Genomic DNA, 60,948 nt, shown 5'->3' with positions numbered 1-60,948 from the left:
CTCATCTTATCCTCGACGATTAGAAATAACTTCACCTTCTCCGATGATATTATGGCTGTTGCTGTTTACAGTCTGTTAGAATGGGCTCAACCGAAGATAGAGCTGTGTTTTTTTTGCTGTTGTTTTCGTTTATTTTTTCTGTCTTTTTATAATTATTTTGTAAGCTCGACTGAGCTTTATATACTAGTTCTTAGTCCTTATCTAAACTTATTTCGTACGGAGTAATTAGTACCTGTGATACCTCTACGTTAATCGAGGCACTTTACCTCAATTTTTTTTTTGCTCAGTATTTTGATTTTCTTGTGCGACTCGACGTACTATAAAAAGAGTTTTTAGAATAGAAATTACTACTATTATTTATAAGTTACTTTGTGATATTTTTTTTCTATCATTTCGTTCTATTCGGGTGCTTCTTTTTAATTAGTCGAGTCGGGGCAGGGGGTGTTTGTGGAACTGTCCCTCTTCTCGTGCCTCGCGCCGAGACAGTTGGGGCAGTGAAACGGCACCTCCTCCGCCAAAAATATGTCAATATAGCTCGAGTAAAGTTCAAAGTTAGATTACAGAATGTTTAGATTATTGGCAACGTCGCTAGTAAAACTATTGTATTTTGAAGTTAACGTATTTTTTCTTATTATTACCTTTTTATTCGTTATGTAAAGATGTCATGTTATATGAAAGTATTATTAAACGCCCTGAGATAAAGAAGTCTTACATTTATTTATTTCTAATTTATGGAAGTAAAAAGCTCATTAAGTACCCGGTTCAGACAATTTGAGTATTTCGTTATCAGCAGAAGAGAATGAACTCGTTGAAAAATTGGTAGTGTCAAAAAGTTTTTGAACAAGTTACAAGAAGTTTGGAACTCAGCAAACAAGCAACGATGTCCAAGGTTATTCCTGGTATTACAATGATTGTCACTGAACTACTCAGACTCAAAGAAGAAATGAAAACAGATGTCATCATGAAAGCTTTCTCGGAAGCTTTAATAAAGGTTCCGTTTTTATAAAACTATTCAGATCCGGGGCTGCATTACTAATTACAATAGATTATGATGAAAATTGAAAAGAAATATTTTTTTTTTCAGCTGATAGACAGCACATATAATTTAGGCTATTTATCTCTAAAAACAATTTAAAAAATAAATGAAAGCAATAAAGTAATAATTTCTTAAAATTTGTTGCATTTTGGCTAAAAAACTAAAAATTGAAAAAAAAGAATTCTATTTCTAATTACCTACCTAAAGATAAAATTTACGATCTAATGTGAATAAGCAGTAAATGTCCGAATTTTGATTTTCGACTCCCGTAAAAATTATGATCAATCATTTTTGAAATGAGAAATCAAATTCAGTCTCCAAAATAAACTGCCTGTTCAAAAAATTTGAAAATCGAGTTATTTTCGATTTTCAATTTTATAATATTGCTATGATATCAACAAGTCCAACTCTTGCTGCCGATAGTTAGTCATGTAGTTGACCCAAAAAAGAATCGAAGAAAATTGCCTGAAGTGATCAATGTTTACAATCACCTGAAAATAGGAGTAGATTCCGTCGATCGAATGAAACAGCAATACTCGGTAGCAAGATACACACGACTCGCGTGTCAAAATGTTTGACGACCTGGCCTTTCGTAGTGAAAGAAACTCTAAACATACCGTACTTGAGAAATATCCATAAATTTTTTTTAGCTCAAAATTTTCATGAAATGTTCAAAAAAAATTTTTTGAGATTTTCGTTTTTCTTGTAAAATTTCAACTCACTTTGTGAAAAATGTGCCGTTTATGCAAAGCAGTATCTGACACGGCGCAAAAAAACACGTTCACCTGAAAACGATGCACCCGAAAGAGAATCTCTCGGAGCGTATTTTTTGTCCGGAAGGCCGCATTGCTTCCACAGAGTCGTTTTCGTGTGAAAAAAGTGACAAAATTGGCAAAAAAATGACTTTATATAGCTCTAGAACCCGGAGCTCACTCAAAAAATATGTAAATAATTATCTATACTCAGGAGAGTGTCCTCTACCAAATTAATAAAACTGCCCCCCCCCCCCTCAAAAAATGGTAGTTTTGAGGCTACATATCTCTATCATGCCGAGCAAAAAATCCGAAATGTCCATTTCTTGGATATCAATGAGATACCTACTACTAACGAAAAGCCTCTTTTTTTGTCCTCAAAAACGACCCATTCAATTGACACTTTTTCGCACCAGGACTGCGTAGACTACCTACTAATCAAGGAACAGTATCCTAACACACCAGTAACAAAACCCAGCACCAATCATTCAATTCAATTACTACATCATTCCAATTCACCATCGCTATCTCATTCATACTTCAGCTCCAAGTGCCAACACTCGCGATCTGTTTTAATTAAACGAACAAAACGGAAGTCTTTCTAGCAAGTACATGTAAAAACCTCGCACACTACACCTCGCATGTAATCGTAAATTACCACAATTGAGCTTTCATTACCTACGTACTGTATACATACAAGGCAAGGCTCGCGAATATCCATCCATATTCTATGTTACAATAGGCAAAATGTGGTTAAACTGATAAGGGTGCATTAAGTGCAATTGAGAATATTATTATGTCATAGTATAAAAAACTGCTGTCCATCCACCCGCATCGTAATTCTCTTTCGAACATCGCGCCATCTAATGATCGCATATTTCTTACACTCCACCACCTCCTCTTCATCCAGCTCGGTTTTTTTTTCAGCAATAAACGTGACGTGTGCGGTAACTCCATTACATATGCGTACGACAACACGACACGTTCAATTTGAAAAAAAAAAAGAGGAAGGAAATAAAACCGCAATCGTACAACACCAGCGAGCAACGTGCATCCTCTTATAATGATGTAATTACATCATACCAACAACATAGGCTTTTTTTTCAAATAGGTATAGGTACGATACGATGTACTTAGCCTACTGCGTACACGCGTTATTAAATTTGCGTGTCTTGTTAGAATTTTTCACAAAGTACTTACAATTACACCGCAATCATCCATTGACATTGACAACAACCAACATAATATACAATACGCACCCCCACGTAGTAGGTACTACATGTACATACATTTATACAGGATGAAGAATGGAAGACAATACAGGAAATGCAAAAAAGTAAGCCTAATGAAGCACACCTTTCGATCGAGTCAACTTCTCGTAATTACCACATAGTAGCTATCTATCATATTTATTATACTTTTACTTAAGTACTAGGTATAAAATTAAAATGACTTCTTAAATACAATCGAGTCCATTATAATTTTACTTCGTTTTTTATTTTACGTACAAGCTGTATTATAGGAGAAGAAAGGGAGAGGACAATAATAACGAATCCATCATCGTGTGTACGCTTCGAGTAAGCGTATGACTTTTTTTTTCTCTCGCATATGATACATAGCTTAGGAATGCATGAGTAAATGTACACATCGAGTAAATGAGCATTTATAGGTATACCAGATATGTACCTACTACCTATATGCCTATATCGTACATGAGTCATAATCTCGTAGCACCGGTATCGTCCTACGGTTCCCCAGGTGATACAGACAAAACAAAATTCAAACGCACAGTCTGGTTTACTTTGTCAAGTGATGACAAATCGTCCAGATACGCGAATACGACGTACCCTTGACCTAGAACACTATTTTTTTGGTGAAAAAAAAAACAATCATTGCACAACATCAAAATGTGGAGGCGAATAATCGATGGGATTTGTATGGAAAGTGAAACTACTTTAAAAAATTACTCCTGTGGAAAAAAATTAATGCAGTTCGTGACACTCTTGAGTGCACTTTTCCATACACAAATTATCGGATATACAATGTACATGGGTGTCCGGTGAGTGGATGGCAATACTTGAGATTTGGATACAACCAGGTTTAAGAAAAAAAGGTTATGTAAACGTGTTGCTTATCTTCAAAATTGAAGGGGCAAAATACGTTTTCAAAACATGAGGGTCAAAATCCAATTTTGACCATGGGGGCTTGGGTACTTCGGAAAACGATCAAACATATTCTATCATGGCCTTTTGCCCAATTTGCAAATTGAATGATTAGTAATTTCAAAAAATCGCAAAGGAAAAAAATAAATGCAAAAATGAATACTTACTTTTACTACGTCAAAAATGAACAAATATTGTTACGATCATTTTTTTTTAAAGTTTTTAGAACTCAAAAATTGCCAATTTAATAAAACTCTCGACGAATCAAAAAATTTTGAATTCCAAAAACTTTTTAAATTTTAGAGTAAGAAAAAAAAAATGATCATAACAAAATTTGTTCATTTTTTGATGTTAGTATTCATTTCCGCATTAATTTTTTTTCATCGTGATTCTTCGATTTTAAAAATCATTGGTACCCTCTTCAATTTGCAAGTTAGGCAAAAAGTCAAAATTGGTAATATTGTTCATTTTTCAAAGTACTATCGACCCCCATGGTCAAAATTGGATTTTGGTTGTTATAGCTTTTGAAAACGTATTTTGCCCGTTTAATTTTCAAAATAGGTACCATTGTTCAGTATCTTCTTAATCGCAAATATTTGAAATCGAAATCACTCACCCCAATTCAAAATTCTCATCTTTTGACCTGCGTACCTATCGTTTTTTACTTGATAAAATAGTGATGGATGCTCCGGCTGCTTCGTATATTCTGAGTGTCAAAGGTCATTCTGGCTACTCTGCATGTCGTAAATACCATACAGTAGGGGAAAGTGTAATTCTACCAGGACGATGTAGTAAATCCGGTGGTGAATGCAAAGGAATTTATTTCCCAAACTTAGATGCTCCAGAACGGACTACTGCCGAATTCTCGAGGCATTAACAGCACCCCTACTTCAGCTTTAAATATGCCAGTATTAAACTAATCCAAAACGAGTTCTGATTCCGAAAACGAATCAACTATAATTAAGTTCCATTCATTTTCATTTCAGATGTTTGTTTCAAATTTTTAAATATTTCCCCTCAAGTGAAAACTATAAACTGGAAAACGAGCAGTCAAAGAGAAAAAGTTCACGCCTGCTGCCAGAGATGGCTAAGGACCAAGTACGAAAAGTCAAGAAAAGTAGAAAAAAACAGAAAGAAGTAAATTCCGACCACACAGCATTGGAAAATTTGAATAGGGAAATAAGAGTAGAGACGTCAATGTTGTTACTGTGGATTCGATAAATGATGCCGCCGCTGCTGCAGACAGCCCATCCATAATTTTGATTGATTTTGTTCCTCAATTAACAACAACAAATGGTTCTGAGCAATTTTTTTAATGTAAGGTTTTTTCTCAGTTCATAACATTTGATTGAGTTAGAATTATTAATGATTGATAGTCGGCCTTCCAACTGGGGGGCGAAGTTTCAGAACGCTTTTGCTTATCCCTATGGTAAAAAATGTGCAGGTAACAAATATCTAAATGTGTGAAAATATGCCTGCACAAACTACAATCCTAATAATGACTAGAATGAAGCCAAACATCACGAAATTGAAAATTCAACTTCGGAATGTGAAGGCAGAAATGGAAAGTCCACCGGAAGTAACAATGTTTCGAGAGGAACTTTCATTCTTAAAACAAAATCCCAACCTTCAGCGGAAGGGTTCACACAAGGGAATGAAGGAATGTAGGTTGAACACAAGTATACAAAGCATATTTATGAATTATTAATAATCTGGAAGCAGAAACAACACCTGGAACCTAACCTTTCCAACTAGAAAGAAAGCGCAACATTTCCCTTGTGTTTTTTTCTATGATTGTGTGTTATGTATTGTAGGTAATCTAGTGTTGGTAGGAGAAAATCGCAAGAGATTGAGTAGTGAATTGATACTTAGATGCAACATATATCATTCAGCAGAAAGTGTTTTATTTCTCAATGTTTGACAATGGAAAAGGGCTGTTTTTTAAAAGTAAGGTACTATTTCTGCTCTACTAGTCTCTACAAGTTTTTTTTGGGGCGAGTGGGAGAGGGATGAGTTGAAATGAAGTATTTATTCACACTAATTTTGTTCAAAAAAGAAAAAAAATACTTCGATGAAAAAACTTGAAAATTCCCACGCATAAACAGCTCAACATTTTCAATTGCCCGTCTAAATCAGAGACGCGGAACACAACCAGGCTACAGTGTGTATACGTACAGCACCTATTTCTGGGATGATCTCGTAAAAAAATGAAATACGTACAGCACCTATTTCTGGGATGATCTCGTAAAAAAATGAACTACAAAGAGTTACTGGAATGGACCGAAACATACGTAAGTTGCCAGCCGAATACTGTTTCAATATTTTAAGACACGATGTTAATGTAACAGAGTCAATTAAGAGTAAAATAACTAAATCAGAGCGTTTCGGCTTAAAAATAAGACATTGAAAATTTCAGCCCACCCATGCCCCAAACTTCTGTTCTTATGCAGATTAACAAATTTTTTCAGCAGGATGCCGGGTCTCAAAATAACAGGATTTTGATCAAAATTCACTAAAAACCTTCATTTTAAATTGAAAGCTATTCAAAAATATATTTAGCCCGGGAAATGTACCCCTGAAGGTCAGATAAAGTCCTCAAATATGAAGAATTTTCTAAAAAAAATAGTTTTTTTTCACTCTATCCCCCACCCAACCTGCTTTGGGAAAAATATCCTAGTTCCAATACATGACATTCGAGACTCTGCGTTGATCTAGGATATAATGGCCGTCAAAATACAACATCACTTTTATTCAGGGCTCCATTAAGCAGTTGAAAACTTGCAAAAGCTTAACTTATTTGTGAGTAAATTCGTGTTTTAAAAATATTTTCTTCTCGAATATTTCGCATAAATTATGCCGAAATATCTAAAGACATCATTTCTGAAACTGGAGAAAAATTTCGGAATACAGTGGTGCCAATTGTTTTGTTCACTAATGGTAAATTTCAAAATATTGAAGAAATTATATCATAAAGATTTTTGAAATTGGCACCACTGTATTCCAAAATATTTCCTCAGTTTCAAAAATGATATCTTTCGATATTTTGGGACAGTTAGGTCAGGTACTTACCTAACAATCAATGTGATATATTTAAGAAGAAAGTGTTTTCAAAACACGAATTTACCCTAAAATACTTAGACAATTGGCAAATTTTTCAACCGCTCAGTAGAACCCTGAAAGTAGGGTTGAATTTTGAAGACAATAGCCTAGGTCGACACAGAATCTCAAATGCTATCTACTGGAACTTGACCATTTCCCCAAAAACGAGGTGGGTATGGAGCTCGACCTAAAAAACTACGGTGTTTATAATTTCAACCAAGTACACCATTTCAAGGAGAACATTGTTTTACAACTCAAATTCGACCACAAACTGAAAGGAAACGTTTGTCAAGAATCGAGTTTTTCTTCTATGAAGCAATTATTTAATTCTTGGAAAGATGAAGAGCGTAAGTTGACGAATACTAGCTTTTACGCTATCATCGGATCCAAAAACATCTTCAACAATTATAATCACATAGGTAAATTTTAATAACATGTTTAGCCCAGTGCAAGGCTAAGAGAACTGGAAGAACTATTAACAAGGGTTGATACAGGAGATGCAAACTTTCTAACTCTCCCATTATTGATACAGGAGGCGGATAGAACAGAGCAGCGATGGATCAGAGAAGTACGTATTTATTACATATCACTCAAATTACAGATTAACATCTGAATTTCAATTTTTAATAATTTTTTCCCCCTATTTTCTAGACAAACCCTATGTTACGTCGCGTTCTAGACAACATATTTCAATAGCTAGAACGAACCATCCATAATTTTTTTCAAGTGAGTAATAAAGCATAATGTATGTACCAATTATAATTATAATATTACCTAATTAACTGATTATTTTGGTTTTTGTGTTGTTGTAAATTCTTAGAGAGAAATTCAGAACGAAGTTGTGAATCAACTACCGTCTGTGCCAGCCATGGCAAGACTCAATCAATTAAGAAATCAAAACGCCGATCAAGTGCGTCAAGTGTCTAGAAGTCCATTGTATAATTTATTCAACGAAGAGGCCGAAATAATGATTCTTAATTTTTAAATAAACTATGTAGTAAATAAAACAGTTGAAAAGTTTTTGTGATTTGTATTTTTTTATGTGACGATGACGGATTCTCGTTCGAGATCTTCCGTCTTAATCAACCTTTGAACCAATGAAATGGATGCACTGTTTTTTTAGTATTCATTCAGGCTAAACATTTTTGCTTCCCCGTGAATTTACAACTTGAGTGAGTATACTGATCGTTTCGATTATAAATTCGTCGATTTTTCCACAATTTATTCGTTTCCATTCGTTTCGCTATAGGTTCCAAAAAGGGAAGATCTGCCATAAACAATTTTGAAACTGTAGCGGTAATAAAATCACAAAAATTGAAAATGGTAATTAATAATCATTGAAAATTAACTTATTACCTCATAAATTAACAAAATACTAAGAAGTTGATCGATTAAAATTTTAATTATATTTTTTCTTTTCTTTTTCAGTAGATGCAGCTTTATCTCATTGGAAGGATCAATTTCACTTGTAGACTCACACAAACAGCCTGCATCATCGTTTGTTTTTCATCTGTCAGAATTCGCAACAATATCGATATTGTTGAAGTTATTAATGGTTACAAGAGTCAAATGGCTTATTGTAAGTATTTACTTTTTAAAAAAATATTTGGCTGTTTGAGTATTGTATTATATTGTTTTTTATCCCAGGTATACACGAGTGTACGTGGATACTAATATAGGTATAGGTGAGTTGTTTTTATCATAAAATTTGTAATGTTAACCATTTTCGTAAGTTGCTATAAATGAAATGGAAATTCTTGTTGTTTTATAAAATCTATTGTTCTAAATTGACAATGTCTGTGAAAACCTCAATAATTGAATACTCATTGAATCGAATGCAGTTGAAGCTTCACGAATTAGCACTCATGGCCTATGAAGAAATGTACTTATACGTAAATTAAACGGTAGTTTAGTAAACATTAGCTGTGAGTCTGTGATTTTCGTTGCAGTTGGCAGTCATAGCAGTTTTCAGGTCATCTAAGCTGACGTTGCTGGTGATTAAATGGGCCAGTTTTGGAATTTCATTCAGCGCAAATGGATTCTGTAATTGGAAAAGTAACGAATGGTTTATAAATTACTTGTTTCCATCAGATTTGTCAGAAAAAGAAGGTGTAGGTAGCAGCTACAGGGCGCCCAGAAATATCGTGAACCCCTAACAAAGTTTTCTGCTAAATATTTCGGTTGGTCACAGTGAATGATAATAATGCCTGATAGCACATGATTGGTTGTTGGACTGAGATAATAACATTCAACCAATCATATGTATCTATTTCTTGTTACCAACCTATATTTTTAATAAAAAACTTTCTTTGGGGTTCACGATATTTCTGAGCACTCTGTACCTCAACCTATCTATGTATAAGCGTCAGTATTATAGTATAATTTGTTGGAGGATAGGGGGGGGGGACACCAAGGCCAACACTATAACACAAAATTCAAGATGATGTGCTTTACCACTTTACCTCGTTAATATTTATACATCGTTCGTGAAACTCTCGAATTGCATCTTCGTACAAATCGGAATGATTTTCGGATACAAGTTTTCTCGGTTTCTCGGCTTTTTCGTATTGTACATTTTTGTATCCGTTATTTTGCAAGTGATCGAATATATTTTTCATCGTTTCCTTGATGAAATCACGATTCTACGAAACAATAATACATAGATATACCTACATAGGTAAATACATACAGGTACCTATAGGTATTATGGAGCCTACATATGGGTAGGTTGCGGTAGCACAAGTAAGTAGGCTACTAACCTTAACGGTGCGCGATTTTTCTTCATTACTCATTTGTTGATCGTAATTAGTACCGACACTGAATTCTGGTTGATTTTTACTCATCGCTTGGGCGTCAGCTTGTGACTGCATATCGTCTGATAATACTCGGGTTGAGTCGAGCGCGAGTCCCACTTTATTGGCATCGCGCTTACCTTCGAATTTATAACCGATAAATTCTTGTAATTGACTTTGTCCGACTCGCAAATCGCCATATATGTTGACATGAGTGTAAGGTGTTTCAGCTCTTACATAGTTGAATTGATCGTATAGTGTTCGTTTAGCTCCGGATTTGAGTTGACGTAGCTGTTGAAACATACGAGTACCAAAAACGACTTTTATGAGTAAATAATACAGCGAGTTGGGGGGAAAAAAACTCATACAGTTTGCGTGAGAAACCCAACTTTTCGGTAACCTGATTTTTTCCAACGACACGACCAACGACTCAAAAATTTAGGTTTACGTACGTAGGATTCACTCGCAGGGAAATACTGGTTCCTCGTTCACGAACGAATGAATCAGTAATTGAACAAATTTTCGAGGGACTATAAAGTCAAAACTAGACATACTCGTATGTACTTTGATGTATCAATCAATAAGAATTGTAACTAATTCGTTCTCGTTCCCAAAAGATTGGTTCAGACGAGAAAAAATCGTTTGCGAACGAATGAATCGCTTAAAAATCAAATTAGGTGTTAACAAAAACTGAACTCGATTGTCGATTTGTTTACGATCGGTCTGCTCAGAATCAACAAATCATTCGAGAACGACAAAAAAGAGAAATATACCTAGCCTAGGTATGTATGTACATATTTGTATGCAAACGAACTTGTCAAGTATGGGTTCATAATGGCCGGAAGATTCGGTGTTTTATGTTTATTTCTCCGGCCAAAAAGTAGAAAATTTTTCTATTTTCTAGAAAAAGTCCGGGAAGGATGCAAAATTTACTCGCGTCGTTGCGGCAATTTTTAGCTTAAAATTTCACGTCCGACCAATGTGTCTTTTATTAGTTGCATACCTACGTATCATTATTATAAATGTATTTTATTGTTTTGTCTCCCAAATGAGCATCAGACTTACTCGATCGGAATATTGAGTCCACGCAACACCGTACAAACTACCATGACAGAGATTTTTTTCTGGGAAGCAATACACCAAATGGGCATGTTCTTCAAGGGCAGTCGAAGTGCTCACAAAAACTACGAGTATAATAAAAAAAAATTAAAGAAATTGATAACTAAGCAATAAATTGCCTAATAAAATAAAAAATAGAATTACGTGGGTACCTCCTATACGAATCTAGTGTAATATTGCATGTAGTTTAGTTTGGGTAATACAATACAACAATGGGTACCCAAACTTTCCTCATATGGAAAAGATTTGAAAACAGTCCGCCTCGCCTCACCACGCCCGTGTCACGTCATTATGTTACTAGAATTGCATACTCAGTTTGCCGTAAATAGTGCAGCTAAATCTTTATGGCTTATTGGCTATATCTTTTAAATGCGACAAATCGTTTTTAAAACAAATCAAATTGAGCGACGATCAGAAGGGAAATTCGCAATTTTTTTTCTTCGAAAATGCATCATCTTCGAGGCTCGTGTAGACTAAAGGCTACACCATCCTCACCTCCCCTCCACCGGGGTGACAAACACTCTGTGGCTTAATCCGATTGTAGCAATTTTCAACTCAAAATGAACCATATACTTATCTTCTGACATTTATGTAAAGACGTTACACAGGGCAGATTGAAGCAAAAAATGTATTCCCGCAAAGGTGTTGTTTCGTTTTACTCGTATTGGTATTGTTTACTAGGCCTATTTATGTAGGTTTTCATCGCAACGCACGTGGACATGAAAACTGTAAATCAACCATTTTTGAACTGTCTTTCTTGGACCACCTGTAGCTGGAGTTGGGCATATTATTTTCAAGGTTACTCGCATGTACGTCTATTAACTCGTATGACGTATGCCAAGCCATATCATACGTAGGTACATGTGTATCGAGTGACAGAAAAGTTTTAAGGTACCATGTCGATCATCGAATTTGTAAGTACGCCAAACGATGAGTATGATGAAAATGATAAAAATATGCGTGGGTACGCAATAATGTCTACTTTAGTCTAGTCTAAGCGATTAATTTGTACCTCTGCTTTTGGGTGCTATTTCATCGAATAGTGAATCAGCAAACGATACATCTGCACTCACAAATACCTGCAAACGAAACATAAGAATGCGTTTAAATTAGGCGGGTAGCACCTGCAGCAACGTGTTCAAAAATATCCAGCACCCTCGTCGCCCAAAACAAGGTTTCAGAATATAGTCGAATAGATATTAGGCACTTGAGTGTAAGTAAGTGTTTACTTTTTTGAATTTTTTCTCCTTCGTCAATTTTTCCAACGTTTGTTTTAGTTTCGCGGAAGAAATACCAGGTCCAGAAGGAAACGTTAGGTATTGATAAGTGCTCAATCCGGCAATGTACACGAAAAGAGTATCCTTCGGACCGCTGCTGAAAGTACACACACGAAACAAAAACCAAAACGAGATCAATTTACGTAATACACGTGCAAGCGCAACTTCTAAACTTGTAGCCGTACAGTAGCACGTTTTTGTGTAGGTAATATCATAATTATCCTTCATTTTTGACAATTCAACCATTTCCTTTCTGAACACTTTACTACACAAAAACGGGCCATTGTGATACACCTCATAAGGCCAGGAATGTAGCACAAGTTGAGCTTTGACCATGAGGATTTGTCAAAGATCGCCTTCGGCGCTGACCAAACTCCATGGTGACGTACACATACTCACACATGTACATTGTAGACTAAAAGTTTCGAAAAAAATTACCTTTTGATCACTGGACCGCTGGCCAACGAACCATTTCCAGTTATGACTCCGATGAAGTTGTCTGCCGTCACTTTCTGCACAGAATAAGTACAGTCATGAGACATTCGCTTCGCGTATGGCGACATGAGTACACCAGTTACCCACGTGTAGTTGTTGTACTACGTACCTAGGCTATCTACATATGTAAAGTTACACCAAATTACCTACTCTTATTTCATAGAACAAAAGTAAAATAAGGCTTATACAGCCTATCATGATTCATGATTCCGGAAACAGGGATAGGACCAATCACAAAATCCGTTTTGGGATTGCATAGTTAAACTACGAGTTTGAATAGATAGACAAAACTAGTTTGAAATTTGTTCTCTTGTTGTGAGTGAGAAAAAACAGTGCGAAATTTCTAATTTGAAATTTATGCGAGAAAATTAATCCTTGAATTTGGAAATTTCAAGTTGGAAGAAAAAAATTCTCAAAAGTCGAGCTGGTTTCCTTACTTGTATTATTTCGTACGTTGGCTTTATGTATAGTCTGGAAATCTAAAATGTCTCATGTATTTTCATTTTTATTTTTTTTGCGCGAACATGAAATGATTTCAGTCGTAGGGATTTCAACAAAATTCGCTAAAATTCGGTATTTATGTAGGCTTGGTTTGGTGTACGAATTAAGGGGTTTGAGTGGGGATTACCACTTGGATCAATATTCGGGAATGTCAAAATTTTTAGAATGGGGTAGAGAGGGGTGGTAAAGACCGAGAAAGTAAAACTGAAATCCAATCGATAGGAAATCAAAAATTACACGTAAGAACATAACCAAATATAGCCTCCTAGATTAATTTGGAGAGAGAAAACGTTTTTTTTTGTGTTTAATTGACCTTAAAAAATTTTGTGTCACGCTCTCCACCCCTCCACATTGACCTAAGACGCTGAAATTTGGCGTGTCCATTGGGGGAAGGGAGGGAGTAATCTCTTACAGCACTGATGTACCGCACCTACATGAGTTGAAAGTAGATATATTTCTACGAATGGTTTACTTACCTCGCCTGTGTAATCTTTTTTAACATTTTCGTAAACATTTTTTCCTTCCGGATGGTTTCGAATTACTCCTTTTTCTGTGTTACTGAAAAAATGTACACATAAAGTAGGTACACCTTTATACCTAACACGCGAGTAAATTATACATATGTATCTATGCTTATCGTAGGTCTAATCGTATAGCGAGTAGATCCATCAATGAAGTACACAAGTACCTACTACCCAGGGACTACCTACAGGGTGCCCAGAAATATCGAGTACGCCAAAGAAAGTTTTTTGCTTAAAGTATAGGTTGGCAACGTAAATGGTGAAATAGAAGCATATGATTGGTGGAATGTTATCACCTCACTCCAACCACCAATCATGTGCTGCCATTATCATCATTCACCGTGACTAACCGAAACGTTCGATAGAAAATTTCTTTCAGGGTACTTGGTATTTCTGCGCACCCTGTATGGTAAGTACAGGAAATAGGTAGGTAGTTTGAAAGTATAGGTAGGACTTCACTCGCAGTCACAGCGCTACCACGCCGTACCCTTCCTAGACAGAGAAAAATGCAGCGCACTTTTTACTATAAATAATGAGATTTTGGATGGACTCTGAAAGTTTAACGATTTTTACTAGGCATAAATTTACGTAACAATTCTTTCTATAAATTATACGAGTAATTTTTACAATTCACTTTGAGAGATATTTTGTAGAAAAAAACAAAAATTACCATAATTTATAGTAAAAACTGACAAATTTTCAGGGCCCATCCAAAATCCCAATATTCATAATACAAATTCCAATAAAAATTTCTCTCTATGTATCTTTCATTCTCCAGCATCCGGCCTAGTGTATACTGTGTAAGTGTACATAAGTCAATCTCTAACATTAACCTACCTTGGATGATTGGCGAGATCATCGTAAAACATGGTAATTATATTGGAGCGTGGAAATCCGTTTGCAATCAATGTTTGATAAGCGTGTAGCACAGTGGACTGAAAATAGAAATGCGCTATATTAATGAATATGCAAGTACGAGTAGTAATGAATTTTCGCTAAATAGCTACACGAGCGCGGTCGCGGTACAATGGACTTGCAATTGAAGACGAAATCGACTCATTAATATTACAGAATTGCGAATTGCAGTTCTGTTAGAAAAAGATCCGAAACTACCCAATTCCATCGTCGCTCCCTTCACAGCTCGACGAATCCAGCAGTATAGCTGATTCACTTTGAAGACGACAATTTAAATGAAGCAGGTCCATCAAAAACGCGCCGAGGTACAAGAATAAAAGGAGGCGTCGAATCCGAAGAAGAATCCAACGAGCAAAAGCCTCCCTCGGAAGATGACGATCTTCGAGATCCAAGATCGAAAAAGTCTTGCTGATTGTGAGTCGCAACATTTGTACGCTCAAAATCTATACCTATCTTTTCCGAGCCCAGATTTAATTAACTTCTCGAGAACTTTCACAAATGAAACGATTCAACGTTTTTATCATAAAATGCTACATGAAGTTTCGGTATTCAAGTCTAAATGCAGCAGGTGCCCCATAAAAGGACTTGAATTTTTTCAGGTGTTTGCATGATTACAGCAAAACGGATTCGGTAGTTTCAAAAGCAGCCATTGATGCTTTTATCAACCACCTATGGTATCTTAATGAAGAAATCGACGACGCGGAGGTATAGACGCGATGCATCCCCCCCCCCAGAATTCCTCATCAACAACTGGAGGATTCCGATGAGGAGGCGGTAGACGATGTACTACCGATCGGAGAATTTGACGAGATTGCCGAAATGGAGGTGGAGAAAATAGTAAGTAATGATTCTACTAGTAGTATTCCAATTCTAATTACCGTAACATACTGTACTAAGTATCTTATATCATTAAATATTAATGAATGCAATTTAGCATTCTGAGAAATATAATATGGAAGTACTATATATTTTTGATTACTTGTTTTATTTCTAATTTTTGCATCAAAATATCCAAAATTCAGTGGCTTTGAGTGACCTCTAAATAGCAATATTTTGACAAACTGTTTAAATTGTATTGTTTAAAAATAGAATTTTGACCAAAATTAAGGGTAGTCCTATTCATTATCTGAATTTTTGATTTGGGCCGAACCATAACCTACGTAATATCAAGAGTACACAATTGTAGTATACATAGGTAGGTACGAGTAGGTACAGGTTGCGCAGAAATATCAAATACCCTGGAAAAAGTTTTCTGCTATAAATGTTTCGGTTCGTCATGGCCACGGTCAAAGATGATAATAATGATAACAAATTGTGATGACATTCCACTAATCATATGCGCCTATTTCACGTTGCAAACCCATATTTTTAATAAAAAACTTTCTTCGAGGTATTCGATATTTTTGCGCACCCTGTATGCGTCTCTACTTACAGTAGACCTTCGGTAGGTATGTATGTAATGTACAAAACACAGAGCATGCACAGAAATATCGAGTACCTCTAAAGAAAGTTTTTTGTTCACTAACTGTAGGTTGGCAACGTGGAATAAATCAAAAATTCCTGTGATTGGTGGAGTATTCACGAGCAATCAATCACGTGTTATCATTTCTGCTGTTCACTGTGACCAACGCGAAAAACTTTTTCCAGGGAAGGAGGGGCGCTTGACTTTTCGGCGCACCCTGTGGAGTGTATTCGCTGATGAAGCGAGTTCCTGAAACTCTTGTTTCTTCAGTGTCATCATTCGTTTGGTTATTTTAAAATGCATTAAACACCGAAAATTTGCAATTTTAAATTTACTACCGATGTTTCCATATTTATTAATAGATTTTGAATATTTTCAGAAAAACGATAAGCCACGTGAATTTATAAACATCGTAATCGTAATGGGCCGAAACATGAAAAGCCATTAAAAGTTTCACTTGTTTCGGCCAAACTGACAACTCACCTTGACCCCAAGGTGTCAATAGTTCAATCGGAATCTCAATATTTAAATCATTCACATTTCTTCACACTCATTCCGATTGATTTATCTGTGAATTTCGTTTTAGCGAATTACATAAGTATTATGTATCTATACTTACTCGAGGCAATAGCACGTATTTGGCAGTTGAATATAAATATGTACATCTAGTACAACTAGTACGAGTAAAATGGCTGAATTAGTAAGCATACCTGATGTCCATAATGCAGCCATGATTTCGTGGTGGCAACCAACACAGCGAATTGCTTGCTGTGCGCGTAAATAATACTGTTCAAACAAACCAACAAAAACAATAGTGCCACGTGCGATTTCATTTTTTGTTTTTCGGTTTGTTTCTGCTTTCTGTTTTATTCTGTTTCAATATTTTGGAATCTACTCCACTAATACGAATAATGTTGGGTATAAGTCTAACTACTGTACACGAACGCGTAGATAATGAGCACGCGGAAAACAATTTTACTTTATGCTTTCGAGATAATTGACTAGGTAGGTAGTATTTATACTTATACGAAAAAATTAGTCGACGACTACGCGAACCAACTCGTTTCGTTCGATTTGTGACTGGATCAAGTACATACTCACGAGTACCTATTATTTGATGGCGATGGTTTTTTGCAACAAAAAGTACTCGTAGATATGGACGAAGACGAGTACTCGAATCGAACTGATTATATCCTCGAGTGTTTCATGTTGAGCGATTTGACTTGAACTGTGTAGATATCGTTTTTTTTTCTTTTTTTTTTTAATCGATTGATTGTTTGTTTTTTCTGCGAAATCCCCATCAATGTGGCCATTGCCTATTGTAGAGAATAGAAAAGAAAATCTGGGGAAATGGTTCGAATATCTCATTTATAGCTTATGCAGCCGGCTGCGCTGGCAGTGGCAGCTATTCAAGCCATCATGGAAGGGGCGGGGTATGTTCAGAAACAATTACCCCTTTGGAGGTCCTCTAGGTTTCCATGTTGGGAAAACAAATTGCCTTGAAGAGTGTAAAAGGGTACCTCTACCTACCCTGCCTAATTGTTCAAGTCACGAAAAAGTTGAGCATTCAAAGAAACATCATTTTGAAAAAACTCAAATCCTTCATTTCCAACAAAACAAATGAATACAAATTAGAAATTTTTTTCAAAAAATTTCAACACCTCGAGTGAAAAACATTTGTCAAAAGCACTTTTTAAAAATATTCTTTAAAAATTAACAAGAAAAAAAAAGGGAAATGAATAATTGAACGATAAATAGGGTGGTTAGCACGATATTTTTCACTGATTAACACGATATTTTGGCTTAGGTACCAGTGAGCAATTCGAAATCAAGAAATCAATGCAACAAAACGGTACCTTTAACACCACAATAACGCTTAAAATCATTAAAACATCCAACTTCCAAGTTCCAAGCAAAGGAAATGAAAAAGTTGATTTCTGCAAATGGACAGGATGAGTGTGGCGAATAAGTACTGAAAAACCAGAGCTGCGTCCAAAAACATGTACTTGTCCATTACTAAGTACATACTACCTTTATGAAAAAATTGACTTGCAAACATGTACTGGACCTGCAAATCTGATTAAATCTTGTGCAGGCACCCTTGGCAGTCAAATCCATCCTGTTGGATCAAAACATCAAAACACAAACGTGGGCGTCCAGCGTCAACACTTCCATTTTTTTATTTACTTATTCATCGTGGACATCACTTTACTTATCGTTCATCCTGTCAAAAACTTCTCGTGGAAATTGTTTACTTTTTATTGTTCTTTCTATGTGTGTATATCGTGGATACAAACCTTATCGTTCTTTTTTTTTTTTTTATTAAATCGAGAAATACTTTTTTCTATCATGAATACTTCTTAATTACCCTGATTTGGTGAAAGATAGCCTTTGACCAAAAAAATGAGAAAAAAATTTAGGCCGCAAATAGAAGATTTTTCTTCAAAAAGACTTCAAGTAAGTATACGACTTGATATCAAATCCTCTTCTAGCGGCTTAGATTTTTTTTTTTTTCATTTTTTGGTCAAAGGCATTTCATTCACCAAATTTTTATTTTAGCTCAACTTGGGAACTACCAGATGACCCTTTTCTTATTAATTTTCTAATAATATTTTCAAAAAATGTTTTTGACAAACGTTTGTTATTCATGTTGTTGAATTTTTTTGGAAGAAAATTTCCAATTTATATTCATATGTTTTGTTGTTTTTTAAATGAAGGATTTGAGTTTTTTTTCAACTTTCATTTTCCAAAATGATGTTTCCTTGAAAGCTTAAGTTCTTTGTGATTTGGCCAATTGGGCATGCTACGTACGCCATTACACTCATCAAAGTAATTTGTTTCCCCAACATGGAAACCCATAGACTCTCCTAAGGGTAGAATACGAGCCTACGAACACGAAGCTAGGCCCTAGATCTTCTACGACTACGAGTGTAAATTCTTCCTTTACCCCGTTCTCATCACAACCGCAACTAGCGTAAGAAGAGTGCGGTGTGTTGGGATAGTTCAAGTTCAAAATACGAGTATTTCTTCGAATTCAATTGTTTGTTGTAATCATACGTCTACGTACGTAGTACGTACTTGTACCTACATAATGTAGGTACCAAAAAGTATTTGCGTACTTGCATTGGGTGCCTACATATTCCCTACAGGGTGCGCAAAAATATCGAGCACCCTGAAGAAGGTTTTTGTTCAAAATTCAAGTTGGCAACGATACACTTGTTGTATGATTATGGTGGAATATTATCACCTCAGTCCAACAACCGATCACGTGCTATCATTATTATCATTCACTGTGACCTACCGAAAGATTTACCAGGAAATTTTTTTCGGGGTACTCGATGTTTTTGCGCACCCTGTACTTACCTAAGTTGGTAAAAATAAGAAATGCGCTTATCAATATTATCCGTATGCGACATGGATCCGAGTACTCGACTCGTCGTTTGTCTTTTCTTTTCAAGTGTATACCTACTTACCTATACTCGTCAAATAATTATCATTTGTGTTTTTTTTTTATTCAATTTTATTTTTTTATTTTCTTCAATAATCGTTTATTTGTCTCCCCCCCTAACAATTATAGAGGTACCTATCCACTTGATGGTGAAACGAAGAACAAGTCGAGTGCATTTCAAGTGGATAGATACCATACAGGTAAGCTAAGTAGGTATACAGTGTACCCCTCGGTCGGAATTGGATCCCCGATGGCGTTATCATATCTTCTCACTGTCATTTTCCCTTCTCTTATTGAAATGGCAAATCTTTTTTTTATAATTTTTTTTCCACGTAGGTATTCCCCCCTCCCCTAACGTTAAGGCGAGGCCGCGACATTGCGAGGTAGATTTGTCGCGTCGCGTTATAAAAACTTATTACGCGTCGTTTTTGTGGCTTATTAAGCTAAAGTGTGCGCGTATTTGAAAGTATTTGTCAATTGTGTTTGTAACGATGAGTAAGTGTAGGTAATCGGCAGAAAAAGTCGCGTTTGGACATACGTATCTTCTATTAGCACCCATTGTCACTGGTCAGCAACTCGACTTGTTTCATAATCCCTTAAGGTAAGTGTTAGCGTACATATGTACCTCTACCTACCCACCTACCTACCTATTTACCTGATCAAATTACGCAATGACTATAGCTTTAAAATGGATCGTGGAGCCGCCGTGGTAGTTTTGTCATGGATGCTGATGTTTTGTTGCGGTTTGGCACGAGCCGCTGGTGATGGTGCCGGTGCCAGCGCCGGCAGTAACACAGGCAAAACATGGATTGTTTGCGTGTCCGGATACGACCTGTATAAATATACTTACGGCTTCGAAGTAAGTAGGTACAACGAGTAGGTACTCGTACGAATACGTCGATACCTACCACCCCACCCCTATCTGTCGCCATCGGTCTTTAATCGCCGTTTCATTCGCAGGCTGGAATTCACAATCTTTGCAGTAAACTGGCGGGCAAAAATCAAGAAAATCTCATCATCATATCTCCGGACTCGGCCGCTTATCATGTCAGGTAAATTGACTTTTCAATACCAACAGAAATGCGTTAAGCAGCTAAAAAAGATGTAGGCACTTCTACCTGTACCTACCTAAAGGTCCTTTTTGGGTTGATTCCAACTTATAACCAAACCAACGTCCTTTACTTACCTAGGTATTTGTATTTGAGCAAAATCACAGGCATTATGCAAAATTTCGTTGTAAAAATGGATTAAAGTGTCCTTACAAAAGAGGACTTTTTGGAAATTAAGTTCGGGCGATTATATTGATTCTGTATGGAAGTTAAAATCAAAAAACTCGCGATGAAGTGTGGAATAAATTTTCCAAAATAAAAATCAAAAACGGTAATCATGTACCATTTATTTCGTGTGATAATTGTGCAGCAATGTTTTGGTTTCCGAACGGTGCTAGTAGAGGTATAAAAAATCATTCGTGTATGAAAAGGCCTGCTGACACGTTAAGTGATGTTCCACCGTAAAAATGTCGCCCATTTTCGAATGCGGTAAAGAAAAACGTAGTACATAGCTATTTCTACATTATACATATTTTCTTTCAGAAATTCTGTACCTGGAAAGCTGGTACATGGAAAACGAACAGTGGATGACGAATTTCCCAACGTTTATGGTACTGTGAATGTTACATACAAATCAGAGGTAAGTGCTGAAGTGCATAGACACAAAATATCGATGGTTATATTAAATACCTAAGTAGGCATCTTGTTTATGGTATGGAGACACACAATATAATTATAAAGTGGAAATTGTCTTCCCGTTTTTTCCGCTCCCATCCCCTAAAGTTGTTACCTCAGGTGAGAAAATCGCGCCATGAAATTTTCAGTCCCCTCAGTGAAAAAAAATTGGACCTGGTGAGCTTTCTAATCTTATAAAATATAAAAGAATCGAAATATCAGAGAAAAATTTCAAAGTTGTGAACTTTCTACTTCCAACATCTTAGTCAAGTCCATATACTCGGGTAAAATCGACTTATAATAAGTATGTACCAATTGTAGCCCCCTATCTCTACCTAAGACTATAACCAGTGGATTGGAGAAAAATATTTGATGACATGACGCCCTGATGCTGTCGAGTTTCATGAGAAAAATGTCTCCTATCATGTTAGTCAAAGATAAGTCGTGCCAGGAAGTTCCACCCCCCCCCCTCCCAACACACATCTCAAAATATATAAGAAACTTTATTTTTACATTCTAATGCTTAGATTTGGTCTATTTTCATTAGAAATGCAATTAAATACTTACTTTTGACCCTTCTACATGCTGAAAAAGTGGAACTGTCCCCTTCCCCAAAAAATAAAAAAATGAATACCTATTTTTACATTTTCTTCTTCTAAATTTTAATGCTCGGATTTGTTCGATCTTTATCAGAAAAGCGCTAGATGTCAGACTTTCAAAAACTTGGAAAAAATTCATCACTAACAAATATTTTTGCAACTATACAATATTTTGTCGGACTTTCAAGAACTTAGAACCGACGAATCCATGACATCGTGTCAGCATTATAAAAACTTGTAGAAAAATGACAAATTTCTGACATTTTGACTTTGAGTAACATTGAAGTGAACGTTTAGATCTTAAATCTGACTTTCAAGAGCTTGTAATAAAATTAGGGCAAATTTTCAAAAACGACTTTTGACGTTTTGACGTCTCGAAACTTGTCGTTTAGAATCCCTATCAAGGTTTGAAGCAAGCTTGCTGTGTAATGCTACCTATCTTCAATAAATAAATTTCAATTTCAATTTCCTCGCAGAAGGCTCTACCTGCATTTTTTTCATTTTTTCAACTTTGAAGGTTTCTATGTAGGTGGCCAACGTTTATTTTTTGTGGGGGGGGGGGAGATTGAGGAAACGTTTTTCTTGAAAAAAAAATACATGCCCTACCTACTCGTAGACGTTTTCTGTTCATTGATGAAAAATTTTAAAATAATTTGTATCTATAGACGCCAATTTTCAATCTCTTTCGATATTTTTCAATTTTGATGGTTTCATACAATGGGGCCAACATCATTTTGGAGGACCAGAGGGTGTTTTTCATGAAAAATTGGTTATCCAAATGTACTTTGCTCAGAAATGAAACATTTTCAAAAAATTTGTACAGATATGAATTACTCATTTTTTTGTTGATTTTTTTCGACTTTGAGGGCCTTTATAGAGAACTAACACGATTTAGGAGACTGCATGAGAAGGCTTTTCTTGAAAAAGTGCTTATTCAGAAAGATTCTGCCCATGAATTAAAAATTTACAAGAAATTTCTACAGACATCAATTTTTCAAATTTTCAATTTTCCCAAATTTGGGGGTGGGCGGCTCCATAAAAGAGAGCCGACATCATTTGAAGGTGGAAATGAGGTAATTTCAAAAAAATTTCTCGATTTTGATTTATCTCATTTAAACATTTTTTCAACTTTGAGGGGTTCTTTACTAGGGGCCAATATTGTTTGAAAGGTCGGGGAAAGTTTTTTCTAGAAAAGAAGATTATTTAGAAAAATTCTGACGCAGAAAATTTTTTTTTTTGTAAATTGAACTTTTTTTTCATTTAAAATTTTTTTTACATTGAGAGTCTACCCACCACTGTTTTACAGATAGAGAAAAAATAAAAAATAAAAAATTATGTTCTCACTCGAGGTAACAATTTTGAGGTGGGGGGAGGGGGATGAGACGGAAAATTCTGACTTTTGCAATATAATGTACACTCTAGTAGGTAGGTATGAAAAAATCATTTTTCATGTTATATATCTGTGTCTTCAACCTGTACAAGATATTTCTGGCTATGCTTACTGCAGCCAAATACAAGTACTAGGTAGTTTTATACGAATGACGTGTTGGTATAGCCTATTTTTTTTATTAAATTACTTTATTTTACTTATTTATTCATTTTGTATTTTTGCTCAGGATATGACTAAAGAAATATTTTATGCAATATTAAGCGGCGATAAAAAAAAAGTCAAAGGTATCGGTGGTGAAAAAGTCGTGCAGAGGTGAGTAAAAATAGCTTCGTTTTTTTCTCTGTTCGAAGCGACATTTTTAAAAACAAAATTTGAAAACAAGTAGGTATACTGCGTATAGGCCTACTTATATAGGGTACTAGGTAGCAATAAATTGCCAGATTGCCATCGCTATTCTTTCATACTCATACTCAACACTTTTCGTAAGAATTTCGGTCTACAGACACCACTACCTACTACACTAGTGTACTTATCTATTTGTTATACTATTGACCGACTTTTTCCCCCCCATCATTAGCGGACCTCAAGATACCATTATTTTGGTTTTCATCAACATTGGCGATTACGGTGTGATGACCTTGACGAATAACCAATATTTATGGGCTGAAAATTTTGTACCATTCCTCGAAGATTTGCAAGAGGCAAACAAATTCAAGCAGGTTAGTTAACTTGAACTGATTTTTTACCAATTTGTGAATTTCATTTCCGTTTTGTTTGTTTCTCTCTCGCAGATGCTAATCGTTGTAGATGGTCAAAATGCCGGCTCAAATTTCGACGGTTATCTTTGTGAAAATTGCAATAGTAAGTATATACTCACTTCGAATTCGGCCGCCAATACACTGAGCATCATCGGAAACCCCCATAACCAAAAAGTCAACTACTCGAGTTGATAAGGGGGCGACTATGGTGCTGTTTTGAAGTTTCAAACTATTCATTTTTCAAAAAAAAAAAAATTGATCTCAATGGAAAATTGTCAAATACTCGCCACCGTGTCAACTTCAGCAGCCAATTTTTTTCACGATGGATTGCTTTTCGTTTAATTCCTCGAGAAATAGGGGGGATGGGTGGTTGAAATTCGCGATCAGTCAGCTTTAGTAGCCCATATTTCTATGATAAGGGGTACTCACTCGAGAAATGGGGTTTGGGGAGGGGAAGTAATTCATCTCTATGATGTTACACTCGGATTACAACCTTATTTCTCGAGTCCTCGGATATAAGCAATTTTCGAAGGTTCGAGATGATTCCCCCTCGTCTATAGTGATGCACTCGAATTTCAATCTCAACCCCATTTCTCGATGAGGTAAATATCTACCAAAGCTAATTTTTGTTGCTTTACTCGTATGCGCAGTAATAGCGATGACGAATACCGCCAAACAAGATGATTTGGAGTTGTGTTATTATAACGGTGACGTTTCCGCATATTCGGCAACTTGCTACACACATTTCTTGACTCAACACTTGGAAAAGGTACGTCTATACAAATTCTTCATAGGTAATTAGTAATTACTAAATAATAGGCCTTAGTAACGAGTCTTTCATCATTTGTGTTTTCAGCTTATGACTGGTAAAGAAGCCAAAACAGCTACGCTATTCGATCTGTACCAAGGAACTAGAGAGATAATGTGGTTTTCAGATGCCATTTCCAACTTATACGGGCAGCTAGATATGGGAAATAGGAAACTTAGCTCTTTTTTCCAATAAAGTAGATAGGTACTTAATCGTTTAATAAACCTTATTGTTTGAACTTCATTATAGGCTACTGTGTTGTTTTGTTTTGTTTTTTAATTCTTGTAAGTAGCAAAAGGCTATACACACAATTGCAATTTATGTACTTAAGCCTACGTTGATCAATGATCAGTATTGGTACCTACGTTCAATGTGAATATTTTTGCTTTGAAACAGGCGATATAGCATTGAACTTTCTTTTATTTTGAACAAAAAGAATGAAGCATGTGTTTCCAAAACGCACTAAGTCCATTTTTGAAGATTCAGAGGTTGCAAGGCCATCTAGCATAAAGTTGAGGCCCAAAATGGCTGATTTTTTGATATGTTGTGTCCAAGGGTCTTGACTATAACATATCAAAAAATCAGCCAATTTGGGCCATTTCTTCGTTTCCAAATTGTACTAAGTATCATGAATTTCTTATCAATATTTTTTTGGACTTAGTGCGTTTTGGAAACACATGCTTCAAGTATTTTACTAGGTACTTAATCACATTTTGGAATATGAAGATGAGCATGAAGAGAAATGGTAAGAATAGTAAACAAAAATACAAATTCATCTGCGAGTTCAGTCTGTGATTTTGGTTACGCTATTAATTTGTGTTTTTGTTCATGGTACTATTTCTCTCCATGCTCATCTTCATATTCCAACATCAAATTAAGCGGTAAAATACTTACTTATTTTTTTCCAAGATTAAAGAAAGTTCCAAGATTGAGTGGGAATTGTAGATAAATAGGTGAAATACAATACAGAAGGATTGAAATGTTAAATTTGCGTTATTTGTGTTCAAGTACCAAGTATATTTTATTTTTAAAGGGACGTATAATTGTTTGCAATGGAAAGTGGTCCTTTAAATCAGTTTTACTCCGCACATAGAAGAGGAACGCACTCAACTCAACCTCGTGTTGAGACGGCGTTTCCAAATAAGTATAAGATGTAGTGCTTATATACCTACGTAGTTACAAAATAAATCTTTCATAGTTAACACAAAACGTTATCCTGCAAAGCTCCACTCTGTTAACTGTCCACATCATTTCACTCGACTAGGTATTCAATTTGATGTATGGCATATATTCTAGCTCTGTGGATGGTTTTTATGTAAAGTAATGGCGGGCGAGCTATTTAAAAAAAAAAACAAAATATTTGAATTTTCCCCATATTCACCATACTTCAAAATACGTATTCATCACCTTATTCAGAAGAATGATTTACTTCACCAAGAATTCCATTTATGAAAATAATGGAAATAGGTTGTGATGGTCAATTCTGATCACGTGAAAGGTAGAGCTGTAAATGTACCAATTAGTGTCGATAAATGTATCTAAATATAAATATAAATATTTCGCCTCGTTTAGCTAGTAAAACTGAAACAGCACCAGTGCAATTGAGACAGCAACATTAAAATAAAAATTATTATCTATACAAATCAATTCTACCAGGATTTAAAGCAGGTAAATATTTAAAAAAACAGTGAATTGTATAAATTTTTGGAAATTTAAGTTGATGAAAAACAGTCGACTTATTATTGAAAATAGAAGTTGAGAAAAGTAATGAAGAAATGGAAGTTGGTAAAGATGAAGTAAAAATGATTAGATATAAATGATCATCATGATGATGAGTTTGAAAATGATTCTTCAAGTTTTTGCAGAACCGATGAGTTTTATAATTCCTCCACAAACCCACGGAAGCATAAAGCAAGGTGCCTTGAGGTGTCTGCTGCCAATTTATAAAATTAAATAACAGTCAACACTGATATGTTGTCCTGAAGGCATGACCTATCAAAATTGGTGCAAATTTTGGTTATGTCATGATGACCGTAGGTTTGCTGAAAACATCTCTGCATTATTTTATATGAGTTCAAAGTGTAGTATTCTCTAATTACTAGAAAGCATTTCAATTTGTTTGAGAAAAAAGCAAGTATGGGGAGTTCAACAGCTGAAAATGTAACAAATGAAGAATTTGTAAATTCATTTTAGTTGATGCAGATAATACAGAGTGGCCTAAAATCAGTACCCTGATTTTCACGTTTTAGTTTTTTTTACAAAAATCAAAAACTAAGCATCCTAGAAAAAAAATACTAACGACATTATGACGATTGGAAATTTAATTCTCTACAATTTTCCTCCATGCCATGTCATTTTTTCATAGGACGCTTCTTTTAGTCTCCAGATCGATTTTTATGAAACTCAGTTTGAAAATTTTTCAAAAGTTCATCTCAACTGAGTTTCATTAAAATTAATCTGGAGTCAAAAAGAAGCGTCCCATGAAAAAATTACACGGGGGAAAATTGTAGAGAATTAAATTTCCAATCGACATAATGTCGTTAGTTTTTTTCTAGGATGCTTAGTTTCCGATTTTTTAAAAGAAAAACTAAAACGCGAAAATAGGGGTAGTGACTTTTGGGCCACTCTGTAGTTTTAAAATTTTTGGCAAGGATAGAGGATCGCGTTTTAGCATGCGTGGAGTAGATCTAGGATCTAGACTGTCCGTACACTGGGCGAATGTATAAATTATACCGTACTCTGGACAAATATTGATTTCCTTGAAGAGACACTAAGTATATTGTCCGCGGTAGTGTATCAGCCTTCATGGGCAGCCGATAACATACTCAACGAAATGGATAGAATCGACCAGGAGTTCCTGTGGACACTCGAAAACGAATTTTTTCGGATCACACGGTTATTACTAAGCGAATCAGAACCGACCATCTTTAGAATTTGTCCAATCAGCAATTCCAACGAGTAAAAATTGCATGAAACAGCCAAAGCTCTTCAAGTGAGATGAGCTGAAGAAGTTCAGAAAATCCTACAAATCATCTTGAGCAGAGATCACAAAAGCGTGAGGCTCGCACTAGTCGCAGATCTGAGCTGGGAATATGAACTTTCGCACAGAGTTTGACCGCACCTTGATAATAAACTAAGAAAATTCAACTTGAAAACGACCAAATACATATAACCGGCGCGAACCAATATTTTTCTATTTTTATTTTAAATTAGCTTATATGTATGATTTCGCGATATTTGCGACAGTAAGTAGATGCAGAAATTACTTTAACCTTTGAAGGTTCTCTAGGCTCCCATTTTGGGGAAACAAGTTGCTTTGAAGAGTGTATTAACGGAACCCTGCCCAATTGTCCAAAGCACAAAACAGTTGAGAATTCAAAGGAAAATCGTTTGGAAAAATAAAAGTTTTGAAAAAGCTCAAATCTTGTCATTTCCAACGAAACAAATGAATATAAATTGGAGTTATTTTTCGGAAATGATTCATGAGTAAAAAACATTACCTAGTCGAAGGCACTTTTTAAAAATATTTTAAAAAAAATATTAAGAAAAAATCGTCCCCAATAACGATAGTAAAAAAAAGTCATGCGACAGTTCACAAGTAGAGCAAAAATGAAAAATTTATTTAAAAAATGCTTTTGAGCAAAAAATGAAAAAAACAAAAATCTAAGCCACTAAGACAGGATTTTCTATATCAAGTCATAAAATCTTGTCGGAAATTGGATCGAAAAAAATGACAAGTTCTCAATTTCTCCAAATTTTGTGTCATACGTATTTTGATTCAATTTCCGACAAGATTTTATGACTTGTTAAAAATTCCTCTCATAGCGATTTAGATGTTTGTTTTTTCACATTTTTTGGTCAAGGTATTTCTCTCACCAAGCTTTCATTTTCGCTCAACTTAGGAACTGCCAGATGACCTTTTTCACTATCGTTATTACAATTTTTTGTATCATTAATTTTTTTTTAATGTTTTCAAAGAGTTCTTTTGACAAATGTTTTTTATCCATGTTGTTGAATAATTTTAGAAAAAAATTTCCCAATTTATATTGATTTGTTTTGTTGGAAATTAAGGATTTCAGCTTTTTCAAAACCTTCAATTTTACAAAATAATCATTTATTGAAAGCTCAACTTTTTTATGATTTTGCCAATGGGACAGAGTATACCCTATTAAATTCTTCATAGTAATTTGTTTCCCCAATAACCTACAGAACCTCCAAAGGGTTAATTAGATTACTTATTGTTATCAATAATTTACCTTTTTCCATCGTCGAACGAAAGAGAAGAATTTAGAGTCTATTCCCGAACATTGAATTCGAGTTCCCAGCAGAACCTACTATCAGATACATTTATCCTCAGAGCAAAGTAAAGTGGTTTTTGTTCAAAATGACATTAAAAATGAAATGAATTTACATTCAGTGAGTCAGAAGAAATATATTTTTTGATACAAATACACAAATTTTGGATTTTACCCTTATTTCTCTGAGACTGTATCTCTGTTTTTACTCAAAATGACATGAAAAATGAATTCTTCACAATTGTAGTAGAAATTTTGGAAGAAAGAAGAAAAGCGAAACTATTTTTAGGTGTTTTGGTGGTGACGTTCACAATCCACGCCCACGTTCAGTATGCTAATACAGTCGAAAAAATCGAATAAAACATCACCGAAATCACACGTGCAAATCTCCGTCGAACCCATCGACCAAATCGCCGAAAAAACCCAATCGATCGCCAGAAGAAAAACAGCAGCTCATAAAAAAAATAGTCTCTGATGTCGCCGACGCTGTTGTACTCTGTTGGGTGATGGTAAGTAGGTAAGTCCATTTATATGTAATTATCAAGACAAGATTAAAATAACATTCACGTATAATAAAATTTGATGATCTTTGCCTAATTCCATCATCGGATTCTATAGACAACATTTTGGAAAAACCTTTCGACGAAGTCAAAGAGCTAATTCCAAAAACCAAACAAAAGTAAGCGCGAGTTCAATTTTTCTATTTCAGTTTTTTCTCATAATAATGTAGCTAAAAAATGAATTTAGCATGAAATTGACCTTTTTGAATTTGTGCTACCTGCACAGATGATTTTGTAAATCTCACTGCGTGTAAGCGATCCCAGCAAGCAAAAATCTGAACTAAATTATCACGATGATACTCGTATCGAATTATCGTGATACTGGTGTCAGTGGTGTCAAAGAGTAAGGTATTCTGATTTATTTTTATGAAAAAGGAGAGAAAATTTCCTGCTTGGAAATTGAAAAATTAAATAATAGGTAGTTAATAGAAGATAAGAATTCATCAGATTCGTCATCAGAAGTGGATTCTGCTCCGGACACTGAAAAAATACGTTGGTAGGAAAAAAATTTGGCGCCTGTTAATACGGGTAAGGCATACTGGAACGAAACTGCGAAAATACGATTACAAAAATTGGAAAATTGAAAATTCAAAAGTATGTTGAACGATTTCCGATACTGAAAACCTCTTTGGCACCGAACTTGGTAGTTTTCACTAGGTAGTACATATATTGCGCATTTCTTGAGTTTCAATTTTGGCCCATATTTCAATGAAACACGAGAGAATCTTTCATTTTGCATTAGAAGAATAACTCAAAAGCACATTTTCTTGATAAGTTATTCAATTTTTGGAGGTTAATTTTTTTCCCAATTTGGTCTCATCAAGTCAAATCAAACCCTCTTATTCTTGAACACCCGGTATGGGCTTATTTTATCAACATCTATTCGATAATTAATCGCATCATTGCATCCTCATGCCGGTAACTATAGCATAAGAGAACAAAATAAATCATACATAACTGCTTTCTGACCACCCTGTAGTACGAGGTAACTCAAAACCCGCAAACTTATCGCGAACGATTTTACTCCGATAATTAGATTTCGCTCGCAAGGGCAACCCATTGTATAACATGCGGAAAATTCATCAAAAGCTCATTATTCTTATTCATTCGAGTAATAAATAAAATACCGAGCCGAAAAAACTTTCTCCATTACTCGTATCCGTTCGTATTTCGGCGGGAAAAAAAGAGCAGAAGAAAGAAATACCCCAAAACAAAACAATTTCCGTTTTATAAAGAATCAAAAACTTTTTCATTTGAATATCTTATAACGTTGTTTAATCACTTTGTGGCGGGTATAAATAAAAAAAAGAAAAGAAAAGAGAGAATTAAATCGAGGACTTTGCCTCTCTTTATACGAAGGTATATTCGGGACATTTTTCTCCTTTCAGAAACATAAGATCGCTTGACGAATTCTTTTCAAGAAGAATATTCTGCAATGGGGGTAGCCGGTAGGCAAGGTAAATACTTTGATTGATCGCGGGACCGAACATTTTAAACTTCATTTCATTCGTAGATGAGCATTTTCTACAAATAGGTAGGTGGATTTATGTGGTTAGAGATGAGAAAAGAAGTATCCCAGTTCCAGTACCATAATCCACGAATAAACACGTGAACTGAACTTGTGAAAACTCAGTAAACACGTAGCATTTATCCTTGACTGGAACTGAAACGTGTTAATTCACACCATCTACACATCTTTCTTAATCTTACAACACGCGTGATGATTTTCCAAGCGGTTAATTTCATTCTAATACATTTACTTTAATCCTCGTTACGTCTTCGTCGTCTATTGTTCAATTAATTAATTTCGGAAGACGCGAAATGAATCTTAATCCGAGTGTTAATTTTTCTAAATATTCACGATGAAAATTAATGGTACAGAAATTAAGCGAATTTCCTTCGGTAAATCGTTCGAGAAAAACAATCGGAAATACGCCATCGCCATAACCCGGAGGATCCAAGACGAATGAAATGTGAATGAATAGGTACCTATTAAGAGGGAAGTTTTCTTTGATTGTAAAATTTTCTGGTTGACGTATGTAAGATTTCTCCAATTTTTTTCTTTGGACTTGAGCTGATTAAAAGTTCACTTAATAATTTAGTCTTTATGTAATAATCATGCTCTCCCCTTTTGCAAAACTAATAGAGCAATATCATAATTCATTACTTTTCCTGCTCTTATGCACTTGGATTTTTTGAACTGACTTGAGGATATTCGATTCAGCTCTCTTAGAGGTCTAAGATCAGTTCAAACCAGACTAAAGAATCGTCAGAAGAGAATATCTGCTGCCTAATGAAAATGCAGAAAAATTCTCTGCTCAACGTTTTGAAAACCCTTGCCAACCTTCAAGTACAACATCCTCACACTAGAATTGGTAAAGTAACTCTTCAACCATCCTCGACAAAAAAAAAAAAAAAAACAAAAAAAACAGAACATCATTCACAGTGAAACATCGATTGAGAAAGAAGTTGAGCAATTGAGAGTCAAATCTGAATGATAGAAATTACTTGTGAACTGTTTTGTGATGCATAGATAGGTAATAGGTATCACCTCTCACTCTCATTGTCTCATTTCTCAAAGTAACGATACAATGTATCTAATGGGTCAAGAATAATCAAACCATTCAGTTTTGGATCAAGTGAATAACTTCCGTAAAATAGATCACATTCGACAACAAAAATATATACTTATATAAATTACACATCACGAATGAATAAACTTACCAGGTGAAATCTTCCTTCCTCCGTTGACAAAATATACACCAATAATTACCACACCGAAAACGAACTCTCGACGAAAATTCAGACAACAAGAACACCAAAATCCTTCACTCTAATTCGCATTTTTCGACAACAATAAACCCGAATACGAACATCTCTCACTCATGAACAGTTGAAGACTTCGAAAATTGAAATTTTCGCGAAAATTAAAGCACCGAACACTCCATTAAAATGTACCACGTAACGTGCAATCGAATGAGAACAGAAAAGTGCGTACTATCTAACGATGCATTTCGAGAGACGAAAGTCGAAACATGCACAAAATTCTTACTCAGTACGAGTCTCTTATCGCAACTTCGAATAGACACCAGATACAATACAAAGAGATAAGAAATACCGAGTTGAACGCCGAAATCAAGTCGACGTCCTTTTATTCGCAAACTGACGCAAACGAAGTTAAAATGAGAACCCTGCGCCCTGCGGTAAAAAACAATTTGATTTTTTTTCAATTTTATTACATCACGCGAGATTAACTTGAAGTTTCACACTGTTTTTAATCATCAGCTCGAAGAATGAAGGCTAAAAATGGGCAGTAATAATATATTTTGGAGACATGTTAGCAAACATCATTCAATTATTATTCTCAAAATTTCCTTCATTAGGGAATTGAAAAAGCAACATTTATGATTTAAAAAATTTCGAAGATGATTAAGGACATACCTACAGTAACTTTTTAAAGTGAACAAAAAGGGTTCTTTTAGGTAAGTAGATACGAGTAGGTATGCAATACCCAACCTACTTATGTTCAAATTTAATAGAGTCATGAGTTCTTAAATCTCAAATGTGGTAATACGAGTACATAATATTATAGGGTTGATCGAAAATAATAAACTAACACCGCCCGTCTACGTATTTTCGAGATCAATCGCAGATGTTCACTGACTGCAAGAGAGTTTTTGCGATCGCTTTTTGCCTACCGGATGCTTCAACATCAATTTTTTTTTTTTGGTTTTTAAACAAGAACTCCTTCGTGACATGATTAATAAAATAACCTCATACATCAACGTCAATTTGAAAAAAAAAATTCATTCAAGACTTCTTGAGACATAAAAAAATACCCGATTTATATGAAATTGAAAATTTATTTCAAATTAGAAAAAAAAATCAATCTACCTATTAAATTTGGAACTTCTAAAAAAAGTGATTTTACCATTCGAATGCAAATTAAACAAAACAAAAATGAAAACAGCCAATAATATTTTCAATAGCTAATTTCGACTGGCTTCTTTGAAATGATATTCGCTGATTGGTTATAATTTGAAAATTGATGAAAAAGTGGAATCTATAAAAACGACAAGAATCCGAAGTATCCGCTAGACTTATTTAATTCATTTGTTGTACGAAGGATCCCATAAAGCTCAAGTTCGAATGCACATTTCCTCTTCTAATTAAAAGCATCAAATTTTTCGAAAAAACGGCAAAAATTAATTTGTCAAAAAATAACAAAAATCAATGTTTTTAAAAATTGCAAAAATCACCAAAAACGTCTCAAACAAAAGCACAACGCTTATTTCGGTCTTTTCTTCATTACTTAGACGAGAAATGACGGTGAAAAAAAGGTAGTTTTGAAAAAATCACTTATGAAATTTTGACAAAAAAAAATTGAGCAGGTAAACTACTAAAAAGGTGTTCCGGAAATCGTTTGCCAAAATTCGACCAATGGATAGAATTCGTCAAAAAATGTTATTATGATTGGTTTCCTATCTTATGATTTGAAGGAGCCTTCATGCTTCGCAAAACTCCAGATTTACCAATTTTGAAAAAATCATAAAAAATAAAAAAAATTCCACACAAACCCATTGTGCTTGTGTGGACGAAAAAAAAATTATGAAAATCGCCCATCTTCAAAATTGAGGGAGCAAATTTGGTTCAAAATTTCCAAATTCGTTGAGCCTTAGATTTGAAAAATTTTGAATTTTCAAATAGTGTTTGGTGCCTTAAATTTTGAAGATAAGCAATTTGTCATAATAACCTTTTATGCTCGTCCACTGAAATACTGTGAGTTAGTAGGTAGTTTAAATGGTCCAAACATTTTCCCATTTTTGGCAAATTTTTCATAATTAGTAAATTTTTGCCCAAAAATGGTGTAATTTCTTCAATTGGCAGATAGCAAGAAAATATGTTTACATCATTAAAATGACTTCAATGACCCATAGTGCTCAAATGGACGAACAAAAAACGTTTTTATGACTAATTACCCATCATCAAATTTAAAGGCACGGGCACAATTTGAAAATTTGAAATTCCCTAAATTTGAAGCATTCCTTTGGAAATTTTGAATCAAGTTTGCCTCCTCGAATTTGAAGATAGGCAATTTGTCATAATATCGTAACATTTTATAGGTTATGGAAATCACTTGTGTGATTCAAACATTTTCTTATTTCTGATGTTTTTTTTTTTTTTTTTCATTTTCAAAAGTAGTAGACACATAAATTTCGAGTTTTGCAAAGCACATGGCTCCTTCAATTCAAGTTAGGCAACCAGTCATAATAATGTTTTTTGATTATCTCTTCGAGTGCTATCTACAGTTTATTTATTCATTTTATTTATTTATTTATTTACAATTTAGGTCTCTCCAACAGCGTAAGCCAATTACAGGAGAGACCGTTTATAGCTAAGAGATAAAACAAAAAAAGACCTGAAAAACTATAACTTACAAAAAACAGGAAAAAGAGAAAAAATACCATAAAAACAAACTAGTAAGAAACAAAAGAAATTTTGGTAGACAATTTCCGGTACCTACGGGTGTAGACGATGGGTATTGTTCAAAATAGGCAACCTACCTTACTATTCACGGAAATTCCTCAACAATTATTATCATTTTTTTCAAATAAGTAAGCATTAATTTCTGATATACCAAATATTTAAAACAAGATCACATGCTTGGGGTGTTGTGCTCCCGAAATGATGAGCTCATTAGTTAATTCAGGTACATACTTTGAGAATTCTACTGATCTCTAATGAGTTATTGCCTCATGGATGAATAAGTGAAGGTTATGTATTGTAATCGTGTTGTTGTGTATTATGTTTATGTAAGTAATCTGTTTTTTTTTTCTATTTGGTTTGTATGATTTTCTTATTCCCACATAAAACTACCTACTCCTCCAAAAAACAAAATAGATGAATATCTATGTCAGAGTCTTGGAGAAGACTGGGAGGTCATAAAGTATCCATTACGGATTATTTGAGAGCTTGAGATCATTTCGAAAAATTGAAAATCAAACTTGGAAAATTGCAATAAGTACCTCAGTCAACTTCTGAAATAGGAATTGCTCAGCCTTGTGTGTATGAAGAAAAAACTACATATTATATTTTTTAATTATTTATTGTGAAGAAATAATTCAAATATCTTATTTTTAACCTTCTCAGCTCGCATAATTTGTTTTTCTTCGTGTGAGTGTATTGTATGTGTAATTATATTTTTATTCAAATATTTTGTTTTGTATCACATTGAAAAAATGAAAGATTACCCATAAACCTTCCTTTCAGTCATAGGTCAAAGATTACAGAATGTGAATGTTACTAATAAGAATATAAGGTTCCAATACCCAGAATTTTCAAATCCTGACGAAGCTTATGGTTCGGGAAACCAATCTGACAAAGAAGCTAATTCGAGCTCGGAGTTATATTTTTTCTGAGGCTACGAAGTCGATGCAACATGCTCAAAAGAACTAAAAATGTATTTGAAAAGCTGTGTTTTCCGGTGTGTTTAGACTTTCAAGATCAATATTATTTCATTTTCGTAAAAATTGAAAATTCTGTTATGGAAATTGACATGTGCCCATAAATGAATACATTGATGTCTGCTTAGGAGACAAAACTGTAAGTATAATATGCCTGATTTCAGCATTCTGATCATTATCACATTTCTTAAAAACCATTTTATCACCATATTTTGAAAATTTTCGGCAGATGAATCGTAAACATTATAGGTATGTAATTACCCACGATCTGTATGTATGATGTATTATAGGTTCGTTTGACCGACGCAGCCAATTGGAAACTTATTATCGTACCTACGTTGGATTCGAAATTACTAGACCTGTTTCTTAGTTAAAATAAATAAGCGAAAAACCTTCTGATTTTTAGAATTGGGGCCTCGAAGTTACCACTCATAACCTTTCAGATAGGAAGGAAGGAGATGACATTTATGAAAACATTAATAAAAAATTACGAGTAACATACCTACACTATCATAAGTGTCTAACAGTAAGATTATCCCATCAGCCGCCATCGCTATCAAATGGTTTTTTAAACTTGAAACAGCAACATTTAGCATATTTAAAAAATGGTAGGTATTTGAAATTTTGAATTCAATGAAAACAATTCTCAGGATGAAACTAGAACCAAAAAACTTCACTACATCATTTTGACACAATTCTGGCAACTTTTCCACACTTTTCCCTCACTGTTCACCCCAATTGGTCCAAAGTTTGATATCGATCCACTCTATGGCTTATTCTAAGCATCAAATTACGTTAAAAATAGCTCATTTCAAACTCCAAATTGAACCGAACATCGCAATCGTTTAACGTAACATGTCCATCACTTAGAACTTTACACACAGAGAGATCAAATTAAACTTAGTTCGTCCCAGTTCCTTCGCTTGTTAAATCTTATTCCAAAACTCGTCTCAAAGAGTCGTCCTCTTCGTTTCAACTTTGCGAGCAAGAAAAGTACAGAATCTTGGTCGGATATACCCTTAGGGTATTCCAAACGAACGATACCACAACGCAAAAATTTCACTATATATGGCGGTAATCAGCCTTTGGTCCGAAATTGTTAATCAAATATACATTGATTAAATTTGATTTAGGCGATTATTTATCTTATAATACTTGGTCGAGTATACTCGTAGTACCTACAAGTATACGGGATAGATACACATAAGAGTATAATATTGTAATAGGCAAGAAAAGTGGATATTTGTAGAGCCAAAAGGTATCCTCGTTGACGTTCAGTTTGATTACCATCTGGTTAACGTCAAAGAAAGCTCGTTTCGTTTTGGGCTTAAGTAAATACTCTTGGTAATTACCTCGGAGCAATAGCTTAAAAGGAAACGCTGATAAAGATAACATTAAGTTTGGACAGGTTCTTTGAAACGCTGGGCTGTCGCATTGCAGCCTTACAGCCGAGTTAAAGTTTTCGCACAGGGGTGTTAAGAAGCAACTATTTAATTATAGGTATTAAGTTGTCAAGGATAGGTGAAGTATACAAAGTAAATAGCGTTAGAACCGATGTTATCTGCAAAACACGGCGGTCAAGTATAAATACCCGCGGGACGTCCATTATACACCATTTGCATACGTACTACGAACTCCTCTCTTTATCTCATCTTCTCTTCGCCCTTATATCTTTCTATACTCGTAGTACATCGAGGCGTGCGTAACTATACGTACGGTTCGCGACCGACGACGACGACGACGACAACGAGTAAGTATATCCATCAAGTGGAATGTCTTTCAAATCTACAATTTCTGCTTATATAATCTGGCTTTCATCGAGGGGTTAACTAACCCTATACAACATGATGCTTTCATCGACGGCGTCTTGCTTAAGTTTATGAAAACTTTTTACTCCATGTAGCGAGTCTAGAGTGTAGCAGTAGGTAGCCTATGTGGCGTATCATTGGCGGCGATAAGCATTTTTTATCTCTTTTCATTACACGCTGCTTTATTCAACAGCTTCGCACAGTACAGTAGTCGTCTTCGTCTTTGCAACATCTTTCGCTTTTGATTAATTACAAAAGACAGGCGACATCGTCGCCAGACCCTTCATCTATAACTGCGCCCTTGTAAGACCTCGTGTACAATGAAGCTAATATAAGCGCACAAATTCAAATGCAAATGCCGTATTAAATTCGTATCTTTGTGATGGTACTACAGTGTTTCTCTCATCAAATTAAACACGCGGGTTTCAGTCCAGTTTGCCGATAGGTGAGGTTTTTGGATCAATCGTAACTTGATAGGTACTTACCTACTTATTTCGTTTGATCGTCTATGGGTTTCACCATTCATCAGAACGAGTACATAGAATCGTTACTTACGAGGTTTGGTCTCGCCGACGCACTTCTCACAAGGGAACCTCTTGAGGTGTCACACTCCAATTAGAACGGGACCGTGATTTTTGGAAAGAGCGTAGTCTAAAACCCCCAAAAAACCAAATTTTCAACTGCCCAAGTTCATTTTTCGATTTTTGGCGAATTTTTGAAAATTCAAAATTTACTGTTTCTGGCGATTTATGTTTTTTTTTAAAAGTTAAACAGGTCGAGTGTAATATACAACTCGATTTTTAGCTGCCCAACTTCATATTCACGCCTTCTGGAGCAAATTCAAAATTCTGGAGAAATTGAAAAATCACGCTGGATGCTTCAGATTGGCTGGAGATGATGAAATTTGGATCTGGGTAATTCATATTAGTTTTGGGACTTATTTTGACCATTTGTATTGATCAAGTACGTACTTTTTTTAAAAAAGCATAAATCGCCAAAAACAGTAAATTTTGAATTTTCAAAAATTCGCCAAAAATCGAAAAATGAACTTGGGCAACTGAAAATTTGGTTTTGGGGGTTTTAGACTATGCTCTTTCCAAAAAGCGCGGTCCCGTTAAAATAGGAGTGTGACACCTCAAGAGGTTCCCTTGTCAGTCGCCATTGGAAGATCTTTCTTTTCAGAAAGCTAATGTTGATTTTGTTGCGATTATGTACTTTGTAATAATCATTTGTACCGAGAATAAATTCATTCCTATTACGTTCGTAGATCGGCGTACATGTTCATTTTATTTCACCGTAGTGTTCTATTTCAAGTGATATTATTACCTATTCGTTTCAAGTAGTAACAGATTTGAGTCTTGAACATCAGAGCAGGTCGATGATTGGCTGCCTGTTGCATCGTTGCCTCGTGAACGAGGCCTGATATTTCATTCGCCGTTAATTTCGTCTCTAGGTACCAGACGAAACCGTCGCCTCAACTCGTAACTGCGTGCTGCAAAATTTTCAAATACCTTAAAGGTACCTTGAACTTCAAGTTGAAATTTGTGAAAAATTGAGGACGCAATATGTGCTTCAGAAATTAGGGAAATATTTTGGAATACAGTGTAGACTACATTTTAACCCTCAAAAAACCGATTCTGTGAATCAAATCGGGGAAGTGAAATGTTTTGGGAGGAAAACAGGCTTACGAACGAGCTCTTGCTGAAAATGTAATTTCCCCAGGGCTGAACCCGCTCATTTTCGAGATTGGGACCCAACTGGAGCCAATTTTGGGTCCGTAAATCATTCGAGAAATGTGTGGGGAAATTGCATTTTTGGGTAGTGTTGGTATCTTAGATAAGAAATGTGCAATCCCCCCACCCTCCAGGCGCTTATTTTAGGCTCACCCCCTTTAAAATTGTTGACTTTTCAATAAAAATTCATTGAAATTGTTGGGGAAAAAAATGAAAGTTTCACTTTTATTTTCGAGCAAAATTTTGTTCTGTTTCTGATCAATATAAGAAATTACTGGTTAGTGCGCCAGGAGGAAATACTTTTGTTTTTAATTCGAGTAATTATTAGTTAGTTATTTTTCGTTGTAATGTTAAATTGTTTTTATTTCGTACGAGCACTTTTCGCGTTAATACAATTATGTCTTTTGAACGGTTAAGTTATACGAGCTTGTACGCTCAATTTTCTATTTACGTTTTTGGTACGTTGAACCGTGAGGTCAACGACCAAGTTTATAAATAAAGAATTTTATTCCTTTCGTTTTTGTTTCGAAGATTTTATTCTCTTTGAAGATGTTTTAGTATTTGAGTTTTCCGACGACGTTTTTGAGTAGTTAGGTATTTTTCCTGTGTCGAAAAGGAGAAATTCCGTACAGAAATACGAGAAATTTGAAATTTTGTATATTAAATTATACAAGCACAGGCACTCATATCCGGTGAGTTTTGGTTTTTCCAAGCTCCAATTAGGGCTGCAGAAGCACCCCCACTCACAATTTTGAAGGTGGGGTAAATCGGCGATATTTGTGTCGTTTTCATATGAAATGACCATTCAGATGACGAATATGAATTCAGATTTGAGACCACATCATTCAGTACTCGGAATGAGGAGATATATATGTGAAAATGTAATGAAAAACTTAAGAAATGGGTGATACGATCCACGATTTTATGATCAAGTTTCTCATTCAAGACACTATTACAAAGAAATTTAACCCTTTGGAGGTTCTCTAGGTTGTCGGGTTAGCAAGTTGAATTGCTTTGATGAGTGTGATAGGGCAGCTTGCCCAATTTGCCAAATCACAAAAAAGTGGAGCTTTCGATAAAAAGTTTTGTTAGAAAATGAAAGTTTTCAAAAAGCACAAATGTGACATTTCCAACAAAAAAATTGAATACATGCAGAATTTTTTTAAAAATGGATTAAAACCAAATGTCAAAAACATTGAACAAAAGCACTCCAAAAAAAAATCAATTTGAAAAAATATAAAAAAAAAACAAGATTGAAAAAAGGTCATCTGGCAGTTCAAAATTCAGCGAGAATCATCTTGTTGGCAAAAATGCCTTTGTTTAAAGTATGAAGTCATAAAATCTAATTGGAAATGGACCGAAATATGACACAAAATTTGACGAAATTGCAGGCTTTGTAGTGGGCGTATCTAATAATCAAAACATTTTTGCTCTGATCGATTCACGAGATGTAGCATAGAACTTTCTTTCATTTTGTGAAAAAACGAGCATTTTACCACTTAATTGAATGTTGGAATATGAAGAGAAATACATAGTAAAAAGAGTAAACAAAAATGCAAATTCATCTACGAGTTCATTCATATTCCAACATCCGATTAAGTGTTAAAAAAACTTACTTTTTTCCAAAACGGAAGAAAATTCGATGCCACATCTTGTGCTTATTCAAAGCAAAAAGTTTTTTTTTATTTGCCCCCCCCCCCCCACCGGACAAAGCTCGCAATTTCGTCAAATTTTATGGCATTTATGGGTCCAATTTCGAACAAAATTTCATGATTTGATGAAAAGTCCTCTCTCGGCGACATAGATTATTGTTTTTTTTCCTTTTTTGGTCAAAGACATTTCTCTCACAAAGTCTTTATTTTTGCTCAACTTGTGAACTGCCAGACCTTTCTTACTATCGTTATTACGATTTTTTCCCTCATTATTTCTTCAAAAATATGTTCAAGAAGTGCTTTAGTTTATTGTTTTTTACTCGTGTTGTTGAATTATTTTTGAAAAAAATTTCCAATTTATATTAATTTGTTTTGATGGAAATGAAGGATTTAAGCTTTTTCAACATTTTTTTTCCAACATGTTTTTTCCTGATTTGGTCAATTGGGCAGGGTACTCTATTACACCCATTAAAGCAATTTGTTTACCAAACATGGGAACCTAAAGAACCTCCAATGGGTTAAGCAGCAGTTTTTGATTCGCCCGTAATTCGGCGTCACACTGTCTGCTACACGCGACGCCTGGGCATCTCATTAGCGGATAAAACCAAAAATATGCGATTTGTGAGTGGCATATTTCACGTGAAGTGTAATCTTTTTATTTGCAATTTTGCATATGAGTAGTGATTGTGCCGATCTTTTTTTTGTGCTTAAAATTTTACTTACATACGAGACCTACAGAATCATTCGTTATGGTAAGTAATACATACATCATAGTTATATGTTCGTTTTGTTTACTTGGTCTACACTTTCCTGTTCGTTTTTAAAGGTTTTCAGGCAGCGCGGAATAAAACCTGGTCAGAAAGTGTAAGAAAGGTGAACAAAACGAACATAGCTCATTATACGTATCTACCTAAGTATTATTTACTAAAAGGTCATTTAATCAAAAAATTTGTACTTCAATAAAATATAAACAAATGAGCAATATCATATCAATTACCCATCATCATAATAATAATATTTCATTAGCACCACACATTTTGACATGAGTAAAAAAGCCGATTTCCAACTTCCGGCAAACCGACGTTTTACTAAATCAGCCAAAGAGTGATTCTTGCTCCGCATCCGCACAACCATGCAGTCGAAAACGCAATTACTAATGCAGCCGTGTTAGACGCTTGGACGACGCTTTAAAAAACCGCTGAATCAGTCACTTAAAAAGCTGCTTAAACAGTCGCTTTTCGCCAGCAGTTTTTTGACTAATGCCGATTCGCCACTTCAAGCAAACTGGTGTTTTAATGAATCAGCCACTTAAACAGTCGCTAAAAAGGCCGCTTCTAGCGTGCGTTTTTTATCCGGCGAATTACTGCCAAATTTCCGCCGGATTTTTTAGAGGCTAATCCACTGGTCAAGTGGGATTGGCGATCATGTGGCAGCTGCCATACTAAGCCTACACTGCTTCACTGGTTCAGATTGTACTAGTGCTTTCAAAAACAAAGGAAAAATTCGTCCATTCACGATTATGGTATCCAAACCAGAGTATATTTCAGCATTTATGAAACTTGGTGAAATTTTCGAATTTGAACAGTGTAGCAGTGTTTTAGAGCAATTTGTTTGCAAACTTTATAAAGCTTCAGAAAGTAACTCCGTAAATGATGCTAGATATGAGCTATTTTGAAAAAAAGTTATTACAGATGAATCACTGCCGCTAAACCAAGACGCCCTGATTCAACACTTAAAAAAGTGCAACTATTATACTGCTATACTTAGAAGAAGTCTGCAGCAAGAAATTAGGCCCCCAACTTATGGATGGTGTGTATCAGAAGAAGGCATAGTACCTCTTTGGGGCACAGAAAGTTCAGCACCGAAGCATCTTCTGAACACCAAAGATTGTCGATGCAAGACTGGTTGTGCAACTAATCGGTGTAGTTGCCACAAATTTGGTACGACTTGCACTGATCTTTGTGCATGCATAAAATGTTCCAACACGAGCACAAATAATGATGTTGACGAGGATGTAGATTCAGATTTCTCCGATCATTAAATTACTTACAAAAATAATGAAACACTTGGTTCAAAAATTTTAAAAAACACTTTGACGTTTACAAAGTGAATTTTTGACTGTATCCCTTAAGAATATGTAACTGAATAAAGAGAAATCCAAATTTATGTACCTACCTGTTGCTATCTCTTGTTTACTATATGTCGTTTTTTTTTATTGTTTTAGTCAATTTTTTTCCTTTGAAAGTACCCAAAATATAGAGACATTATATAAGTCATCAAATTTTACTTTGATAGTTAATGAGATCGTGCTCAAAATCGGAACAGAGACACTGTCTCAGCAAGCCACCAAAAAATATCGACACGTGCTAATCGTAGACAAAACAGGATCGTTTGTATTTCGCGACTTTGACACATACCAAGTATAATTATGAGGAGGGAAGCGAGCACAATATTGAAATTGCGGTGTCCACTTCTAAGCAAAAAGAAATATTGGGAAAAATTATCAGCATCCAAGAAAAAAAACAGATCTAACAACTTGGTTAGTATTTTATTGTAGGCCTTTGTAATATGTATTGCACTATATTTGTAATTGTAATATCTGTATTTATTTTTTAGGTATGAAGAAGTATTCACGAAAGCATCTGTCTATGAAAGTAACGGAATAAGAAAAATACTCCAAAAAGAGAACGGTTTTCTGTTTCAGGGTCTCAATCTCAACTATCGATTAAGCCCATTTTCAACCCAAACACTGAATAAAAGTTCAAAATAGTTGCCTAGTGTTATCTATGTAATCGCGATATTTTACATACGTAATGGGAAGTTTGGCGAGCTAATTATACGAGATTATGTACACTGTCGTTTTTTTTTCGAGTCATTGGTTCATTTGATCGCGACTTCTGAATCATTATCATTCATTATCTGATAACAGGATGATTTTACCGTCGTTTTTAGTTTTTATGTCGATAATAATTCAAACCTTATCTAAAATGAAATGAAGCTCATGCGATAGGTAGAGGTATCTTACCTACTCCCTTTTGATTTTGCCACTCCCTATATGGTTAATCACCAAACTAGTGACAGAAAACATCAAAATGAGTATTACTCTAATTGTTATGATGTTGAAAAAAAAAAACAATTTTGGGTCATTCCACGTCAATTGGACCAAGAAGTGGGGGGGGGGTGTCGGCGATTTTTTTATTTTTCCTGTGGAAAGACTTTCCGAAGGGATGACCAATGGCGCAAATCACAGCCCTCTAGCCCATTTTTAAAGGCAGCCAGGGGGTGTCAAAGTTTTCAGTGAACCTAAAATATCACCCATTTCAGTAGTGGATTACTCGATAACCGCGATACCTACCAAAATGGAACATTTTCTCATAGTTAGGGGTTTTGAAAGGCTTTTTGGTGATATCATAAAAATCAATGTTGCCACTTTTTTTCGTACAAAAAATTAGCTCAAAAAGTTTCGAAATGTAGTTTTCATATCGTTCCAACTCTCAAAAATTTTGAAAAAAAAAATATTATGAACAACTTTTCATGCTGAACAACATATTAAACAATTAGGATGGTACAATGTTGCAAAGTTGATTTTAAAAATTTCAAATTTTGCCAAAAAATGCGATTTTTGTATTTAAAACATGAAAAAAAGTTTTAGGTGAAGTTGTCCCATTTGACCCCTATTTTTACGTATCTGTAGAAAAAGTTGAAAAAACTCTTTCACTTGATGAAATAAACTCCTCACAAAAAAATCAAAACTCGAAAACATTCAAAAAATAAACTGAATTTTTCAAGTTTTTTGTTGCGAGTGCAATTTTTATCAACTTTTTCATGAAATATTACGTCAGAAAGAGGTCAAAATAAGACAAGTGAATAAATTTAAACTTTTTTTGATGTTTGAAATTGAAAATTGAATTTTTTCGAATTTTGGTTGTTTGTGAGGAGTTCATTTCATCGAGTGAAAGGGCATCTTCAAGTTTTTCAACAGATACGTAAAAATAGGGGTCAAATCGGCCAACTTCACCTATCAAAACTTTTTTTCATGTTTTGAATACAAAAATCGCATTTTTTTAAAAATCAACTTTGCACGACCCTGGTACCATCCTAGTTTTTTAATATGTTGTTCAGGATGAAAAGTTGTTCATAATATATTTCTTTCAGAATTTTTGAGAGTTGGAACAATATGAAAACTACGTTTTGAAAATTTTTGAGCTAATTTTTTGTACGAAAAAAAGTGGCAACACTGATTTTCATGATACCATCTAAAAGCCTTTCACAACCCCTAACTATGAAAAAATGTTCCATTTTGGTAGGTATCGCGGTTATCGTGTAATCCACTGCTGAAATTGATGATATTTTTGGTTCACTGAAAACTTTGACACCCCCTGGCTGCCTTTAAAAATGGGCTAGAGGACTGCGATTTGCGCCATTGGTCATCCCTTCAAAAGGTCTTTCCACAGGAAAAATTTCAAAAAAAACGCTGAACCCTCCTACCACTTCTTGGTCCAATTGACGTGGAGTCGTGGAATGACCCTCAAACATATATGACGGAAGTGAACTTGGAAATCCAAATTCACGATTTTGAAACACAATAGGCACTAAAAATTATCTTTTTTTGGATTTAAAAATTTCTTATCCGAGCCTCTATGAATACAATTTTGAACAATCGGCTCACCCAGCATAAGCTTCGAGAATTGATGTTCAACGCGGTTATCAAAAGCGATATAAATTTTGGGAATTTCGATTAAATTTGAAAAATCCAAGTAAAAATGGTCGTAATATTGATAGGTAAGTATTTTACTCCAAAAAATCATCTAGATGTAGATAATCTCAACTCGAAGTAGCTCTCAGCTCTGAAAAGTTTTCGTGATGGAAAATTTTGCAATACATATTTTTCAATTTTTCCATCACCTACGTGAATTAAATTCAACAACCTCTCATCCCCCCACCCCAAAAAAAAAAATAGAGAAAATCGAGTGAAGCTTAAAAAACGCAACCTTACCAGAACTATTTTATGATAATCTCCGTCAGGGCGAAAAACAATATCGGAAATGTAAAAGTACAAACCGCTCGTGTCGATCAGTTAGAAGTTCATGCGTCGACGATACTTAGACAGTTTGAGGAGGCCTGTAATTTACCTACTGCGGGAGAAATGATAGCAGCAATGGATTACTATCATGTTAATAATTTTATATTCACGGATTGCGGCACAGAAACGCCAAGTGAGATTTCGAAAGGTGTATGGAGATACCCTCTGGTATACCCAAAAAATAAGTCCTTCACCGAACCGCATGATCGAATTCCTTCCGACATTTTTTTTCCACGATACATTCTCAACTTTATAATTTACTGATTAACTACCCCAAAAAAGCCCATATAATGAGTTGTTGGGGGGGGGGGTATTGTAGATCAAGAAACTTACGTTGAAAATACATAAATCTATACGATTTTTTTTTTTTTTCGAAGAAACCATTCACCTCCAGTTTGAAGACTTTCCATTTTCCTAACGAAATTAATCTCAATTAGCCTATCACGAATAAATCAGTGGTTTAAAATTTGTTGATTCATTTTATTTTTTGAAAAAAAATGAACAATTCTATTAACTTCAATCGTAAATAAATAAATAAACAAATGAATAAATAAGTTCTATAGTAATAAACTTCATTTTTTGGTTGGAAAATAATCAATGTTGATTCAATTAGAGTGAGTGGATGTTTAATTCATCATCATGGCAGGTCGCGGAGCACCAATCTTCTATTAAATACCTATTGTATAGGTAAAGGCCGCCTAAAGGGATAAGGTAAATATTAATTTTTTTGAAAAAAAAGTGATAACTGCCAATATTTCGAAATGAATTGAAAATTGTTTGATCAAAAAATATGCAAATAAACTTTTAGTTCCCATAAAATATTGAAATGAAATTATTATTTTTCGATAGGTAAATTAGTTTCTTCCAGCTTCTGTAAAAATAGAACATATGAAAAATTACAGTTAAAATTTGCGCCGGGTAAATTTTTTTTTCGAAACTTCAATAATTTTTTTTTTCAAGTTACTAAATCTTACAATATAGGTAGGTGATTATTTGTGAAAATTTGTACTTACCAATTCGAAGATCGATGAATTCACTTTCGACAATAATTTGACATAGGCTATTACAGTGCAATTATTTCAATTTTTAAAATAAATAAATTTAAATTAAATTAGATTAATATTCAAAGTACTGTACGCAGACCAAATCTGCGAATTTGATTTCGACTCTAATTTCAACTCCGATTGCAATATTAAGCCCGGTGTCATGCAAACGACTCCAGCCTAAATATTGCCTTCTGAGCGAATCGCCGTTTATAATAATTTCCAGCTAGTACAAAATTTCAACCCGAAATCAGCAATGGGGGTGAGGTTTTCTCAGCTCGGGTATTTTTTCGTAGTCCACTTCGACCGCAATATTGATTACGGAGTATTTAAAAATCCAACACCGCTGTCAATATTGCTCGCGAAGTTGTCCACATTTTCACACAATATTGTAGATAGATCAATAATTGACGAACTATCAGAGGAATAAATCCGATTGCAATATTGGTTGCGGAGTGCTTTGATAACTCGACGACTCGGTCGCCAATATTGCCAACGAAGTCGTCCCTTTGGACACAAACAGGACTCCACCAGGTGCAACGAGGAAAAAAAACACCGATTTCGATATTGATTCCGGAGTTGTTAGCATTCTGCAACTCCGGCCTCAATATTGTTTTCGGTGTTGTTGCGATGTAGGTACTCTGGACAACGATGACCGTAATGAATGATGTCGATATGCAGACTCGAGTGGTTTGGAAGTCGATGCGATGTAGACTTTGGAAAACTCCGAACGCAATATTGACCCCGGAGTTATTTCATAATACGACTCCGGCCCCAAGATTGCCTTTGGAATTGTTCCGAATAAACGTTGTTGGCTCGTCTGGGCTCGATATGGTAGTCGTTCGTATTCGAAGTAATTCCGATTTCGACATCGACTACGAAGTCGTTCGCACAACGTACGACTTCGAATACCATATCGAATTCGAAATTATTCTTGGCTCGCAGATCGATGGTTATCGTTGATGGGTTTTCTAATTTTTTTCAACTCTCCTTCCCTTCCTCATGCCCGAAATTCCACGTGAACTCGTAATATAGACTTGGCATTCGGTATGAGGATGAGAAGGCCAGTAAGTGTAGGTAATAAATAGCATATGTTCGCGTTAAAATCGCATATATGTGACAAAACAGAAGTGAAAAAATTGAAAAAAAAAATCTGAATAATTTTATTACTATCTCGTTAACTTTTTTTTTGTTACTATTCAGATCGAAAATTTCTACTTATACACTATCGTTTGGCTTATTCCAGTCATAAAATACAGCAGAAAAAAAAATTCTCAAAATTTAAAAATTACGAATAATACAAAATACGAGCAAACAAAATTAATTCAAACTTAATTTAATTATTATTTAAATCACCTTATTAAAAACTCAAAAAATTAAAAAAAATAAATAAATGTTATAAAAATAGTAATACAAATCGGTCTCTCACTTACCAATTTTATGAAAATATCTCGCGAAATAGGTAACCGAACAATTTGACTACACCAAAGTTGACTGACTATCAAACGACTACTTCGAACCGTGTACATGAAATATTCTATTAAATATGAAATTCAAATGATGATTTCAGTCGCCTCTTTTTTTTTCATCATAATCGAGGAGTGACTAAATATGGTAAAGTTTCATTGGTAGGTGCTTTAATATGAATCAGATGTCATTTTTTTTTTCACGGAAACGAAAATGTGATGTTTAGAAAAATATGAGTAATTTGACAACGTTGTAAAAAAAGGAAATACGTATATTAGGTACGATAAGAGATAGTTATTCGTTAAAAAAGTCGATTTTATTTTCGTTATATTACGAGTCTATTTAATAATGTAGAAAAAAAAACACAGTCTCGCAGGATATGAATACCCACACATGGAAATTATACATAACAGATAAATAGTGATGAAGTCAAAAGTATCAGGAATCGTCATCATCGTCCAGATCATTCCAACTTTGTAACGAACACGAACCGAATATCATAAATATGAAGTTAGTCGATACGGTAATTAGAGCCATTAACCAAAACACAATCCTCCATTCTTCGGCGCTTCTCTGTTCGTAAGAATAATAAAATACAAGGAAATGAATAAATGATGCTGCGAAAAGATCCGCATATGCGTACTCGTATGTGTGATTTTTAGGGCGATTGCTCTAGTACATATATCTCACTAAGACTTACATTAGGTGTCAGTACTCCGACCACATACGGTGTAAACATACCGGATGAGCACCCTATACCATTCACAATTGCCATAACGCTACCAGAGTAATTCGGACTCAGATCTAGAGCGGTCACTTTGATGCTACTGAAACCAAAGGCCATGCAAGTTGTACCCAAAACTACGAATAAGCCAACCAAAAGTGAACTGTGCAGATACGAAGCGATCAGAATACCAGCTGATAAGCCTACGGTGCCTGTAGAAAAAAATATCACAGCGTGAAATTTGCCAAAAAATAAATTGTGCTAAGAAAGGACCCCCCCCCCCACCTCGGAATAATAATCTCTGATTGGAATGAAACTTAGACCAGACCCGGCCAACGGTAGCATTAGTCGATTAGGTATCAAGCAAAAATGAGAAAAAGAGGTAAGAAATTATGTTTTCTGACCGGACAGCCGGATCCGGCCCCAGAGATGGTATGAGCCGATCAGGTAGGTATCTAGAAGATTGTCTTTGGCCAACATTTTGAACTCCTGAAGTATGGTCGCCGGGAAATAGCTCTACCTGGGTAAACTTAACTTCAAACGTTCGCCAAAAATCGATAAACCAACTGGACAGGGTATCTAAGTATCAAAATTTAATATTGAAAAATCGCGACTTTTCGCGACCTTTGTTCGCAACTTTTCGCGATCTTTCTCAGCGACTTTTTGCGATCTTTCTCTGCGACTTTTCGCGATCTTTCTCTGCGACTTTTCGCGATCTTTCTTCGCGACTTATTTTTCAGTACTCCTCATTAATGGGTTTCAAATAAAGTTCACACCTTTTTTTAGGGAGTTTTTGGCCAACTTTCAATAGTTCCATGTGACATAAAAATATGTATGAAATACATACTCTGTACTACAGAAATTAGCGACTTTTTCATGACTTTCGCGACCTATTTTCAAAATCGTGACTTTTTCGAGACTTTCGCGACCTGCTAGACATCCTGCTTGAGAAACTGAAAATTGGAAGATGTGGTTTTTTCGAGGTTCCCTTCTTATCAGTCCACAATCGGAGATTATCATGTGAGGGGGGGGGGGGTCCCTTGTAAAGAATTTTGGGATCCATAAATGCTTACTTATGGTGGCGTAGGATTTACGAACGACTGCAGCAGAAGTGATCTTATGTCGAAGCAGCCAGTCACAAAGACCACTGGATATCCATGATACGACAAAGATGGAAGTGTAAGATACGCTGGATAAGGTTCCATTCTACCAAAACAATGATCAATTGTACATTAAACAGCTACAAACTTGAAAGTTGTGAGGTGTTCGTCTTACGTACCTCTACCGGACTGTATTTCAATACGTCATTGATGTATTTGGGGAAATCAGTGGTGATGGTGTAGACACCCCAATCTTGACCTATACTTGCTACTACTAGAGCCCAGACTGCTTTTGAGGTGACGATTCGTTTCCAGGGTGTTGGTTTCAAATCCTGTAATGGAATAGATCGAAATTGATCAGTGAAGTGTGTTTTAGGTGGGGAATTTTCCATGATGGAGAGCTGAGATTACATATTTCACAGGGAGACAGATAGATTCACTTAAAGAGCTTTAAATCTCGAGTGGTGGAGGGCAGTTCAACGCAGGTACTCATCGAATTTGGGACCTTGGAGGACTATTCGCGAGTATTTGCCTTCCTAACAAAATTTATTTTCTTCTGAAGAAAAATTTTCCGATGGAGATTTTTTTCAAATTGGATTTATAAATAAAAATCATTTAGGTACTCATTCGTTTCGTTTGAAAGAACGATTCTAGCAATATTCAATTCGCCAATTTTTTTGCTCTTAAAGCGAGCTCTGTGCTCTGATTTAAAAACCTAGATTTTATTTGCCAACACATCGTCTCTTTCGCCCCCTCTGCCTCTGTTATCGTTTCATCGAGTGGGTTTACAACGAAGTGAATGAAATCTTAACTAAATCCGTTCACTACTTTGTTAGAATCTGGCTTTGAAGCAGAAGTGCCTTTTCATATAGGTTTCTTATCTTATGTACGTAAATGTGAAGTGTATCTATGAATATTTCTGCAAACATTGCGTTGCTTATTTGTTCTGCAAAAGTTTCTTATTTTTTTCCTTCATCCAATTCTTGCAGTTTTTTGATGCGAAATTATTGTTGATGGTAAGTTAAGTAAATAGATAGGTTCGCTGAAAAATCATGTCACCAACACCTCAGGATCAACTTTTGAACTGCTTAGGTTGATTTTTTTGAATTTTTGGTGAATTTTTGAAAATAACTCTGTAAAGTCTACTCTGAAATCAGATTCACGATTCACCAGCCCAACCGAAATTAAATTGAATTTTTGTACCTTCTGCAACAATTCTAAGTTGCCAGAAAAAAAATCAACTTTTGCTGGAGGCTTCAGATCGGTTCAAAAATAGTTGTAATCCATTCGAGGATTCGACTTTAGTGCAGAAACCGATTTTCTGATCATCTAAGGACTATTTTTTTGGTGGGTAGGTATTCTCATCATTTTCAAAAATTCACCAAAAATTGGAAAATTCACTTTGGCAACTCAAATTTCAATTTTTGAGATGTGGGCGACAAGCTCTTTCAGTAAACCGAATTTCTGCTGAGAAATTTTAAGCTTGAAAAGGCAAAGATTGTGACCCATTTTCTTTGCTCCTCTCATGGAAAAAAAATTATGCGAATATCCACGTCTATGTCTAACCTTCTTGCGTTCAATTCGTCCCATCTCTTTGGCCAAGTACAATTTCTCTTCTTCGCTGATAAAGGGATGACTTTGAGGATCGCTGTAGCACAAAATTTGCCACCAGACATACCATATAATACTGACAACGCCAAAAACGTAAAACACAAGTTGCCATCCACTATTTGGAACGTACTCTAAGATTATACCAGATACCATATTTGCAGCCAAGGTGCCAAGTAAACCACCTACAAGTAAAGGATAAGAATTAAGCTCGGAGTATTAAAGTTCAAGTGCAAAGTTGTGTCGAATAAAACAGTTGAAATACCATTTGTGATAAGATCGCTTCATTTACCTAATAAAGTGGTCGACGTGATTACACTTTTTTCACTGGGTGGAGCCCATTGGGCAAGCAATGTGTACAATGATGGCAGCACAGTACCCTGAAGTAATTGGAAACAGAAAGAAATGATCAATAGCATGATTTTTTGAAACTGTAAATGGTTTGTTGTGAGGGTTGGTGGTTAAATTGAAAAAAAATCTGTACACACTACTCGATTAAAAATTTACCTTTGGCATTGGATTTACCTAACGTATGTTTCAATAAAATTGAATGCACAATTTTCAAGGATACCATAGTTGGCAACTTATCAAGGGTAATTTAAAAATTCAAATAATAATTATTTTAATCGTCTGATCGTATTCATTTTACAAACATCATCCGAGATACGTTATTGATTTTGTGATTGATATGAAGTTATTTAATATGTACGTTGATTAATATCTATTGCAAAACGTTGCACTTACTTCGCCTACGCCTTCGGCGAATCGTAGTATGATAAAAGGCCAAGGGTTCTCCCGTATGAAGAACGGACTAAGCAAAGTGAAAATAGCCGTCGATAAAATCCCCAATCCAAATGTATACTTTCCTCCGAACCTTTCCGACAAATAACCTCCTGGAATCTGAGTTACGAGGTAGCCAGCATAAAAAGCTCCTAAAATGATCCCTTGTGTTTCTTCATCCCAGGCAAATTTTATTTCCTAGTACAAAGTGTAGGTACATATGTGAGTTCATTGAACTGCAATGACGTATTTGTTCTCATTTTTTAATACACACTTGATGGGTTGAATTACCCGGTTTTTCGTCCGGATCTGGGACAAGTTTGGTGATCACCAAGCTGAGGCAATTGCGCATCGCAAAAGCCATCGCCATTCCAAGAGTTGCCATAATCGTGAACACATAACGAGCCTGGAAAAAAGCTTCGTGAGGCCCGAAGCAAAATAATGCTTACTTGGTCAGTACCAAAGGTAAATGGAAATGCAGCTGGAAAGCTGAAATTACGATGCTGTATCACTTACCCCGATATTGTAAATGCATTTTATGAAACGGTGTCGAATGAGCTGAAATTTAGGCGTCTGATGGGCTTGGTGGGTGAACTTTCAAGCTGATTTATCAACATATGAATTATTCAATGTTATTACTGCGTTGTTGGCTCGATTTTCCGTTCGGTAAGTAAATAATTCGTATACTGACGCGCAAACTTGACGATCAGGTATCTCAAACAGAGTTGATATTTCTTATGCACGATGGCTCGACTCAGCATAGAATTAACGAGTTATCAATGTGATACCGAATAATCTTATCTTTTCAATTAAGTGATCTAACGTAGCCTAAGCGGAATAATTTACACTGCTTAGTCGAGTGGTGTTTGTAGTATACTTAAAGTAATGAGAACGCGCAGAAGTCGCGAATATTTTTCATCATATTTATATATTGCTAAATAAATAATGAATTATGTCGATATAAATAATTATAAAAAATACGTAATACGCTAAAGATGCTCCGTGATGTAATATTATTTTTCAGTAACAACATAAAACGTGACCAATCCGAAAAGGGGCTCGAGTTTGCACTCACATGGTACCTATCTAACGGAATTTTTTTTGAAAAAAATCACTACTTTTTCAAAGCTTTTCAGAAAGCTCTCTACTCAACCCCCTTCTCCCTCCTCATCCCCAAAAACAGACGAAAAAAAAATCAACAAAGTCAAATTTTTTACATGAAAATTTTCAAAAAAAAAATTAAAATTGTAAGAAAATTTGTACGCAAACTACATATTTTTAATTTCAATCAAAATTATGAAAAAAAATGAATTTTTTTATTTTTTCACTACTTTCACTACCGACCTGTTACGATACCTTGACTAATTTCACCTATATATAGCCCAACAAAATGAGTGTTTTGTTGATTTTGTTTCAAGTACAAGGTCTTGGGCTACGCAAGTATAGACTTATGAGAATTATTTCAAATTCAATACCTATTTCAATTCGTTTATTTTGATCTTTAAAGCAAATAAGAATGAAAGCGTTGATGGTCATTAAAAAAGCACCTATCAAAAGCAGACTCGCTAATGGATGAATTACATCGACTCGAACGTGAACGGTGAATTTGTGCGCGATTTCATCGATAACGAAATTACGACTATTAAAAGTTGTTTATTGGAATGGTAATGAATACGTATACGATGATTATTTTGTCGCGATAAATTCAGATAAAAAGCTGAATTACGATAGCTACCATGATTTTGCTCGAATTTCTGTAAACTGGAAAGGAAATAGCGCTGCAAATGATAAGTTGAAATGTGACGTGGTATTCGCTTGGCGGATATGAAATTCAACACTAATGTGATAAAAATTGTCGTTTTGGTACGTGATAAATAATAAATCGGATGTGTGATTCGAAAATGATTCAAAGGTTTTCCTGTATTCGAACGTATTCTATGTATTTATCTGGGTTTTTGAAAATGATTACACGTGTACTTTTTCCATTTGAAAGTACGTAAATGATTATGGTATGGAATTTTTCGAATAATACGAATTTTCTCTATAATGATGAGTTGTAAGCGACAATAATTTAGATTTTTTTGAAATAACGTGTGGTTTACTCGTATATTGAAATCACAGAAGGGTCATTCCATGTCAATTCAACCAAGAAGGGGTACGGGGGGATCGGAGATTTTTTTGAAATTTTCCTGTGGAAAGACCTTCCGAAGAGATGACCTATGGCGCAAATCGCAGCCCTCTAGCCCTTTTTTAAAAGCTGCTAGGGGGTATCAAAGTTTTCAGTGAACTTGAAAATCATCCATTTTAGCAGTGGATTACTCGATAACCGCGATACCTACCAAAGTGGAACTTTCTTCAATAGTTAGGGGTTTTGAAAAGCTTTTCGGTGATATCATAAAAATCAGTCTTACCACTTTTCTTCGCACGAAAAATTAGCCTGAAAAGTTTCAAAACGTAATTTTCATATCGTTCCGACTCTCAAAAATTCTGAAAAAAATATATTATGGGCAACGTTTTCATGTTGAACAACATATCAAAAAATTGGGATGGCATTATTTCGTAAAGTCAATTTAAAAAAATCAAGTTTGCAAACAAAACCGTATTTTAATTGAAAACATGAAAAAGAGTTTTAATCGGTGAAGTTGACCCATTTGATCCCTATTTTCACGTATTCGTTGGAAAAAGTTGAAAACCCCCCCTTCATTCGATGAAATGAACTCGTCATAAAAAAATCAATTTGTTTCCCTGAAAAAGTTGATAAAAATTACACTCATGGCAAAGAAATTAAATTTCGTTGATTTTTTCAATTTACCTACTTACTCAGAATTTTGGTTTTTTTAGTGATGAGTTCATTTCATCGAGTGAAAGGGGTTTTTCAACTATTTCAACGGATACGTAAAAATAGAGGTCAGATGGGTCAACATCACCGATCGAAACTTTTTTTCATGTTTTAAATCAAAAAATCGCATTTTTTCGCTACCTAACTTTCATTTTTTTAAAATCGGGGACTGATATCGAATTTGAAGTATACCAAACCACCAATTGAAAATTTTAGATTTCCATGAGCTGAAATTTTGTATTTTAAGCCTCAACTCGCATAAATGTGTCACAAAATATAATTTTTTTTTCAAATTAAGATTCACTGTTCGAATCTTTAAAAAAATTAAAAAAACAACTCACCCATCAAATTGATATCCATTTTCATATGATTTTCTGTGTACAGAATGTCGGAAGTCTTTATGGTACTAATTTTTATAAATTCAATGTGCATTTAATACTACATATACTTACCTATAACTGGGTTGATGAATTCGGCGCACTGTGGACTTCATCTTGTTTTCCCTATGAACATTTTAATGGCGTTTTGAACAAATTATATGTTAATGAAACTGGTATACAACAGCAAATATGCAAGAGTTATTTCAGATTAAAAAATTTGGTAAAAATTTCAGATGACCTATTTTCAAATGAATGCAATATTTGTCCAATGCAAAGCAGCGAACAATTTATTACTCATTTAATATAGGTACAATGATGATGATGAAGATGCTGAAGCATTATACCATGATGATTACTCAAATTTTTCTTCAAGAATTAAGCATCAATATCTTGATTTACCCACGAAACATGAAATTAAAGTTTCCTTTGGCTCAGGTTTTGAAATGGCTGATGAAGCAATTGTTCATCAATTTTTTAGAACGAAAGGTATGCTCATCCATTCATACGATTTTTGCGAATTAAGAAAGAGGAACAACAGCACTGTACGATTGAAAGATGGTACTTTTGTTGTGGTGTTCCATTTCATGTATGTTCATGTATGGCGTGATTTTTTGGGTAAAAAAAATTAAAATTGAAAATCGCTATCCATGTATGATTATGTATGAAACAATTTGATAATGTATGGTTCGTTTCATCTATTGCAGAGGTGATATATTGATCGACGAAATGTGAATTTAATTATACGTAAAAATATCTTCAACGATCGAACGTCATTCTATAGCGCACAATCCTAATATAATTTTTGATTTTTTTTGAATATTAATGAAATTTTTTCATTTATTCCAGATGAAGCACATTGGTCGCAATGTATTTTGTATTAAAAAAAATTTACAAATTGCGCTGATGAGCAGTACAAAAGCGACACATTTTTGTAGACGCATTTTGGGTGGTGTCTTCAAGGAAAACTTGATTATTTCCCGAAAAACTTTGACCGGTAATCCAGCCAAACATGTGGCACGAAAGCACTGCAGTGCCCTCAACTGCGTTGTATATAAGTTTAAGTATATTAATAAAAATAATCTAGATTCGTGTTTAATAACTCCGTTGATTAATTATCAAGAAAATGGCTGGTAATAAAATTGTAAACTATAATTATATTATTATTATTATATTCATTTTTTAAAATTTACTTCAATTCTTCAAATTCTTCAAAAAAAGCTCAAAAAAAATGTTCGTGGAAATATTCGAATTTCTTGCGAAATTTTAACCCCTTTTTATAGGTCACATGTCCTTTTTTTGAAAAATTGAAAAATCATGACTCCATTTTGAGCTCAAAATTTTTTTAAAAAGCTCAAAAAATATTTTTGTCGAAATATTCGAATTTCTTGTGAAATTGTAACCCATTTTTTAGGTCACATGACCCTTTTTTTGAAAACTTCAAAAATCAGGACTTGATTTCAGACTCAAAATTCTTTAAAAAAGCTCTAAAAAATTTTCGTGAAAATTTCGAATTTCGTAAAAAAATTTGACCCATTTTCATAGGTCGCATGACACCTTTTTTTTGAAAACTTCAAAATCATGACTCTATTTTGAGCTAAAAAAAATCTTCAAAAAGCTCAAAATATATTTTTGTGTGGAAATTATTTGATTTTTTTACAACATTTTAACCTAAGTTGATACATTGCATGATTCATTTTTCGAAAAATTCTGAAAATAGTGACCCGGCCTATTTTGTGCTCAAAATTTTACAAAAGTCTTCAAAAAAAAACATTTTATGTTTATCCTACTTTTTTGAGGAAGTCACCTCTGGTACCGTATGGTAGACCAGTGATACCCAAAGGGACCTCACTGGTATCAAAAACAACCAGTGGTATACTGAGTGGGTTTTACCAATGGTATATTTCCCCCACTGGTATGGTGTTACCAATAGAAATACCACTGGTATGTATCAGTGGTGAAAATATACCACTGGTAAAAACCAATTAGTGTATCACTGGTAATTTTTGATATCAGTGAGTACCAGTGAGGTACCACTGGTCTACCATACATTACCACTGGTGACCACTGATATTTTTTCGCTTGGGCACGACATAATAAATTTTCAAATTTTCAAATCGCTGCTTGAGAAGAAACAAAATTGATTCATTATGAATTTGAAATTTGATACGCAAACAAAAAAAATACCTCCCCTTTTATTTCCAACAAGCTAAGATTTTATTCATGTACCTAATTTCATAAAAGTTTGATGAGGGTAAGTGCTGATTTCCGGGAACTAATGGAAAGAGCATGGAAAAATACATCATCAGTGGCCAAAATCTCAAGCAGAGTGCTGAATTAGTGCATTTTATTAAAAATCAAAGGGGAAAAATATGGGGAAAAATCAAAATTTTACTAAGTTGACCAAAAAGTCTGAAATTTGGTATGTACACAATTTTCAACCTCTGAATCGATTGGAAGCTGTTTCGAACTGTTTTGAACAGTTCTTGAGCATCTAGCAGATTTTTGAAAGTTGAAATATCCACTAAATTTTACCAAATGAAGCGCTAAAATTCAGATTACACCCAACAATATCAATTTGTTGAGTCGATCGAAGGTGGTTTCAAGCCGTTCTGGAGCATTTTAACCATTTAATTGCATTTTAGCACTTTCAGTGCTGCTGTCGTAACTTTTACGAGAGCCAACTAGCTCAGTCCTGTAAAATGAGGAAATGTCCCATCTCATGTCCCGTCTTGTGTCTCGTCTCATAGTTTTATCGTTGAATTGTAAATCCAGGTAAGCTGTCATTTCCAGTTCAGTTTTTTTTTCAAGTTTCGAGTGCACACACTATTCGAAAATTAGATTGAAAAAATAAGTTTAAAAATTTCTAACACATTCTTTTACAAAAAAATAAACACACCCTTCAAAAAAATGTACATGAAAAATCATCACAACAAAGTACTTTTAGGCACCAAAAATATAAACCAGCGATGGGTTTTTCATAGCATTTTTTTTTGAACTGGCGCCTTCATCGAAAAATTCCTTTAATCAAAGATATCATGAAACGGATTTCATGGCGAGTTCTCTTTTCCATTCCTTTCAAATGTTAATACATCAACTGGTCTAATATTTTTTGAAAACAAAATGCAACCGAACAAGCAACCAAGATACACTAACAACTAAACATACACGTACAACCAAAAAACTCCAACAATACAAAATGTTGATACACTTGAGTATATAAAATATGTTTCAAGATGGGTCATTTTTCACTCATTCTTTGTATGCATACATACAAATACCTCATGTTAACAAATCCGATCTCGATACAATTACATACACAATGTTGAAATAATCGCGTAAAGAAAAAATACCTATCATACACATAGGCTATACATTGTACATAAGTATAAAATCCCCTATAGCCCTATCCGCATCCACTGCGCGAGAAAGAATAAAAAATCACGGAGTAAATTTGTCTTATGTAAACGTCCGACGAATGAAGAAGCAAAAGAATAGAGAAAGAGAAAAAATCTCGTGGGTAAGTTTTATTAGTACTGCTTTGGTTGTAAATAAAAATTAATGCACTGTCATAATAAAAGTGACATAAATGCGGCTCGGAAATTATTTCCCGTTTAAGGTTTTACAATATTAACATCGTTAAAGAAGTGCAGTCTGCAGGTGTACACTTCTATAATTTGTATATTTGTGTGCTGGAGTGTATCAGTGTATTTACGTTGTAAAAAAGAGTTGATATGTTTCACTGTGTACCTCTTCTCCGTTCCTCACATCTTGTAGCAGCATCTTTTCAAGTTGGTACACAAGAGTAATAGTAGATCATAATAAAATGCACTAAATGAGTACATACATACAATACGTATGCGATATTTAAAATAGGCTGCTCTTTTGAATCCAGCGTTAATACTCATTCGCCTTCTTCTTTTAAGTATGGTATACACAATACATACAGGGTGTCCTATGAAATATCACAAAGGAACACCCCTTCCCCTCCCAATGATAATCTCCGATTTAAATGAAACCTGTGCTAATGGATACTTATTCTATGTGCATGTGCTACGTTAAATATCTAAGAATCCAGTGCATTTCATTTGTGAATATGGAAAAAAGTATGTTCCTCATAAAAGACTAGGATGGATCGCACTGCAAATTCTGTTATGTAGTATGCGATGATACGTTGAAAACAGGTGATCAAGTGCAATATTTTTACCGCTAGAAGAATTGTGTACAATCCACATCGATATTGTGGTGGAAATATGTTTTGAAAGCGGCAAAAAATTCGAGTTCCAAGCCACAGCATTGACGATGGATCGAGTCTGATGCATTGGCAAAATGTACCTACGTTAAGTGGCAGACCAGCACATGCACAACTCGAATTATGTAATCGCGATGAACGCAAATGAAGTACATACTGAGTAACGTTAAGTAAAACTCGATCCCGACTAGAATATTAAGTGTTTGTTTCCGAGCAGAAATAAGTGTAAGTAATTTTTTTACCGCATTTTTCATTTTATCAGTGTGATATTAAATTTGATCAAATACATCAAGTTTTCAAATTCT

The 60,948-nt window shown here is 34.8% G+C and overlaps 3 protein-coding genes across 4 annotated transcripts; 1 reads left to right on the top strand and 2 right to left on the bottom strand.

Annotated features, from left to right (window-relative positions):
• Positions 1-8,803: 8,803 nt before the first annotated feature.
• On the bottom strand, positions 8,804-17,267 carry LOC135841010 (legumain-like). Of its 2 annotated transcripts, none has more exons than XM_065357788.1 (10): positions 16,842-17,267; positions 14,592-14,689; positions 13,710-13,791; positions 12,676-12,749; positions 12,190-12,334; positions 11,973-12,039; positions 10,907-11,025; positions 9,809-10,132; positions 9,512-9,691; positions 8,804-9,090 (listed from the first exon to the last, which is right to left on the bottom strand). In XM_065357788.1, the coding sequence occupies exons 1-10, from the start codon at positions 16,962-16,964 to the stop codon at positions 8,959-8,961; spliced, it is 1,344 nt and encodes a 447-aa protein (XP_065213860.1). In that variant the 5' UTR covers positions 16,965-17,267; the 3' UTR covers positions 8,804-8,958. The 2 variants fall into 2 exon arrangements, with proteins under 2 accessions (XP_065213860.1, XP_065213861.1); XM_065357789.1 differs by having other exon boundaries at positions 12,190-12,331; positions 16,842-17,261.
• A 2,720-nt stretch (positions 17,268-19,987) lies between these two features.
• On the top strand, positions 19,988-25,101 carry LOC135841162 (uncharacterized). The gene is made up of 9 exons (XM_065357998.1): positions 19,988-20,180; positions 20,261-20,438; positions 20,540-20,631; positions 21,172-21,268; positions 23,519-23,604; positions 23,870-24,011; positions 24,084-24,153; positions 24,701-24,819; positions 24,907-25,101. The coding sequence occupies exons 2-9, from the start codon at positions 20,268-20,270 to the stop codon at positions 25,051-25,053; spliced, it is 924 nt and encodes a 307-aa protein (XP_065214070.1). The 5' UTR covers positions 19,988-20,180; positions 20,261-20,267; the 3' UTR covers positions 25,054-25,101.
• Positions 25,102-48,640: 23,539 nt separating this feature from the next.
• Positions 48,641-53,942, bottom strand: LOC135841008 (sialin-like). Its single transcript, XM_065357786.1, has 9 exons — positions 53,692-53,942; positions 53,450-53,592; positions 53,140-53,373; positions 52,688-52,775; positions 52,354-52,580; positions 50,967-51,119; positions 50,761-50,893; positions 49,664-49,899; positions 48,641-49,536 (listed from the first exon to the last, which is right to left on the bottom strand). The coding sequence occupies exons 1-9, from the start codon at positions 53,708-53,710 to the stop codon at positions 49,402-49,404; spliced, it is 1,368 nt and encodes a 455-aa protein (XP_065213858.1). The 5' UTR covers positions 53,711-53,942; the 3' UTR covers positions 48,641-49,401.
• Between the last annotated feature and the right edge of the window lie 7,006 nt (positions 53,943-60,948).

Source organism: Planococcus citri, chromosome 3 (genome assembly GCF_950023065.1).
Source record: "Planococcus citri chromosome 3, ihPlaCitr1.1, whole genome shotgun sequence".
NCBI classification, from domain to species: Eukaryota; Metazoa; Arthropoda; class Insecta; order Hemiptera; family Pseudococcidae; genus Planococcus; species Planococcus citri.
This window is presented reverse-complemented; position numbering and strand designations above follow the sequence as displayed.

Bases quoted from the DNA above. Each gene is read 5' to 3' on its own strand.
- LOC135841010 (XM_065357788.1), bottom strand. From the start codon at position 16,964: ATGAAATCGCACGTGGCACTATTGTTTTTGTTGGTTTGTTTGAACAGT. The intron at 12,750-13,709 runs GTAAGTAAACCA...TATTCTGTGCAG, and splicing joins AAAAAGATTACACAGGCGAG to AAAGTGACGGCAGACAACTT. The intron at 12,040-12,189 runs GTAAACACTTAC...TTTCGTTTGCAG, and splicing joins AGGAGAAAAAATTCAAAAAA to GTATTTGTGAGTGCAGATGT.
- LOC135841008 (XM_065357786.1), bottom strand. The intron at 52,776-53,139 runs GTAAGTGCAACG...CAATTACTTCAG, and splicing joins TCGCCGAAGGCGTAGGCGAA to GGTACTGTGCTGCCATCATT. The intron at 50,894-50,966 runs GTACGTAAGACG...TTGTTTTGGTAG, and splicing joins TGAAATACAGTCCGGTAGAG to AATGGAACCTTATCCAGCGT.
- LOC135841162 (XM_065357998.1), top strand. From the start codon at position 20,268: ATGGATCGTGGAGCCGCCGTGGTAGTTTTGTCATGGATGCTGATGTTT. The intron at 23,605-23,869 runs GTGAGTAAAAAT...CCCCATCATTAG, and splicing joins GGTGAAAAAGTCGTGCAGAG to CGGACCTCAAGATACCATTA. The intron at 24,154-24,700 runs GTAAGTATATAC...TCGTATGCGCAG, and splicing joins TCTTTGTGAAAATTGCAATA to TAATAGCGATGACGAATACC.